The following is a 72089-nucleotide window of genomic DNA, read 5'->3' as shown; positions in this document are numbered from 1 at the left end:
TTAGTTATTAATACTACATTGGAAACAAATTTTTAGGGTCCATTCACACATCCGTGTGTGTTTTGCGGATCCAAAAAACACGGACAGCGGCAATGTGCGCATTTTGCGGACCGCACATTGCCGGTACTAAGAATATGCCTATTCTTGTCCGCTATTTTTTTCAGGATCGGAATTGCGGATCTGGGTCTGCAATTCCGGATCGGGGCCGCACGTTGTGCAATTCCGTTCCGCAAAAAGAGACATCTACAAGAAGCTGGATTAACCCTAAGGAAACATAGCAGTTATTTTAATTTAAAAGCGCCTAGGGCGGCAAAAATCCTTGCACTGGCCCTGCATGCAATACCTTCTGTAGTTTAGCAGTCAGCTCTCCAGGTATGGCCACACTGCTCATCTCTACACTGAGCTTTAAGTTAGGCCCTAATGACCCATGTGACCCGCAGCTGTGGGCTATGGAAGCCCAGGACTGAAGCCTGGGTGGAGTGAGCGTCCCACTGCCAAACTCACTCCAGTATAAGCAGGTCCTAGTACGTATTTTACAATCTGTCTATGTTAGCTATGGCTAAAATAGACAAAACAGGCTATCAACCCTGCTTATCCTGTGTCTGGGTTAACTTTTCGGTTTCCAGAGACACACCCAAGGCTTACCAGACACTGTTTAACTGTTTAAATGGCAGATATCAGTTCTCCCAAATGATACCCTTCTCACAATATCAATAAATTATGTTATATACCTTTATTCTGGACCTGTATCTTTTTTTTTGATGATACATTTATGAGCAATGGTCCATTGTCCATTTTTTGTGGGCATATGTAGGTGATATTCAAATTTTCAGGCCTTCTGAGGACCACAAAGGAACATCTTCTTTTCTTGACACTTTTGCCCCTGGATGCATTGAGAGGACTCCTGTGTTTTGCACACAACAGAGAAGACTGCAGGAGAAGTCAACTCAATGCATTCCATTGCTAGAGTATTGCCAGCGATAGGTGTTTAATATGGGTATTACTGTACCTAATAGGGCTTGCAGGAGGTAACAGATTAACTTTAAGGACACAGCATTTGGTATATAAAGGGCTTGTCCACTCCTTTACAAGTGATGGTCTATCCTCAGGCTATTAGTTGTAAAACAGTAAACAACCCCTTGAAGGATATGACTACACTGCGCTGTCGTATCAAGACGCGGCTACACTGTGGTTGAGTACCGCGTGGCTGTATGAGCAGCAGCAGGCTGTAATGAAACAAATTAGGACTGCACTGTTCAGTTGGTCTGCATTGTTAATGGTTCTTTTTAAATCACTTTTAACATATTTAGAAAAATCTTTTTTTTATGGACTAACAGTTTTACAATACAACAGTCAGGTTTTCCTTAACTAGCAATTCCCTTTTGCAATTATCATATTAGCACCTGCTAGTTGTGCAGTGTCATGATATTAATTACCTGGGTAGTCTTCAGTCTTCTCTACCTGTACGCCTGACTGTCAGCAGTGCAGTATAATTACATCTTCATCTACTGTTCAACAGCTGAACCTCTTCCAACAGCTGATCAGAGAGGGTGACGGCAGTCAGACCCCACCGATCTGATATTGATGAACTATCCTGAGAATATCATGACACTTTACAATCATGCCACTCTGTGCACCCTTGCTCCTCCTGCCTCCTCTGTCAGGCCTCCCTCTCCTTGATTGATGGGGCTAGGCGAGATGACTATGCAGCTGCTTGTAAATCCAGGAGGCAATGGGGGCAGGGAAGGGGGCAGGGAAGGGGGCAGGGAAGGGGGGGGTGGTAAGGCCAGATCTGACAGAAGAAGCAAGAGGAGCATTTGGTCCATCCTCTGTGCACTTAATGACTCAGTTGCATATGGATTAAAAGTAAATTTTTTCCAGAATGAAGCAATGGATTGCTCAGTGAAAAGTATCATTACATTCAGCTGAGCTAACCTTTAAAACAGCATGCACTTTGCCGGTAGTGTAGAATGCAGATTATCCATCCTGTGTGGACATACTTTAAATACCCTATGTGTGTAGAGTATATACTACAGTGGAACCTCTTGAGATGACCACTCTAAATTTGCATTGAAAAGTGATCTCTAGGGGCTTAGTCTTCTCAAGGAAGGTTGGCTAGTATGCATGATAAATGGTGCAACTGAAAATTTGTGCCCATACATACTGACAGTGTCAAATGTAGGGGTGGCTTCAACACCTTCTTCAGTGAAAGTTCCCAATATGCTGAGACATCTGAAAACCAAGAAAACAGGCAAAACCACACAACACTAGAACGTTGTTGGTAAATTAAATCAAAATATGGGAAGACTGTTCAAGGAATTTCTTTGCCACTAGAGAAGGTGAACAAGGCCTACCTCCTACAACTATTTAAGCCCTTCTTACACTTGCCTACTGGTCATTTTGCTAGCCAGTTATTTAAAACACTCGTTAACCAGTGCCTAAATGAGTTTGCTCCTGTTTCTCACTTCCTGCTTTTTAACACTAAAATACCACAAAACTGCAGCTGTCCCTACAACTTTATTTGTTTGAATGTCTTCTATACCTTCACAACAAACTACTTGCTGCACCTCTCGCTGACATTTGCAAGTGACAACAGATGTGAAGCACCATTGTTTTGTGGCGGCGGACAGAAAATAATCTGGAAGTGCCCCTCCCGAGACCAGGCTCTGGATCCACCACTCCACAGCTCATGCATTATTATACTTTGTGATAATTAATATGCCCCTCCCCTTCATTACATTCTCAGAAACAAGCAGAGCATGGATGTCAATAAAATTATGCACCCCCCCCTGGAAAAATTTCTGCGGACGCCCATGCTTTCGGTCACACTCCCATGATCAATTATTTCAGCCATGTCTCATCTCTGCACAGAGTTTACCACACAGATAAGTTACTTGTCCATCATTCTCACCCTCCAGGTGCCCCAAAAATTTTATCCCATGTAAAAAGTGCAATCCCATGTAAAAAAATAAATAAAATCACTGCCCTCAAGGGTTCCCAACTAGAATTTTTCTTTTTTTCTAGACAACTTATCGCACAATCACGGACAGCCAACATTTTTTATAAACAAGTAGGAAAACTTTAGTGAATGATAAAAATTAAAAGTAATACATGTCTATAGCTCAATATACCTTTAATGCCTCATTACCAGCATTTACTGTGAGCTGTAAAATGATACCGGTAATTAGTGATGAGCGGCAGGGGAAATATTCAAATTTGTTTGTGAATATTTTGTAGAATATTTGTCCTACTGTATATTCTCAAATTCGAGATTATATTCTTGATTGTGAAAATGGGCAATGTAATATTCGCGTAATGCGTGCAAAATACAGGCGTGGGTCACTTATGCTACATTTTTCAAGCTGGTATAAGTTTCCTGAGACTGGAGAAAATAGTTGGCACGGCAGAACATTAGAATAGCTTTATATGCAGATAGAGTGCTCCAATATATTTGCTTGCGAATTTTCGGCAATTAATGATGTGCAGATTTTTTTGCAATACGTGCAACTTGTGACATCACAGCACTATGTCTGTAGCATGTATGTATGGACAGCAGAAGCTATAACACTACCTAACACCCTGCACTGGAACCTACACTATAGATCAATCTAACCTACACTGACTATCTCCCCCTAACTATATGAATTATATATATAAGTTAACTGTAATGTAATACAAAATGGCTGCTGGGGAGGTTCTTATATAGTAAGGGGTAGGCATCTTTCCTATTGGTTGCTAGGGATGTTGCTAAGCTATGACAGAGATATTGCAGCCTTCTCATTGGCCTTCAAACTAGAAGCAGGGAGGGTTTATGTGTACTGTGAAAAAAAAAAATCTAGAATATTCGAAATTACGAATATATATCACTATATTGTAAATATTAGCAAATTCTTGAAGTGCCGATATTCGCGATTAATATTCGCGATTCGAATATTCGCGCCCAACACTACCAGTAATTACCACCAAAATAATTTAGTCAAGTACCACCAGCCTCAAAAAAATCACAGACACATCTGGGGTTTTTTCACGGACACAGGAAAAAAATTGCCTATTTTTACGGACTGTCCAGAAATTTCTGGATGGTTGGCAACCCTGCGGCCCTCCCTTTAGCCCCTCAACATACAGTCCCATGTAAATAACATCACTGCCCCCCTTCAGCCTCCTCTAACATTCAATCCCACATATATAACATAACTCCCATCCCTTTAGCCCCCTTCAACATACAGACCCATGTAAATAGCATCCCTCCCCTGCCTTCAACCCCCTGTAACATACAGTCCTATGTAAAAACATCACTCTTCTCCGTTCAGCCCCTACAACATACAGTCCCATGTAAATAACATCCCTCCCCTGCCTTCAACCCCCTGTAACAAACAGTCCCATTTAAAACATCACTCTCCTCCCTTCAGCCACCTGCAAAAAGGGCCCCAAGTAAAAAGGACATCATTGTTCCCATCCACAAAAAAATACATAATCTCTCCACCACATGCTCTGAAGTGTCTCCTGTAATCCAGAGCCCCCCCACTAGATGATGAGATTCCACCTCTTTCTCTGACATCATATCAACTAGGAGAAACTCCATTCTAGTGACTAGGCAGCTGATGACACGGCGCAGGTGGTCGCGATACGCGATGGCCTTTGCAAGTATACTGCCTTATAGGCTTTAGGCCTAGCAGCCTGAGGCCTATGAGAATGAACGATGGGGACGGGAGCAATAGGCTCCTGTGCCTTGCCATCAGCTGGCACTGTTTGACTTGTACTGTATGTCAAGGGGCCCCCTGACAGGCGGAGGCCCCACGCAATTGTTGCTGATACGTGCCACCAGCACTTCTACATCTGCTCTCTATGCTCTCTAAAGGGAAAAGATGATTACCAGGGCACCACATTTTTGCCCCTCTTGAGGTTAGGCCTGCCACCTTTCCCAACAAAAAATACCGGCCAATTTAAGCCACACCCAGAGGGTGTGTGGTTATGGGGCATGGCTTAACACTGAGTGTTACGTCGCTATGTCATAATGTGGCTCCCATTATTAAAAGCGCCCCTTTAATGCCCCCCAGAAACATTAATGCCTCCATTAGTGCCTCCCCAGAATGGATAATGTCCCCCATTAGTCCCCACGGTAATAGTAATGCCTCCATTAGTGCCCCACAGAATTGATAATGCCCCCATTAGTGCCCCCACTAATAGTAATGGCCCCATTACTTCCCCCAGAATTAATAATGCACATATTAGTGCCCCCACTAATAGTAATGCCTCCATTAGTGCCCCTCAAAATTAATAATGCCATCATTAGCTCCCGCCAGAATTAATAATGACCCCTATTAGTGCCCCACAGAATTAATAGTGCCCCCATTAGAGCCCCTCAGTAATGTTAATGCTCCCACTAGTGCCCCCCCCCCCCCCCCCCGGTAAGTTCTTTTTTTTTCCTAACACAAGCACGAGTTAAACATTGTACTGTCCTTATAGGAAAATACCATCAATTGTTATTGCCAGTAGAAAAAAATTACCGGCACCAGCAGGGGCACTAAATTACTTGCTTGGCTGGCGAGATACTGGCCAGATGGCAACCCTGTTTCAGGCTTGTGAACATTTTTCATTTTTTGCTGAGGAATTTCTTAATAAAAAAGATGCTCTACGCTACTTACTTTACCCGATGTCCTGGAAAAGGTAGAACACGGGCTTTGCAAATACTGAGCACATTCTGGACAGCATATGTCTTGCCAGATAACTGGCATAAATGCATTGATATATTTCCCCCATATTGTTCCCTCCTGCTTTGCTCAGTGCAGACAGCCTAACATAGGCAGGTCCTTAAAGGGGTTTTCCAAGATTTGTAAAAAAATTGCCAGACAGCAGGTATTATCCCTAGAGATGATTTTTCAAAAATTGGATTCGGTTAGAATTTATTCGCCGCAAATTACGTTAAAAAACTGCTATTTCCTGGCTGCAGAGATCCTTCATAGTGGTGTAGAACACTGTGCCATGCAGTAACACGAATAGGGAGTCTGCTTTGCTAGTGAAATAATACTGTGAGTCAGTATGACATGTAGATGAGAGGCATCACTGCACACTTCACTTATTTGGGCAGTCACGGGGTCAAAACTGACCAAATAACTCAAGTATGAACTCAGCCTTACAGGTCGATGTAAGCGCCAAGAAGAAGCACACTCCTTTTACACCCTTGTCAGCTGATTCCACATAGATGTCTACAGAACCTGCTCTAATAAACGCTTATACAAGTAGAGCCCCCTGACAGAGTGGAGAGGGTGTCAGCAGTAAGTTTGTGTTGACATAACTGATTCATTTTCCCTTCCTCTGATCCGTCAGAACAATAACCCCCAAAAAACTGATCCTTTCTGTGGAGCATATGCCTTCACTCGGTCAGAATTTGCTCAATAATCTATCAGTATTGCTAATGCCAAAAAAACAGGAGTGAATATAAAACAGAGATGACACATGAATGGAATATTTGCATGTCTTCTGTGTTTTGTACCTACTCTTGCTTTTGGCTATCAAATCATAAGCCAATTCTGATGGGACCATACAACTACTACACAGACAGGATCCGTTGTGTGTCTCATTTTTCCTTCATTCTGACAGATCAGAAGAAAGGTCAAATAAATGATGATGTCAGCCAGGCCGAAAGCCAAAACAGTCATGAAGTGGGGGGAGGGTGGGTACAGCATGAGAAGTCCACAGAGTGGACCTATGACATAGTGGTGAGGTGGAAGCAGCATGAGGAGACCACAGAGTGGCCCAATGACAGGGTCTGGAGGTGGAAGCAGTATGAAAAGGCCACCAAGTGGCACAATGACAGAGTCTGGAGGTGGCAGCAGCATGAGGAAGCCACCAAGTGGCACAATGACAGTCTGGAGTTGGCAGCATCAGGAGAAGGCCACCGAGTGGCACAATGACAGAGTTTGGAGTTGGCAGCAGTATGAGGAGGCCACCGAGTGGCACAATGACAGAGTCTCGAGGTGGCAGCATCAGGAGAAGCCCACCGAGTGGCACAATGACAGAGTCTTGAGGTGGCAGCAGTATGAGGAGGCCCTTAGTGACACAATGACAGAGTCTGGAGTTGGCAGAATCAGGAGAAGGCCACCAAGTGGCACAATGACAGAGTTTGGAGTTGGCAGCAGTATGAGGAGGCCACGAGTGGCACAATGACAGAGTCTTGAGGTGGCAGAAGTATGAGAAGGCCACCAAGTGGCACAATGACAGAGTCTGGAGGTGGCACCAGCATGATGAGGCCACTGAGTGGCACAATGACCGAGTCTGGAGGTGGCGGCAGCATGAGGATACCACAAAGTGGCCCAATGACAGAGCCTGGAGTTGGCAGCATCAGGAAAAGGCCACCGAGTGGCACAATGACAGAGTCTGGAGGTGGCGGAGTATAAGGAGGCCACCGAGTAGCACAATGACTGAGTCTGGAGGTAGCAGCAGCATGAGGAGACCACATAGTGGCTCAATGACAGAGTGTGGAGGTGGCGGCAGCAGCAGCATCAGGATACCACAGAGTGGCAAGGTGACAGTGTGGAGATGGCAGCAGCAGAATCAGGAGACCACAGAGTGTGAAGGTGACATAGTGTGGAGATTGCAGCAGCAGCATCAGGAAACCACAAAGTGACCTGGTGACAGAGTGGGTATCACGGATAGTGTTGCGGAAAACTAGAAGATACAAATAAAGATCCGACTGACTTGATCCCAAACTAAGGAACATATGGATGAGCCCTATAAAAGCCCTAGAGCTCTCCCTGACTGCTCAGCCCATGCAAAGATCTTTATGATAGATAACTGCATGCCCTCGTACCTAGACTGTGTGACACCTGAAAACCCTATAATAGTGAGTGGACACGACCACCGGTTCCCTACACTTAATACGGAGGGAGTCAGGGTCACCTAGTGTCATGGTCTTACCTTCTTGCTGTTCTCCTTCGTTTGACATGTGCTGGCGGCCATCTTGGTTTCTGGGTTTCTTGTAGCCTCCCACCCTGCGGCTTCTCCTTCCCACTGGGAGGAGCTGGATGCCTAGCTCATATATATAGGAGGTCTGTGGCTTCAGTTCCTTGCCTGGTCCTCCTGTGTTCACATGCTTCTAAGACTGCTGCTGCTTCTGGTTCCTGATCCTGGCCTCGTCTGACTACCCTGCTGGTTCCTGATCCAGGCTTCGTCTGACTACCCTGCTGGTTCCTGATCCAGGCTTCGTCTGACTACCCTTCTGGTTCCTGACCTCTGGCTTCGCAAGACCCTGCTTCGGTTTAGCCATCCGTTTGGACTTTTGCCTCACAGCTTGATTTTCAATAAAGCCTTCTTATTTCCACTTATCTCTTGTTGTACGTCTGGTTCATGGTTCCATGACATTAGGACCAGGCCATGAATTCTGACGGTACAGGGCCATCCTCGCTACCTACGCTGGTTGCCAGACTTGATCAGCAGGATCACCTGTTGGGTCGGTTCGCTGTGGCGTTGCAAACCCTGCTTGAACGCACGGCTCATTTAGCTTCCGTTGCCGATGGGTCGGTTGTCGCTCCTGGGCCCGCTCCTACTGCCGCTCCGGTTGTTGCGCCAGAGTCTACCCCGACACCTGTTGCTGCGCCTGCGGTGTTTCGGGGTATGACCGGTTCTGCCCCCCTTCCACAGCGCTTTGGGGGAGAGCCAACTCAGTGCCGAGGTTTCCTTAACCAGGTGGGCATTTATTTCGAGTTGCTGCCACATGCCTTTCCTACTGAGAGATCAAAGGTGGGCTTCTTGATCTCGCTGCTCTCGGACAAGGCCTTGGCCTGGGCCAGCCCTTTATGGGAGAACAACAATCCGGTGGTTGCCGAGTTTTCCGGTTTTGTTGCTTCTCTTCGGAAGGTATTCGATGTGCCGGCTCGTGCTGCCTCTGCTGCAAAGCTCCTTATGTCCATCAGACAGGGTTCACGATCCGTAGCTGAATACGCCATTGAGTTTCGTACCCTGGCAGCAGAGGTGGGCTGGAATAATGAGGCTCTGGTCGCTGCTTTCTCTCATGGTCTCTCGGATGCCTTGAAGGATGAGGTTGCAGCTAAGGACCTACCAGTGGAGCTCGAGTCTCTTATTTCTTTCCTGATTTTGATTGACACCAGACTCAGGGAGAGACCTTCCTTTAAGGAGAGCCTGCGGAGGTCTTCTAACAGATTGGCGCCTACGTTTGCTGTCCCACCCGTGCCTCCCTCTCCTCCCACGCCTCCTGGGGATGACTTGTCTGGGGGTGAACCCATGCAGCTGGGGTTTGCTCGCCTGTCCGAGGGGGAGAGGGCACTCCGGAGACGCGAGGGCCGATGCATGTACTGTGGTCTCGGTGGGCATTTTCGGTTGGCATGCCCGAACCGTCCGGGAAACGCTCGCACCTGAGATCCTGTCGGGGGCAGATCTTGGGTGGAGTCTCCTCGTCCCCGGTTTCCCGTGTTGACAAACCACTGATTACTGTTGTCCTCTCCTGGGTCGGGGGCTCGGTGACGACCCAGGCGTTGGTGGACTCTGGTGCTGGTGGTTTGTTCATTGATAGTGTGTTCGCTGCCGCCAATTCCATTCCTCTGCAGCCTCGAGGTTCCCCACTGGCTCTTGAGGCGATAGACGGCAGACCCCTTCTGCCGCCACACGTGACTCATGAGACCCTTCCAGTGGGGATGGCCATTGGTGCCTTTCACAGAGAGTCGGTCTGTCTCCAGGTTATTTCGTCTCCACACTACTCGGTGGTCTTGGGGTACCCCTGGCTCCAGAAGCATAATCCGACTTTCGATTGGAGATCGGCCGAGATCCTCTCGTGGTCACCGCAGTGTGGGGCTAGTTGCATCCATGGGTCTGTCAAGTTGCTGTGTACTTCCTCGGACTCTCTGTTGCCTCCTGAATACGAGGAGTACCGGGATGTATTCGATAAGGTGCGTGCGGTTGCCCTACCTCCGCACCGCCCATACGATTGTGCCATAGAGTTACAATCTGGTGATGTTCCTCCTCGTGGCAAAGTCTATCCACTGTCGGTAGCGGAGAATGAGGCCATGGAGGAGTACGTGAGGGAGGCGCTTTCACGCGGACACATTCGCAAATCCTCGTCCCCGGCAGGGGCTGGATTTTTCTTTGTGAAAAAGAAGGGCGGTGAGTTGAGGCCTTGCATCGATTACAGGGGTCTCAATCGCATCACGATCAAGAACGCTTACCCGATACCCTTGATTTCCGAGCTGTTCGATCGCCTCAAAGGGGCCACGGTCTTTACCAAACTCGACCTGAGGGCGGCATATAACCTGGTAAGGATCAAGGCGGGCGATGAGTGGAAGACCGCGTTTAACACCAGGACCGGTCATTATGAATCCTTGGTTATGCCCTTTGGGTTGTGCAATGCGCCCACAGTCTTCCAGGAATTCATCAACGATGTTTTCCGTGACCTGTTGCAGCAGTGTGTGGTGGTCTATTTGGATGACATCTTGGTATATTCTGAATCCATGGAGGCCCACATTCTGGATGTCAGACGAGTGTTGCAACGGTTACGAGAGAACAAGCTGTTCGGTAAGCTTGAGAAATGCGAATTTCACCGATCCCAGGTAACCTTCTTAGGTTACATCATTTCCGCTGAGGGGTTCTCCATGGATCCTGAGAAGGTTTCGGCTGTCTTACAGTGGCCCCAGCCCAGTGGTCTTCGTGCCCTGCAGCGCTTTTTGGGCTTCGCCAATTATTATCGGAAGTTCATCAGGGACTTTTCCATGCTAGCCAAGCCTCTCACGGATCTGACCAAGAAGGGCAGTAATCCCCAGGTCTGGCCGCCCGAGGCCATCCGAGCTTTTGAGGCTCTAAAGTCCGCCTTTTGTGTCGGCTCCGATTCTGTCGCATCCCAACCCTGGGTTGCCTTTTGTCCTCGAGGTGGACGCGTCTGAGACGGGAGTAGGCGCCCTTCTGTCTCAGCGTAGAACACCAGAGGGTCCTCTGCTTCCTTGTGGGTTTTACTCCCGGAAACTGTCTTCCGCGGAGTGCAACTATCAGATTGGTGACAGGGAGTTATTGGCCATCGTGCAGGCCCTTAAAGAATGGAGGCACTTGCTCGAGGGCTCGGTGGTTCCGGTTCTCATCCTGACGGACCACAAGAATCTGACCTACCTCTCTGAGGCCAAGAGATTGACACCACGTCAGGCCAGATGGGCTCTGTTCTTGTCACGTTTTAATTACGTGGTCTCCTACCTACCCGGTTCCAAGAACATCAGAGCGGATGCCTTATCACGGCAGTACTCCGAGCTGTCCGGGGAGGAGTCGATTCCGACTTCGGTCATACCTCCGAATCAGATCCTGGCCGCCATTCGCACCAGCCTGACCTCTCCCCTGGGTGAGCAGATTTTGGCGGCTCAATCTGGTGCTCCCTCTGGGAGACCCAACGGCAGATGTTTTGTGCCTGAGGAGTTGCGCACTCGGTTGTTGCGAACCTACCATAACTCCAAGGCCGCGGGGCATCCTGGAAAGAATCAGCTGTCATGGGCTGTTTCACGTCTGTTCTGGTGGCCTTCTCTACGTTCCGACATCGCCGCATATGTAGCGGCATGCTCCGTTTGTGCCCAGAATAAATCCCCTCGGCACCGTCCGTTGGGACTTTTGCAACCCATAGCCACCGGGGAGCGTCCATGGTCACACCTGGGGATGGATTTCATTGTGGACCTCCCTGCATCCCGAGGCCATACGGTAATTCTCATGATTGTGGATCGGTTTTCCAAAATGTGCCACTGTGTTCCTCTCAAGAAGTTACCCTCTGCACGAGAGTTGGCCACGATTTTTGCCAGGGAGGTCTTCCGGTTGCACGGTTTGCCCAAGGAGATTGTGTCGGATCGGGGGAGTCAGTTTGTGTCCAGGTTCTGGCGCTCCTTTTGCTCCCAGTTGGGGATTCATCTCTCTTTCTCCTCGGCCTACCACCCTCAGTCCAATGGGGCCGCAGAACGATCCAATCAGGCCTTGGAGCAATTCCTTCGTTGCTATGTCTCCGATCACCAAGACAATTGGGTTGACCTCCTGCCTTGGGCTGAGTTTGCCAGGAACACGGCGGTGAACTCTTCCTCTGGGACGTCTCCCTTCATGGCCAATTATGGGTTCCAACCTGCCGTGTTACCGGAGGTATTCTCTCCCCAGGATATTCCGGCTGTGGAGGATCACCTTTCCGTCCTACGTGCTTCTTGGGTACAGATCCAGAGGTCCCTTGAGGTCTCTGCGCAGCGCCAGAGACTCCAGGCTGATCGCAGATGAGCGCCCGCTCCTTCCTACCAGGTCGGAGACCGCGTATGGTTGTCCACCCGCAACCTCAACCTTCGAGTGCCCACTCCCAAGCTGGCGCCTCGCTTTGTTGGTCCCTTCCGAGTGCTTCGCAGGGTAAACCCGGTAGCCTATGCCCTTGCGCTTCCTCCTGGCATGCGGATCTCCAACGTGTTTCATGTCTCCCTGTTGAAGCCACTGGTGTGTAATCGTTTCACTTCCTCGGTTCCTCGGCCTCGTCCGGTCCAAGTGGGCAATCGTGAGGAGTATGAGGTGAGCAATATCCTGGACTCACGCCTGGTCCGCGGTCGGGTGCAGTTTTTGGTCCATTGGCGTGGTTATGGTCCAGAGGAGCGTTCCTGGGTTCCCTCCGCAGATGTCCATGCTCCTGCCTTGCTCCGAGCCTTCCACGCACGCTTCCCTCAGAAACCGTTCTTTACTCCGCGGAGGAGGGGCCCTTGAGGGGGAGGTACTGTCATGGTCTTACCTTCTTGCTGTTCTCCTTCGTTTGACATGTGCTGGCGGCCATCTTGGTTTCTGGGTTTCTTGTAGCCTCCCACCCTGCGGCTTCTCCTTCCCACTGGGAGGAGCTGGATGCCTAGCTCATATATATAGGAGGTCTGTGGCTTCAGTTCCTTGCCTGGTCCTCCTGTGTTCACATGCTTCTAAGACTGCTGCTGCTTCTGGTTCCTGATCCTGGCCTCGTCTGACTACCCTGCTGGTTCCTGATCCAGGCTTCGTCTGACTACCCTGCTGGTTCCTGATCCAGGCTTCGTCTGACTACCCTTCTGGTTCCTGACCTCTGGCTTCGCAAGACCCTGCTTCGGTTTAGCCATCCGTTTGGACTTTTGCCTCACAGCTTGATTTTCAATAAAGCCTTCTTATTTCCACTTATCTCTTGTTGTACGTCTGGTTCATGGTTCCATGACACCTAGGATCAAGCCAACAGGAAAAAACAAATAAAGGAACAGACTTATCTGAGGAACCAGCAGTTGCAGCATCTAGCAGTGAGCACAATCCAGGAAGTTGTATAAACCGCAAAGTTATGCAGTATGGGAGGGGATATAAAGGGATGCAATCGGTACAACTAGATGACAGCTGAGAGAGGGAAACGAGATGACAAAACGAAACCAAAACAAAAGAACCTCAAGCAAGAGGTACTGAACGTCTGTCAGAGCTTCTCAGAGATCTGGCGGTGACAGTACCCCTCCTTCTACGAGTGGACTCCGGAGACTCAGAGCCCACCTTCTCAGGATGGGACCTATGGAAAGCCCTGATGAGACGAGTGGCCTTAATGTCCGCCACTGGGACCCACATCCTCTCCTCAGGACCATAACCCTCCCAATTAATGAGGTACTGGAGAGAACCGCGGATAATGCGAGAATCCACAATCCTAGAGACCTGAAATTCAAGATTATCATCAACCACAATCGGAGGAGGAGGCAAAGAGGAGGGTACAGTGGGTTTGACATAAGGTTTTAACAGGGACTTGTGAAAAACATTATGGATCTTCCAAGTCTGAGGAAGATCAAGACGAAAGGCAACGGGATTGCTGATGGACAGAATCCTGTCTGGAGGTGGCGGAGTATAAGGAGGCCACCGAGTAGCACAATGACTGAGTCTGGAGGTAGCAGCAGCATGAGGAGACCACATAGTGGCTCAATGACAGAGTGTGGAGGTGGCGGCAGCAGCAGCATCAGGATACCACAGAGTGGCAAGGTGACAGTGTGGAGATGGCAGCAGCAGAATCAGGAGACCACAGAGTGTGAAGGTGACATAGTGTGGAGATTGCAGCAGCAGCATCAGGAAACCACAAAGTGACCTGGTGACAGAGTGGGTATCACGGATAGTGTTGCGAAAAACTAGAAGATACAAATAAAGATCCGACTGACTTGATCCCAAACTAAGGAACATATGTTTGAAATCTCTTTTTATTAGATAAGCAAGTAGGCAATCATCATGTCACATGTAGCGCAGTACAGCGACAGTCACATCACAATGAAGTCTAAACATAAATCAGCGAAGGTATAACCTGACAATACAGGCTAGGGTGTGACAACCACTTTTCTAGGGCTAAAGGGCCCCTGAAATGATTGATCTTACAATGCTTCTGGATACATTCAACACATAACACATCAATAGGGAGGGAGAAAGGGAGTAACAAACCCAACAGTGTGTCGACCCAAGGATGGAGTTTATAATCTGCTCAGACATATCCATAAAGGTACTATTGTTTACAGATATCCATAAAGGTAATATTTTGTACTATATCCAGAGGCATGGTATAGCATATCCGAACTATATCGCCATCAATGGACAGATTAGAGAGGAAAGAGAGAAGAGGTAAGTGGAAATGGAAGGGGTGTTGTACCAACTATTGTGAGAGGTGACCATCCACCAGCAATGCTAGTCAGATTCCCACAGTCGGGAATTGAGAAGGTTTGATCTATAGTCAAGCCATGGTTGCCAAACCTGCAGAAATCTAATTTCTATTGTGATAAGCCCAACCTATCAGCTCCTCCATCTGACATATTTGATGGACCCTGTCGCGCCACATCCTCAGCGTTGGTGGATCAGCTGTTCTCCATTTAACTGGAATCAACAGCTTTGCAGCCATAAGTAAGTGAGTAGCTAAATTATTTTTCCCGGGTCGGAAATCGGAGGTGGGCATCCAAAGAAGTACTAGCGGAGCAGAGAGCTTCAAGGTCATGTACAAATCATGTTAATGGCAGATTCTACATCCGCCCAGAAAGATTTGATGGCAGGACAGGACCACCAGATATGGGACATGGAACCAGTGGCAGCATGACATCTCCAGCAGAGATCCGTGGATAGCAGACGGATTTTAAAGAGGTACTCAGGGGTTCTATACCATCGCATCGCTGTTTTGACAGAATTTTCTTGGATTTTAATGCATTTGGAAAAACCGTGTGAGGATTTTTGAATCCAATTGCTTTCAGCATCATTGAACACAAGTTGAAGCTCTCTTCCCCACTCAGCGACCCAAGGTGGTGTGTTAGAGTCTCTTGCGTTTAGAATCTGCCTATATATGAGGGTAGTGCATTTATGGGGTAGGTGAGGGAGCAACACCAAATTCTCTAACCATGACGGATCAGGCAACGGGATGTACTTAGATGACATAAATTGCTTACAAGCGTTCTCAAAATCGTTGATCTGGATAAAGTCTGTACCAAGAGCAGGAGCACCCGAGAGGGCAGTATAGAAATCGCATGAGGTCTGTATCCTCTTCATGTCTCCTACTCTGTGATGTGACATTGATAACCAGATGTCTGATGGAGACTGAATACGTGGAAATATTAATGTGGGGATGACTGAGATAGGGGCTAGTGGGGAAACCTTGCCCTGAGTGGAATTTAACCCCGAGAACCTATGGCAATATTGAAGCATCGCTTTGGTAAGTACGCTTACAATTTTGATTTCCTCTCCTGCCCTCTCGGGTGCCCATAGCCTATGAAACAGCTCCCCACCCAACAATGCCAATTCAAGGTCAATATACATACAACGTGTCTCTTGTCTGGCAAGCCTAAGCCATCTTTCCAAGCTAATGGCCTGTATGTAGGTCAATAGGTCAGGGAGGGAAATACCCCCATATTTCTTCCTTCGGGAGAGGAGACGGAAGGACATTCTGGGGCTCTTCTTGTCCCAAAGGTACCTGCTCATAATAGATTGTAATTTATTGAGGAAGCTCATCGGTATTGAGATGGGCAAGGCTCTCAAGGTATAGAGAATCAACGGCAGAATATATGTGGTGAGTACATTTTTCCTGCCTAACCAGGTCAGGAAAGGAGAGCTGCTCCCAGAGAGAATTGAGGTAACTTTGGCTAGCAGCGGGGGGAAATTAAAACTGAAGAGCAACTTGGGGTTCATCGGGATCATCACTCCCAAATATTTAATCGCATGCGCTGGCCACTTAAATGGTGCAAGGGCTTTGACTTTAGTACGCAGGGCAGCAGGAAGGGAAATGCCAAGGGCCTCCGACTTATCAAAGTTAATCTTAAAATTGGAAATGACCCCAAAGGACTCAAAAACCTGCATAACCTCCGGCAACGCCTGTTCCGGATTAGATAGAAAGAGCAGCAGGTCATCCGCAAAGGCGGCCATCTTGTGGACGAAGTTCCCTAGCTTCACCCCTTTAATCGTGGAAGATTGGCGGAATTTAAGCAGAAGTGTCTCCAGAGTGAGGACAAATAAGGTGGGGGATAACGGACAACCTTGGCGGGTGCCATTTCTAATTTGGAAGGCGTTCGATAGGGTGCCGTTGACTAGTATTCTCGCTGATGGTGCAGAATAGAGTGTAAAAATAGCCCTGATAAAGTCCTCTGGGAAACCAAAAGCTTGCAATACTTTACCCATGTAAGCCCAACTGACCCTATCGAACGCCTTTTCCGCATCAGTGCCTAAAAGCACAAGGGGAGAATTAGATTTGATGGAATGGGTAATTGTATGTATAACCCTACTGATGTTATGCCTGCCCTCTCTACCTGAAACAAATCCTACTTGCTCTTCACCCACAAGCTCAGGAAGCAACACCGACATCCTGCTGTTAAGCAATTTAGCCCACCACTTCAGGTCAGTATTCAGGAGCGAGATTGGCCTGTAACTTCCACACGCTTCTTTATCCTTCCCGTCTTTATGTATAATCGTGATGTGTGCTTCCTGAGCCTGTGGGGTCAGAGAGCCACCCTTAAGGAGAAGATTACAAGCTGAAGCAAAGTGGGGCACCAATATGTCTTTATATTTTTTATAATAAGAAATTGGAAAGCCGTCAGGCCCAGGACTCCTACCCGAGGGGATGGACATAAGTACCTTTTCCACCTCTTCTAATGTGAACGGCTGAAGTATCCTATGTATATCCTCTACAGCTAACTTCGGGATGTTGATGGAGCTGAGAAACTCAGATGAACGAGCCTCAATTTGCTGGTCCGTGAGGGGTACCGGAAGGTTATATAAGTTCGAGTAAAAGGAGCAAAACTCCTGGGCTATCGCCGGGGTATTGATGAGTCGGAGGCCCGAAGCAGATTTGATGGCCTGAATAAAGGACTTGTTCCTTTGGTTTTTAATAAGGTTGGAGACTAATTTAGAACCTCTATTTCCATGGAGATATTGTTTGAATCGTAACGTCTTCAAGGCCCTAGCTGCCCTAACGTTCAAAAGGTCAATAACCTTAAGCCTTAGACACTTAAGTGTCACCAGGTCCTCTTCTCTTTTTGTTTTCTTATGGAGAATTTCAAGTGTGGAGATCTGTTGAAGGAGGGAATCCAGTTGTTTCTGTCTCTGTTTCTTGGCACTAGAGCCTAGACTAATGAGCTCCCCTCTGATTACAACCTTATGGGCCTCCCACAATGACGTCTCCCTAGTACATTCGCTAGCGTTTTCTGAGAAATAATTAATGAGGCACTGTTCAATGGCCTTTTTATGGCATTCTTCCTCTAGAAGTGTCTCATTTAATCTCCAAACCCAGGTTCTTGGAGGCAGCTCATGTAATTTCACCCTCACACTCACCGGCGCATGATCGGAAATGGTTATGTTACCAATCTTGGCCTCAGTAACCGAGGACAGTAGGTGATTTGCAAAGAAAATGTAATCTAAGCGCTGATACGAATTGTGCGCCAGCGAGTGGAAAGTGAAATCTTTCCCCTCAGGATGGAGGGTGCGCCAGACATCCGAGATCCCCAAGTCCCTTAGAGTAATAAGTAATTTCCTCATCTGCCTACTTGAGGTGGGGCGACCTGTAGAAGTCGAATCTATAGAAGGATCGAGTGTAAGATTAAGATCCCCACCCAGAATGAGGAATCCCTCCTTAAATGTTTTTAAGGCCTTCAGGGTGTGAAGCAACCAGGTGACCTGCTTACTATTTGGGGCATATAGATTTGCTATAGTGAACCTAGTGTTTGCAACTTTGCCCTTTAAGAAAAGAAAACGGCCATCAGGATCCGCTAATTTGGTCTCCAGGGTAAAGGGGAAATTCTGTCCTAGGGCTATAGAAACGCCTCTGGCAGCCGAGGAATAGGAAGCATGATACCAGACGGGGAAAAGTTTATTTTCTGTTTTGGGTATATGTAGGTGTCTAAAATGGGTCTCCTGCAAAAGGACTAAGTCCGCTCCTTCTCTTCGAAGCGTATGGTATATTTGGCTCCTTTTCTGTGGCGTGTTCATGCCATTCACATTGAGGGATAATACCTTTATATCAGACATGATGAAAATGGTCGGAGCAAAGCAGTAAAGCTATGTGACCAGGAGAGGGCGACACAGGGTAACAATAGAACAACAAATATGAACATAACATTTAAAGAAGGGATTAAAGGTAAGTGCTGTATAGGATACAATTACCTAGAGGGTAAGGACCCTGGTGGGGAAAACTAGTGTGTAGACACCCCAGAGCCAGAGCCCACACCCCAGCCCAAACGCAAATAATAAGCATGGACAGTGGATTTGTATGAGCCCTGATCCAAACACTGACAGCGGGATCTATATCCTAGATAGCAACCAGAAGGTGGCTCAAGGACAGGCAAAGGTAGAGGGAAAAAGCAAACTGAAAGGAGAAGAGAAGAAAGGACAAACAAAAGTTGTAAAGTATTCCGATGGCCCTTATATCAGCATGTCATAATGAAGGAACAGGCATAAGAGGCAATGGCGCAAATACAATAGTCGGGCAAAGGGCATAAGACCTGAGTCCTGTGAAGCTGGAACGCAGGAACATTGGAGACCCTTAACGACAGTCTCCGGTGGTTCGGGATAATGCGGAATCCCAGGAAAAGTCTCACAGGAGTAGGTTAAGTAGCTCTTTTCTTCGGGGACTTCTTCTTTTGCGCTAAGCGCCAGCCCTCAGACTGTGGCAGGTCCGGGAGTTCTGTGGCTGGATCGCAGGGGAGCCATGACTGGATATCGAGAGCTTCTGTGCCCAGGGCCTCCCAAATAGGTGGCAGATCTTCTGGAAGTCTCACAGTGAATTGTTTACCTCCTATGGCGGTGCTAAGGCCAAACGGGAACAGCCATCTGACAGGTAGCTTCTTTTCTCTAAGCATCGATGTCAGTGGGCGCAGATTTCTGCGCTTAGCTAACGTGCTAGCCGCAAGGTCTTGGAATAGAAGCACTTTATGGCCGTCTAAGGAGGCATTCCCCTTCTCCCTTGCTGCTCTCAGAACAGCAGCGGTGTCTAGAAAGTTCATGAGGGCGCAGACCACATCTCTAGGCGGCTCGCCTGCGGGCGGCTTTGGCCTGAGCGCTCTGTGCGCTCTTTCTATCACGATGGCGGCGGCCTGTTCTTCTCCTACCAGAGAGGCAAATATACCGCGCACAGTGCCTGTCAGGTCTTCCGCTGGAACCGATTCAGGTATGCCCCTCAGGCGGACGTTTTTCCTCCGACCCCTATTTTCCTGGTCTTCCAGGTTAAGGAAAGCTGTGTTAATCATTTTAGATACCATCTTCAGATGGTCTTGTACTCCTGCTTCCCGTCGCATTATTTGGTCGTGGCCTTCCTCCAGGCTTTCCACTCGGTGGCCAAGTTGAAGAAACTCGGCCTTGATGTCCGATAGCTCCCTCATAACCGGAGTGAGGGCCTGGGCCAGGGACTGCTGGAGAAAGCTACGGGTGAGAGGTAGGGAGTCCGACTCACTTTTGCTGTAGGTTTCGGCATCGGAGCTGTCTGCGTCCGAATCGGCTCCTTCCCGCTCGGAGAGGTTGCGCGCCTCACGCGCCATCTTGTCTCTCTCGGGATGCGTCGTAGATCTCCTGTTGAGGAACTTATTCAAGTCCCCCTGGGTTTTCTTTGTCTTCAGAGCGGCCCCGGAGGCACTATCTTTGTCTCTGAGAGTTTTCCCCATCTTGAGGTCAGTTTCCACTGGATAAAGCTAAAATATCTGGGCTAGTGGTGTGGAGCTCTTGTGCAGACGTCCTACACCATGGCTAGCTGGCTCCACCCCCCCACTAAGGAACATATGGGTGAGCACTATAAAAGCCCTAGAGCTCTCCCTGACTGCTCAGCCCATGCAAAGATCTTTATGATAGATAACTGCATGCCCTCGTACCTAGACTGTGTGACACCTGAAAACCCTATAATAGTGAGTGGACACGACCACCGGCTCCCTACACTTAATACGGAGGGAGTCAGGGTCACCTAGGATCAAGCCAACAGGAAAAAACAAATAAAGGAACAGACTTATCTGAGGAACCAGCAGTTGCAGCATCTAGCAGTGAGCACAATCCAGGAAGTTGTATAAACCGCAAAGTTATGCAGTATGGGAGGGGATATAAAGGGATGCAATCGGTGCAACTAGATGACAGCTGAGAGAGGGAAACGAGATGACAAAACGAAACCAAAACAAAAGAACCTCAAGCAAGAGGTACTGAAGAACGTCTGTCAGAGCTTCTCAGAGATCTGGCGGTGACAGTACCCCTCCTTCTACGAGTGGACTCCGGAGACTCAGAGCCCACCTTCTCAGGATGGGACCTATGGAAAGCCCTGATGAGACGAGTGGCCTTAATGTCCGCCACTGGGACCCACATCCTATCCTCAGGAGCATAACCCTCCCAATTAACGATGTACTGGAGAGAACCACGGATAATGCGAGAATCCACAATCCTAGAGACCTGAAATTTAAGATTACCATTAACCACAATCGGAGGAGAAGGAGGCAAAGAGGAGGGTACAGTGGGTTTGACATAAGGTTTTAACAGGGACTTGTGAAAAACATTATGGATCTTCCAAGTCTGAGGAAGATCAAGACGAAAGGCAACGGGATTGATGATGGACAGAATCTTGTAAGGCCCAATAAACTTAGGACCCAACTTCCAGGAGGGAACCTTCAATTTGATACTCTTAGTAGACAACCACACCAGATCACCCACATTCAGGTCCGGACCAGGCACATGTCTCTTATCCGCCACACGCTTATATCTCTCACTCATCTTCTTCAGATTACCCTGAATCTTTTGCCAAATAAATGACAAGGATGAGGAAAATCTCTCCTCATCAGGTAAACCAGAAGACCCCTCTCCAGAGAATGTCCCAAACTGCATATGCACCAAAAAATGGTGACTTATCCGAGGACTCCTGGCGACGGTTATTTAAAGCAAACTCCGCAAGGGACAAAAAAGAACACCAATCCTCCTGATTCTCAGTCACAAAACAGCACATTCTGATTGACGCGCTCTTGTCTGGCCATTCGACTGCGGGTGAAAAGCAGAAGAGAATGACAACCGAACCCCCAAGCGAGAACAGAAGGCCTTCCAGAATCTGGAAACAAACTGTGTGCCCCTATCCGAGACTATGTCTGAAGGAATGCCATGCAGTTTGACAATGTGATCAACAAATGCCTGCGCCAGCGTTTTAGCATTGGGTAACCCAGTAAAAGGAATAAAATGCGCCATTTTGCTAAAATGGTCTACCACTACCAAAATCACAGTCTTTCCCGAGGAACGAGGCAGGTCCGTAATGAAGTCCATGGACAGATGAGTCCAAGGACGGGAAGGAATGGGTAACGGGAGGAGAGGACCCAATGGCCGCGAATGAGGGACCTTGGCACAAGCGCAGGTTTCGCAGGCTGCCACAAAACCCTCAACGGTCTTACGAAGAGCCGACCACCAGAATCTCCGAGCAATGAGATCCACAGTGGCTCTGCTCCCCGGGTGCCCAGCAAGGACAGTATCGTGATGCTCCTTAAAAACCTTGTGTCGTAAAGCGAGAGGCACAAACAACCTCCCAGGAGGACAAAGGTCAGGAGCCTCTGCCTGGGCTGCCTGAACCTCTGCCTCCAAATCAGGGTAAAGAGCAGAGACGACCACCCCTTCAGCCAAAATGGGACCGGGGTCTTCAAAGTTCCCCCCTCCCGGAAAACAACGTGACAGGGCATCGGCCTTCACATTTTTAACCCCAGGGCGGAACGTTACAACAAAATTAAACCTGGAAAAGAATAAAGACCATCTGGCCTGTCTCGGGTTCAGACGCTTGGCTGACTCCAAGTAGGCCAGATTCTTATGGTCGGTAAACAAGGTAATAGGGTGTGTGGCTCCCTCTAGCCAATAGCGCCATTCCTCAAAAGCTAATTTGATGGCAACAACTCCCTATCTCCCACATCGTAATTTCTCTCTGCAGAGGAGAGTTTCTTTGAGAAAAAGGCACACAGTTGCCATTTGGCAGGAGAGGGACCCTGAGACAAGACCGCACCCACACCCACCTCAGAAGTGTCCACCTCAACAATGAAAGGTAGAGAGACATCAGGTTGTACCAAGATGGGAGCGGAAGCAAAACTCTCTTTGATACTAGAAAAGGCCTTACGCGCATCTACCGACCAGGAGGAAAAATCCACCCCCTTTCTAGTCATATCAGTGAGTGGCTTAACAACAGAGGAATAATTCAAAATGAACTTCCTGTAATAGTTGGCAAAACCCAAAAAGCGCATCAGCGCCTTCTGATTCACAGGAAGCTCCCAATCAAGCACCGCGCGAACCTTCTCAGGGTCCATGCGAAAACCAGAAGCGGAGAGAAGAAAACCCAGAAATTGAATTTCTGGAACCGCAAACACACATTTTTCCAGTTTGGAGTACAATTTATTCTCCCGCAGAATGAGCAAGACCTGACGTAGGTGGTCCCTATGAGTTTTGAAATCAGGAGAAAAAATCTAAATGTCATCTAGATACACTAGTACAAATTTCCCCATTACATGCTAAAAAATGGTGTTCACAAAGTGTTGGAAGACGGCTGGAGCATTCATCAAACCAAAGAGCATAACTAAATTCTCAAAATGGCCCTCAGGAGTATTGAAGGCCGTCTTCCATTCATCCCCTTCCCTGACCCTGACCAGGTTGTATGCCCCTCTCAAATCTAACTTAGAAAAAACTTTAGCCTCAACAATCTGGTTAAACAGGTCCGGGATCAGAGGAAGTGGATAAGGGTCACAAATTGTGATAGTGTTCAGCTCCCTGAAATCCAGACATGGTCTTAAAGAACCATCTTTTTTCTTAACAAAAAAAAAAACAGCGGCAACAGGTGACTTCGAGGGTCGGATGTGTCCCTTTCTCAGGCTCTCAGAGATATACGTACGCATAGCGACCCTTTCAGGTTGGGAGAGATTGTATAATCCGCTTAGGACGAAACATGTGACATCCTTAACATGAGCATCACCCACAGACTGCAAGGAGGCAGGTCTCTCATGAAAGGCAAATGCATCTTTTAATCCCTCCGAAAGACCATAACAAAATTGAAGTCGGAGTGCAGCATCATTACAACCAGTATCATCTACCCATCTCCGAAATTCTGAACAGTATATCTCAGCGGACTGTTTACCCTGGCAGAAAAGAAGCAGTTTAGATTCAGCCAGAGCAATACGATCCAGGTCATCATATATCTGACCCAGGGCTTCAAAAAATTCATCCACCGAGCGGAGTGGCCGTGCCCCCACCGGCAACGGAAAGGCCCAAGGCTGAGAGTTATCCCTGAGCAGCGAGATGATGATCCCCACCTCTGCTCCTTATCACCAGAGGAATGGGGAAGTAGGCGAAAATGGAGTTTGCAAGCCTCTCTAAAACGAACAAAATTCTCACTAGCCCCGGGGAACGTATCCGGAAGCGAGATCTTTGGCTCAGAACAAACTCCATGAACGCAAGCTGAACTGGTCACCTGAAACTGAGATACAGTTTTACGGAGATCTGCTACCTCCAGTGAAAGACCCTGCATGCGTTCAGTCAAGAGTAAAACCGGGTCCATGCTTAAGACGGTTTCGGCGGTTTAAAATGTCACAGATAGTGTTGCAGAAAACTAGAAGATACAAATAAAGTTCAGACTGACTTGATCCCAAACTAAGGAACATATGGGTGAGCCCTAGAGCTCTCCCTGACTGCTCAGCTCATGCAAAGATCTTTATGATAGATAATTGCATGCCCTCGTACCTAGACTGTGTGACACCTGAAAACCCTATAATAGTGAGGGAACATGACCACCGGCTCCCTACACTTAATATGGAGGGAGTCAGGGTCACTTAGGATCAAGCCAACAGGAAAACACAAATAAAGGAACAGACTTATCTGTGGAACCAGCAGTTGCAGCATCTAGCAGTGAGCACAATCCAGGAAGTTGTATAAACCGCAAAGTGATGCAGTATGGGAGGGGATATAAAGGGATGCAATCAGCGCAACTAGATGACAGCTGAGAGAGGGAAACGAGATGACAAAACGAAACCAAAACAAAAGAACCTCAAGCAAAAGGTACTGAAGAACATCTGTCAGAGCTTCTCAGAGATCTGGCGGTGACAGTGGGGCAGTGGGTGTCAATACCAGTACCCGCTGACGAAGGTGGGTGAAAGAAGGAGAACTTGGCATCAGATGTGTGGCATCAAGTGGGTGGCAGCATCAGAGTAGTAGCTGAGGCAGGTAGCCAGAAGAAACCAGTCACTTTTTTCAAGGTTTGGGTGAGGCGGCATGGATGATCTAATCAGATGCATCAGGCATTGGTGGGTGGAAATCCTGGCTGATTCACACCTGATTCATCTTGACAAAGGTCAGTCTCTCCACATCTTGGGTGGACAGGCGAGTTCTCCTTGGGGTAACTATGGCCCCCGCCGCACTAAATACCCGTTCTGATACCACACTACTGGCCGGGCAGGACAGCTTTTCCAGGGCAAACTCTGCTAGTTGCGGTCACAAATCCAGTTTGGCTGCCCAGTAGTCCAGCGACTCTTCAATGTGGGTTGGCAGGGTGCTGTCCAAGTATGCCACCACCTGCTGCTTCAGGTTCTGCTCCAGATCTACCTGCTGCTGGTGAGTAGTTTCTTCACTATGAGGGTGAAGAAAGCTACTCATCAGCTACTGTAGACTCAGCCTGCTGCTGATGGAACTGGTACTGCTCCTGCCACCCCACCCCTCCCCAGCAGCCATGGCAGTAGAACTTGAGCGCAGAGGCCCCCCCCTGGTCAAACCTGCGAGAAGATGGACGATGGCACAGATAGGCAGCGGCCAACTGACTATATAGGATGTCTCTGTAGTAGTTCAGTTTGTCCTCTCTCTCAGTGGGTGTAAAAAAGGCCCCCATTTTGTACTCGTAGCGAGGGTCCAACAAGGTGGAGAGCCACAAGTAATCGCTCTCCCGAATGGTGACAATTCGGCTGTCACTACGCAAGCAAGTGAGCATGCATCGGCCATTTGTGCAAGTGACTCGGACTCCCTGCCTCCATCTCCACTGCATACTGCCACGGTGTGTCTGGGTCCTCTGTCTCATCTTCCTCATCGAACTGTAGCTCCTCTGGCTGCTCCTGCTCCTCCTCTCCTGTCAGCTGAGTAGAAAAACGACACATTGCCTGTGCTCCAATGTCCTCCTCCTCCTCTTCCAGTTCAGCCGCCACAGCTGTGAAATCTAGGCACCACGTCTCCTGTCCCCTGGCCAGCCATTGTTACCACCATCTGTTCCAGTACATGAAGCAGTGGAATGATGTTGTTCATCCTGTAGACCTGGCGACTGACAAATAAGGTGGCGTCCTCAAAGGGCCTGAGAAAACGGCAGGTGTCACGCATGAGCTGCCACTGGCTGGCATTGAAGTTACACAGGGGAGTACTCCTATTCGCTTGGATCATCAAGAAATCGTTGATGGCCTTTTTCTGTTCGGTCCAACATATGGAGGGTGGTAATTCCAACGGGTGGAAACGTTGCATATCAGCGTATGTTGGGGGATGCCGTTCTGCAGCTCAAGGAGGGTGTGCTTTGCAGTGTACGAGTGGCTGAAGTACATGGAAAGTTTCCTGCCCATTTTGTCTTGCAGATGGGTGGAAGACTTCAGGAACTGCTTTACAACCAGATTGAACACTTGTGCCATGCAGGGCGCATGGCTCAGCCCTCCTTGACGCAGCCCCGACACAATGTTCTTCCCGTTGTCGGTCACCATGGTCCTGATTTTAAGATGTCCGAGAGAAAGCCAGGATTCGATTTCTTGATGAAGGACATGGAACAGTTCCTCCCCTGTGTGACTCAGTTCGCCCAGGGAAACAAGGTGCAGAACAGCGTGACACTGCCGTCCCCTGCACATGTGGTATGCTGGAGGGCCACTGTGACTTGTCCCTTCAGTGGAGGCTGAGGACATGGTTGAGGATGAGGAGGCAGAGGCAGACATTGTCGCAGGACCAACAGCGTGACAACGTGGAGGCGGAAACTGCGTTACCTGGCCAAGTGGCTGGTGTGGCTGTGCTGGAACCACATTCACCCAGTGGCCCGTAAATGACATGTACTGTCCCTGACCGCAGTTACAGCTCTACACAACGGCACTGCCGTGCACTTTGGCAGACACCGACAGGCTGAAGGACTGGCCCACCATCTGTTCTACATATTTGTGCAGGGCTGGTACTGCCTTTTTCGCAAAAAAATTATGGCTTAGGACTCTCCACCTCGGCTCGGCACAAACCATCAGTTCTCTGGAAGGTGCAGAGTCCACCACTTGGAAAGTGAGGGACTGCAGCACCAGCAACTTGGACATGAACACATTTAGCTTTTGCGCTGTTGAATGAGTGCATGCGTACTGCTGTCTCTTGACAATCGCTTCGGTGATCGATTGCTGACGGAATGACTGATGAGTAGTAGGAGAAGGAGCAGGAGCATCTGGACCAGCAGAAGATGGGAATGAGAGACAGCTCCCTTCGGCTGAGGTGGCGGAGCCTTGATTGGCTGAAACCAGGTGCGTGCCACTGGGTGATCCAGCGGTTGCTGCGGCAGGCTGGACCACCACATCGGAGCCACGGTTCTCCCAGGCCACTTTATGGTGACGCTGCATATGTTGATGCAGGGTCGGGGTGCCAACATTGGCACCCTGGCCACGCTTCATCTTCTGCCCACATATTCTACATATGGCCATGTTAACCTCCCCAAAAACTGCCACACCGCCAAGTAGGTGATTTTCCCCCCAAAAGTCCGCACTGACTGACTGCTACCACCGCTGCCTCCGTGAACCCCTGCACCACTACTTCCCGAGCAGGTAGGCTGCTACAAAGCAGGTGGTCTACCCCAGGCACGTTTGGCTCCCGACCTCCCACTGCTGCCACCCTGCTGACTCACAGCCATGCTACCACCTTGCTGGCTCAGCCGCTGCCTCACGGGTAAGCTGCCACCCTCTTCTTCTGATGATGATGAAGCCCCTTCTGCACCCGGCTCCCAAGTGCCATCGGCTACATCATCATCGAGTAGTGTCTGCACGTCACTGATGTCCTCCTCAATGGTCTCTGGGTCAGGAGCCTGACCGCTCACAACACCACCTCCCACGCAAATCTCCTCATCACTACTTGCCCGCCTTGCAGAGGAAGGCGGCGGATGTCTCCTCCAGATCTTGGCTGGGCAGTAGCTGTTGACGGTCCTGTAGTAGCTTGTCCTCGCTGTATAGTGGAGCTGAGCCACAGCATACAATACTTCTGTGGGTGAGGGAACAGCAAAGGACAGAGGCAGGTTGAGGATAAGTGAGGGCACAGTGCCTTGTCCCGGGCCATGCCAACTAAAGGTTGTGTCTGACGAACCCACCGACTGTTGACTGGGGGTGTCTGATGTCACTTGGGATGACCAATCAAGAACCGCTGGGTTGCTGGTCAAGACATGACCGCTAGATGACACTGGGAGCTCAGGCCTCTCGCTGCGACTCCTGCTGCCACGCCCCCTTACTCTGCTGCGACCTCTGCCTGTGCCAGAAACATTTAGGCCTCTGCCACTCCTCTGTGCATGGCCTGGCACTTCTCTGTCTGACATACTTTTATATGAACTAAATAAATTAAAAGCAAATTAAAACACCCTTAAAAGTGACAAATATATTTTTCTTTTTGTACTGAAATAGGCCACTAAACGCTTTCACCACAAATAACTGCAACAATGAAATGCGTATATATTTTTATTTTTGTACTGAAATAGGTCACTAAACTCTTTTACCACAAATAACTGCAACAGTGAACTGAGTATATATTTTTCTTTTTGTACTAAAATACACCACTAAACGCTTTCACCACATATAGCTGCAGAAGTGAACTGAGAATATATTTTTCTTCTTGTAATGAAATACGCCGCTAAACGCTTTCACCAGATATAGCTGCAGAAGTGAACTGTGTATATATTTTTCTTGTTTGAAAAGATATAAGCCACTAAAGGCTTTTCAACATAGCACTTGCACCCCAAGAACAAATTGCTGGAATGACAGAGCTGTATAATGGCCATCTGGATTCCCAAATAATCTTTCCCTGCACTTGTAAATTGCTTTTCTAGCACTGTCCCTAGCGCCTTCCAGGGCCGGCCTTTGGGGTGTGCGGGCTGTGCGGCCGCACAGGGCGCCATAGCAACAGGGGCGCCCGACAGCCCGCAGTGACTCGAATCTTTATTCTGCAGGGGGCAGGGCCTGCGGGGCGCGGGCGGGCGGCGGACTTACAACACAGTCACACTCACTGCGTCACCATGGCATTGGCACATTTCTCCCTGTCCCCCTCCAGCATCAGTGCTGATGCTGCCCATCTGGAGGGGACAGGGAGAAATGTGCCAATGCCATGGTGACGCGGGGGTGGGGGGGGGGACAGGGATGTGCTGATGCTGCCCATCTGGAGGGGACAGGGAGAAATGTGCCAATGCCATGGTGACTGGGCGGGGGGATGTGCTGCTGCCAGCCCACTGGCCCATCTGGAGTGGGAAAAGTGTTCAATGGGTGAAGGGGGGGGGGGGCTCAGAGAGGACCAGGGTGGGCTCAGAGAGGACAGGGGGACAGTGTGCTTTCCTGCTACTACATCAACCCCCCCCCCCCCCCCCCCCCGGGATTTTGGGGGCCATTAAGGGTTGGACTTTAACTCCTTTCTGCTGATGTTGAGTGTGCACATAGCCACCAATCATATTCCTCTCCCCCAGCACATCAGTTACCTTTAGGAGGGGGGGGGGGGATATGATTGGTGACTATGTGCACAATCCGCATCATCCAACCACTAATGCCCCCCAAAATACCCGGTGTGGGGGGGGGTATGACAGGCAGGAGGAGCAATGTGTATGCGGGCCCTTGCCCTGCACTCGCTCAAGTGCTTGCATACATATCGTGCCCTGTGTCCACTGTCCTGTGCCCACTCTGCTAAAGCCTGGCATAGCCCAGCTTTACCAAAGCGATCATATTTATCATATGTATGTGTGTGTGTCCGTCCCTGTGTGTGTGTGTCTCTTCCTGTGTGTCACCATCACCATGCCCACTGTTCCTATGTCTTGACGCAGCTGCATCAGGACGTTCTGTGCGGAGGAAGAAGGAAGAGGAGGCAGCGCCGCCAGCATGGAGTCCGTGCGATAGACACAGGAAGGCACACTAAGGACTAAGGTAAAACTACCACATGATCTACACTAGTGTTATCTGTGGTTTTACATAGGACTGCAGGTAACACTACCACATTATCAGCACTAGTGTTATCTGTGGTTTTACATAGGACTGCAGGTAACACTACCACATTATAAGCACTAGTGTTATCTGTGGTTTTACATAGGACTGCAGGTAACACTACCACATTATCAGCACTAGTGTTATCTGTGGTTTTACATAGGACTGTAGGTAACACTACCACATTATCAGCACTAGTGTTATCTGTGGTTTTACATAGGACTGCAGGTAACACTACCACATTATCAGCACTAGTGTTATCTGTGGTTTTACATAGGACTGCAGGTAACACTACCACATTATCAGCACTAGTGTTATCTGTGGTTTTACATAGGACTGCAGGTAACACTACCACATTATCAGCACTAGTGTTAGCTGTGGTTTTACACTCTATTTTAGTTTGACATTTATTGTTTACCACTTGATTGTCTACTGTTATTTTATTTAATATGAATGATTATATTGTGCTTACATGTTTAATACCTTTTGAATAAAAGTTGTATTTTTATCATAGCTTGTAATCTGTTTTTTGGGGACTTAACGGAATGGAAGGTTTTAAATTGAGAAGATATTGGAGAAACGGGTGTGACCACTGAAAGGGTGTGGTTACTGAGGGGTGTGGTTACTGAGGGGTGTGGTTACCGAGGGGCGTGGTCACTATGGGGCGCTGTAAAGCTTTCTCGCACAGGGCGCCTAAAGGCCTAAGGCCGGCCCTGGCGCCTTCTGATGTCTCCCTGCACTAAGATGCTGTGAAATGATTCCTCCCTGTCCTTTCACTGCACTTATAAATCTTTTTTTTTGTCACAATGAGGTTTTTCCTATTGCTGTCCCTAGCACCTTCTCACGTCTGTCCCTGCACTCCAAACGCTGGAAAATGTCTGAATCCAAGATGACCGCTGTATTTATAGGGCTGTGACATCACAGGGCTGGCTGGCTGCTGATTGGCTGCATGCATGGCATTATGGGTCATCCCGCCTTACCAGAGTTCTTTGCCCTATGTCCTCACACATGTAGCCGCCATTTTAGGAAAAATTGCAATTCGTTACCACGAAGCGCAAGGAAATTCGCATTCGTTGCTAATCATATTTTTCCTGAAATTCGGATCGAATTCCACTTTGTCAGCTTCGATTTGCTCATCTCTAATTATCACTATGGAAAACATGTCATGATGCATCAAGGACAGCAAGTATATCTAAAAGTTTGTAATTTTTTATTTTTTGGTCTAATCACTGTATATTCAATTATTATTTCTGAAAATGATTATTTTTTTTATGTTTTATATACCGACAAGGAGCTAAGTGTTCCACTAGATGGCAGAAGCAAACCACATCATGGCACTGTTAGCATATAACATAGTTGCCTTGCACTGAGCACAGAGTATAAGATGAGCAAGCAAAAGTAGCCTCTTATGCTCTTATTAAAAATGATACAAGTGACGTGAAGACTCTTGCCCTCTAAGGAAACTCTTACCAGTGGAGACTGCTATTGTTTCTTTATTGTAGAACATGACAATGATTGTAACTGTTATAGAAAACTATTAATTAAATGTGAGATAATTTAGTTTTACTTCACAGATGACTTTGTCAAACACTTGACAGTTCCTTTGACCTCAAAATTCATAAAGTTGATGGGTCACCTAATGGTGACGAATCCTTGCAGATTTAACACCAGGAAACAACTTAGGCTACTTTAACAATAGCGTTTTTTGCGAATCCGTCATGGATCTGCAAAAACGCATCCGTTACAATAATACAACCGCATTCATTCGTCATGAACGGATCCGGTTGTATTATGTCTTATATAGCCATGACGGATCCGTCTTGAACACCATTGAAAGTCCTAATGGGGGAAGGATCCGTTTTCTATTGTGCCAGATTGTGTCAGAGAAAACATATCCCTCCCCATTGACATACATTGTGTGCCAGGACGGATCTATTTGGCTCCGCTTCATCAGGCGGACGGCAGCATTTTGGTGTCCGCCTCCAGATCAGAATGATGACTGAACGGAGGCAAACTGATGCATTCTTTGTGGATCCTTTTCCATTCAGAATGCATAAGGGCAAAACTGATCCGTTTTGGACCGCTTGTGAGAGCCCTAAACGGATCTCACAAATTGAAAGCCAAAACGCTAGTGTGAAAGTAACCTTAGAGATTAGAACTGAGCAAATCAGTTAGTAACAAAGCAGGTTTGTTACAAACATCACAAAAAAATTGTCCGCAAGACGAACTCGAAGCTTTTCGGGTTGGCTTCAGACTAATCTAGTAACACGTCAAATAGCACCATTTTCTAGCACATGTCAGTGGGAAAAAGCACAAGTGAGGTAAAGGAAGGATGCTCATATGGCCCTGAGAGGACATGGGGTGGAGGGCTTGCCCTGATTGGCTTCCACGCTGAGAGACATCCTGGATGAGCCAATCAGTGGGGCAGCAGGCAGGGTGGTGCCCCTGCAGAACAACTAGAACATCATTATGTGTTGGGCTGTGAATGAGGGTGGATGGGTGTAACCGTCTGTGGCAGAAAATTATGTTAGGGACAGTGTACAATCACAATCAAGCTTCTATTCTAGTGTTAAAAACTGTTTAGGGAAAGGCTCAAAAGAAGAAGAATTGTGTAGACTAGGGAAAGAGAGGGAAAGCTTTCAGCCAGGGAGTGAGGAGTAAGGAGCCGAAACTGGGTGTGCCAGGCAGTGCCTTCAATGACTTCTGAGTCTGACACCATGCCCTGGAGCCAGGGGTCACAACATTCCTCCTGCTCCTTCTCCTTGCAGCCCCAGAGAAGCCTTTCAATGCCATCCTCTCTGTCTTCACTGCTCACCTCTAGTGAGGTGCCTTCTTTTCTACTAGGAAGAGGCAACAAAACCACACCATGCACTCCGGCAGATAGTCAAGAGAGTCTCCCTGTTGATGACTTGTGTAAAAGCAGTCAGCGTTTGGACTGCCCTGAGGAGGGGGTTCAGGGGATCTGGGGGTCCCCATGCATAGCATCACTGGTGGTAGTAGTAGTGGTACTCATAGGCACAGTGATGACAGTACAGGCAGTGGTAGCGACCGTGACAGTCTGGGCAAACACAAAGCTGGGAGTTGGGAGGGAGACCAGGGAGACCACCATGAGATATCACAGTCTGTTAAAAGTGGCTAGGCGGGTGAAGACTATGACAATGATTATGTGTTTGACAGGACCTGGGAGCTGAACTGGGGTGCTGACAAGAAGGAGAAGAAACCAGAGGAGAAGGGTGGTGGCAATAAAGAGCAAAGGCAGTGTATGGCCAAAACCTCCAAAACAACTGGCAGGGCTAGGTCTGTTTCTATCATGGTCAGACCAGGAACTGGTAATGCCATTGATACTGTGGGTGGAGGCTCAAAACATCCCAGACCTAGGCCAAGCTTGGCTACCTCTAGTTCTGTGTGAACAACTCCCATACGTCTTTTTTCTCTACAAGGCCAACACACAAAACCACAGCGGTGCGCAAGATTTGCAGGTTTAAAATAAGCCATGGGCATTCAAATACAAACATGGGTACCAGCGCCCTATTAGAGCACATGAGGCGGCATCACCAGATCTTGTGGGGAAAAAAAAATGGCCAATATTCTCGAATAAAACATGTCTGTCCTACTTCTCTTGGTCTTCTTTATAGCAGCCAGCCTGCATCCCCAAGTAGTACAGTGTCCTTGTCATCATCATCAGCTGCTTCTTCTCCTGCTCAGATTGCTCCTCCTCCACTCCATCATGAGACATCCATAACGGTATGTTCGTCCATCAAAAAACTATTCTCGGCTAGCAATTAGCTCACCAAATTGCTGGTGGTTTAATTGCTGCCTTACCATTTAGTTGTGGTAAATGTGGCGCACTTTTGTACTTTTCACTAAATCAAATTTTTCTGGGGTGTGGCGTCGGTATGGGACAAGAAAGGATAATGTTGCTATGTAAAACTTTTGTCGGTCGGCAAATCTGGCGCACTTCCGTACCTTCATCTAAATAAATTTTTTCTGGGGTTTAGCCCAGGTGGTGTCCTTTTGGGATTCTCACCAAGCGCGAAAGGGTACTTCGTTGGTCGGCAAATCTGGTGCTAAAATGTTATTTTTGTGGGCTCTGGCCCAGACTTCTCACCAGGTAAGCAAGGATACTGCTGCTATATGGAAAATATAACTGTTGTCGCTAAGCAAATGTGGCGCACTTTAACGCCTTTGCCTAAATTTAATTTTTCTGGGCTCTGACCAGGGTGGTGGGGTGGGACAGGCATTCTGACCTCGTTATGGCATATTTTTTGCATGCTTGGTTCCCCAACAAGCCACTGTTTTTTTTTTTATTCCATAACACCATGTGTGTTTAAACACCATTTGCCCCCAATAAGGGACAATTTTAGGAATTTATGGAATATGAAAAAGCACAACATATGTGATGGTGCGCTTTGTTTTTAAGCGTGCTTTTTGTCAACACTGTCAAACATGCCTTTACCCATGGCTATATTTTTCAGTGTCACTCAGACATTATTTACTATTGCTGTCATTGTTCAGGAGCTTAGGGAGAAACAAAATTAACAAAAAGAGAGAACATTTTTTCCTTATTATCCTAGGAGACTAGATGATGTTATATACCAATTTCCAGGGCAATTGGAACCACTTTGGTTCGGGCAGAATTGATTTGGGTCCGAACTGAACTTTTTCAAAGATTTTTCAAACCGGAACCGAACCGGAACTTTGATAGATTCGCTTATCTCTAATAGACATTTTTTTTAAAAATTACAAAAACTACACAAAGAGCCTCAGCAATACAAGGTTTTCAATTTTCATAATTTGTCTTTTTTTTTTTTTTTACATAAATGATGTAGTCTTGTCACAGTTACACAAAATAATTTACTCTTGGGGTAAATTAAAACTTTACATGCCATTACACTACGTGCAGAATTATTAGGCAAATGAGTATTTTGACCACATCATCCTCTTTATGCATGTTGTCTTACTCCAAGCTGTATAGGCTCGAAAGCCTACTACCAATTAAGCATATTAGGTGATGTGCATCTCTGTAATGAGAAGGGGTGTGGTCTAATGACATCAACACCCTATATCAGGTGTGCATAATTATTAGGCAACTTCCTTTCCTTTGGCAAAATGGGTCAAAAGAAGGACTTGACAGACTCAGAAAAGTCAAAAATAGTGAGATATCTTGCAGAGGGATGCGGCACTCTAAAAATTGCAAAGCTTCTGAAGCGTGATCATCGAACAATCAAGCGTTTCATTCAAAATAGTCAACAGGGTCGCAAGAAGCGTGTGGAAAAACCAAGGCGCAAAATAACTGCCCATGAACTGAGAAAAGTCAAGCGTGCAGCTGCCAAGATGCCACTTGCCACCAGTTTGGCCATATTTCAGAGCTGCAACATCACTGGAGTGCCCAAAAGCACAAGGTGTGCAATACTCAGAGACATGGCCAAGGTAAGAAAGGCTGAAAGACGACCACCACTGAACAAGACACACAAGCTAAAAAGTCAATACTGGGCCAAGAAATATCTCAAGACTGATTTTTCTAAGGTTTTATGGACTGATGAAATGAGAGTGAGTCTTGATGGGCCAGATGGCTGGATTGGTAAAGGGCAGAGAGCTCCAGTCCGACTCAGACGCCAGCAAGGTGGAGGTGGAGTACTGGTTTGGGCTGGTATCATCAAAGATGAGCTTGTGGGGCCTTTTGGGTTGAGGATGGAGTCAAGCTCAACTCCCAGTCCTACTGCCAGTTTCTGGAAGACACCTTCTTCAAGCAGTGGTACAGGAAGAAGTCTGCAAGGTAAGAAAAACATGATTTTCATGCAGGACAATGCTCCATCACACGCGTCCAAGTACTCCACAACGTGGCTGGCAAGAAAGGGTATAAAAGAAGAAAATCTAATGACATGGCCTCCTTGTTCACCTGATCTGAACCCCATTGAGAACCTGTGGTCCATCATCAAATGTGAGATTTACAAGGAGGGAAAACAGTACACCTCTCTGAACAGTGTCTGGGAGGCTGTGGTTGCTGCTGCACGCAATGTTGATGGTGAACAGATCAAAACACTGACAGAATCCATGGATGGCAGGCTTTTGAGTGTCCTTGCAAAGAAAGGTGGCTATATTGGTCACTGATTGGTTTTTGTTTTGTTTTTGAATGTCAGAAATGTATATTTGTGAATGTTGAGATGTTATATTGGTTTCACTGGTAAAAATAAATAATTGAAATGGGTATATATTTGTTTTTTGTTAAGTTGCCTAATAATTATGTACAGTAATAGTCACCTGCACACACAGATATCCCCCTAAAATAGCTAAAACTAAAAACAAACTAAAAACTACTTCCAAAAATATTCAGCTTTGATATTAATGAGTTTTTTGGGTTCATTGAGAACATGGTTGTTGTTCAATAATAAAATTAATCCTCAAAAATACAACTTGCCTAATAATTCTGCACTCCCTGTATGTAGCACTGGCTTTACCACTCATTGCATTTTCACCTTGGTGGAATCAGAGATAGGCCTTGTATGCTCAATGAGTCTTCACCTGAACAGTACATGTGCACATGGATAGTGAGTCAACTGTCAGAGAAATAATCACAAAGTTCAGGTTTTAAATTACGGAAGGTGAACTTTTAAGTGTTTCTAATTAAAAATTATCATCAAGTAAACTTTTTACAGATTTGCATCTGGCTTTTCATGTTATGAGCACTACATAGTCATAAACACAGTTTGCCTCTAGGCACCGTTCCAGCAAGTAAACGCTCTTAGTTTTACACGAATATGTTATGCAATTACTTCTCCTTGTACAAAGTCACGTAAACATCTGCAGATGAGACACAACAATACTCAGACCTTTGATTTATGAATGCTACTGATGTCGGATCTTTTGGTCTGAAAAGTGACTTGTTTAATGAACCCTTTACAAGGTCGGCATGAGCAGTTGTGGTCATTGTGGACACCGTTTCCAGAAAATGAATGTGAGCAGGGACAGGCCTTCTCTCAGAATTTCTCCTTTGTGTTACCGCAGTCATATACAGTAACTGCACAGAGGACTGAGGTATGCTTTACAAGTAGTCATCTAAGTGATCATTTGATGTCAGAATTGACTGAGCACAGGCCAATATTTACAAATAGACACAATTAAATTACCACCATATGTACAATTACAGTATATGTGCATACCTCCCAACTTTGCAAACGAACAAAGAGCAGATTTTTTCCGCACTAGGCCACGCCTCTAACTTTGCCCAAAACATAACTATACACCTAATCCCACCCAGTTCCCTTAATGCCGCCACAAAGTAATTATTCCCCCTTCATGCCACTGCACAGTATTTATGCCCACATTGTGTCTTCACAGAATTATGCCCAGCTGTGCCCCCAGTAATATATGCCCAGTTATGTGCCCACAGTAAAATGCCCAGCTGTGCACCCAGTAATATGCCCAGCTGTGCCCACAGTAGTATGCCCACATTGTGCCCCCAGTAATATGCCTAGTTGTGCCCCTCAGTAATATGCCCAGCTGTGCCCCTCAGTAATATACCGTCATTGGGGCAGCACAGTGGCTCAGTGGTTAGCACTGGTGCCTAGCAGCACTGGGGTCCTAGCTTTGAATCCGACCAAGGACAACATCTGCATGGAGTTTGTATGTTCTCCCTGTGTCTGCATGGGTTTCCTCTGGGTACTCCACACTCCAAAGGGACCTTAGACTGTGAGCCCCATTGGGGACAGTTGGATGCTAATGTCTGTAAAGCGCTGCAGAATATAGTAGCGCTATATAAGTGCATAAAATAAATCAAATAAATTGTGCCCCCCCGTAATATTCCCACATTGTGCCCCTCGCAGAAAGCAAAAAAATAAATAAACACCACATATTTACCTTTTTCCTAGCAGCAGCAGGACAGGCTGCTCTAGTCTGTGAAGGAGGCGGAGCCGAGGTTGACTGCTGATGGCCCCACCCCCACACAGACAAGAGGTGTGGACAGCCGGCAGGGGGGAGGGATGATGAAGCAGGGAGCCGACTCTCTGCTTCATCATAATACAGGCAACTGTTTCTGCTTCCTATAGATGCCAGAAAGTGGGACATACCAGCGGGATGGTTGGGAGGTATGTATGTGTAATGCTCTTTAGTGCTGGTTCCAATATTAGGCTCTATTAACACAGGCAATCAATTAACTATTAGCCCAATTATTCAGCTACATTTACATGATGTGATCAGCCCCTCGGTATGGGGATTAATAATCGCTACTGCGCTACTACGCTACTACGATCATACAGATTACTACGATCATTCATCCCCATACAGATTCTTTGTTGGTTGACAGCACAGCACTGTTTAAACAGAACGATGTACTGCTGGCAGATGACTTTATGTGCCTAAAAATGGATCATAATACACAAATAAGTCCTGCGGACTGAATACCAACTTGACCCAGATAGTTATATCACGATAAAATATAACTTTTAATCATCACTATTAAAACTGGTTATGTGAGACAAATGCCGCCACAAAGTAATTATTCCCCCTTCATGCCACTGCCACTGAGACAAATAAAAAGGAATTCAAAATAAACTGTTCCCTGTCTATGATGACTAGCGTGTGCGTATTTTACACTCTCCCCTCTGAGGTCACTGACTTGCTGATAACATATCACTCCTTCCAGTTACTTCACTGGTTTCTGTATAGTCCTGAATCTACCTCTTGTCATGTTGCTATTTAGTGTGTGACTGCCATTGACTTAGCTCAAAAAGACAGGTGAACAGAAAACCTAAAAACTGCCCCCCGACATGTTTCAAACCTGGCTTCTTCAGGGGTTTTGAGCAGCATTGAATCAGGAACGCCACAAACGAGGTATAAATAACCTCTCAAGCATGATTGACACAAGAAAGAACCAATGAACTTCCGAACCCCGTCAATTTAGGATGCCTAAAAACATGGAGCAATTATATATTTTTTTTTTCAGTGCCCCTTTAAGTTCCCAGTCCCCTTTGGAGCTAATGGCATGATCCCTGTGCTGGCAAACTGTTAATTTACATGCTATGTTTGATGGCACAGCACACACCTGAACGCAGTACCATCATCAGGATCAGGCTGTCACACTTACAGTCGATTTTGTACCATGCAAAGGAACAGAAACAATCCACTCCTGTCACCAAAACCCCTGGCAAACAGCCCTGCTTCTACAAGCAGGTGGTTGCTGGGGAACCCCATGATGTCACTGATGATATCACTGGGATCCCTGATGCAGAGACAATTTGGAGGCATGCATAGAAGAGAAAATCTGCATCCTATCCTCATATACAGATATACCAGTGAGCAGGGAACATATAAATAATGTTAATGTCACGACCCTTGGTCATGGTCGTGACTCCTGTAGCCGCATGCAGTTGCCTGCGGTCTTGGTGTTGTTGTCGATCACAGGTGAGGGCTATAGTATGTTGCCTCACCTGTGGTTGTCGCTGGCAACATGGTGTATGTGGCAGCAGAGCGGTGCTAGGCAGCTTGCTGCAATAGGCATGCGGTTGCACCTGGCAACCTCTCTTGATAGGTGTGCCTTTTATCGGTGTGCACGGGGTGTTACATGTGTTGTGTGCACTTCCCCTTTAAGGTGATGTCTTCCCTTCCCTGGTGTTGAAAGGGTTAACTTCCTTCCTAGTGTGTGTGTGCACTGGGTGTTTCTCACTGTGGGTGTGGCTACTTGTCCCTATAAAGCCTCACTGAATAGTAGTAGTCAGTGGGGGTTCTTCAGCCATGCTTGCTGGAGACATCCTCCTGGTTATTTACCATCAGCCAGTGAGGGCCACCCTGGTGGTCATAAAACTTTAGGTATGGTGTTTTGAAGGTTGTTTGGTCTTGTGTTATTGCAGCATATGGTTTCCTGGGTTCCCGTGTGATGTCTGGTGTGTGCTGTGTCCTTAGCGTTGTTGTGGACAGCAGCACTTGTACTTGGGTTCCAGCTTGTGTGTTCTGTGGCAGGTAGGTGTGGTACTAGTCGCACTTACCTGTCATTGCCATATGTCTGTTTATGTTCCCCTTTCTATGTACCTTGGCCAGTGAGACTCCTGTTCCTCCGTGTCTAGGAGGAACAGGTCGTCTTACCCTGCTCCTAGTCCAGGGCCACCCTGAGGGCTAGCAGGAATATCAGGTTCCGGAGTATGAGCCCTCCTACCTTCAGGGTCGGCTCATACAGGCTAGGAGACAGGGTCAGTATTAGGGATTGTATAGGAGGTGACCTGATCCCTGTCCTGGCCATGCTCTGACCGTCCGCCTTCTGATACCGCACGGCTGAGGGTTTTCCCCATCCCCAGCCGTGACAGTTAACCTCTGCCCCATATAAAAACTAAATAGAAATACTGAAATAAAATGTTAAAATAACTAAAAAGAATTAGTAGCATAGTTTGTAAGTCTGAAAAAAGACATTTGTCCATCCAGTTTGGCCTGTTATCCTGCAAGTTGATCCATAGGAAGGCAAAAAAAAAACAACAACCCTGTGAGGTAGAAGCCAATTTTCCTCATTTTAGGGGAAAACATTCAGAATAACTCCCTGGATCAAAAAATCTAATAACTATAACTTCTAATATTATTACCCTCCAGAAATATATCCGGGCCCCTCTTGAATTCCTTTATTGTACTCACCATCACCACCTCCTCAGGCAGAGAGTTCCATAGTCTCACTGCTCTTACCGTAAAGAATCCTTTTCTATGTTTGTGTACAAACCTTCTTTTCTCCAGATGCAGAGGATGTCCCCTCGTCACAGTCACAGTCCTGGGGATAAATAGATGATGGGAGAGATCTCTGTACTGACCCCTAATATATTTATACATAGTAATTAGATCTCCCCTCAGTTGTCTTTTTTTCTAAAGTGAATAACCCTAATGTTGATAATCTTTCAGGGTACTGTAGTCCCCCCATTCTAGTCATTAGTGTAGTTGCCCTCCTCTGAATCCTCTCCAGCTCTGCTATGTCTGCCTTGTTCACAGGAGCCCAGAACTGTACACCGTACTCCATGTGTGGTCTGACTAGTGATCTGCAAAGTGGCAGAACCAGAACTATGGGGGTAATTTATTATCCAAAAATACGCCTATATTAAGCGTATTTCTGGCGCAGATTGTGGCACAATGGTTAGTTGTGCCGCAATCTGCAACTTTTCTCCGCTCACACCAGATCTAAAAAACTGGGCGTGGATGACAGCATGCCATCTCATTCATCATTTTCTACGCCGTGGTCTAAATGTAAGCCAGCCAGGAAGCTGGCTTACATTTAGACTGGTGCTGGATGTGCGGAAGTTTTGTAGAGGCTTACGCCTCTTCATAACTTCAGCGAATCTACTGCCAGATATAGGGGTTATTAAGACCGGTGCTAAAAATCATAACATGCATCTATGCCCCTTTTAATGCACCCTATTATCTTATTGGCCTTGGCAGCAGCTGCCTGACTCTGCTTTCTACAGGTTAGTTTGCTGTTCACTAAAGTTCCTAGGTCATTTTCCATGTCAGTGTTACCCAGTGTTTTACCATTTAGTATGTACTGGTGACTTACATTATTCCTTCCCATTCCTTACATTTGTCAGTGTTAAACCTCATCTGCCACTTATCTGCCCAAGCCTACAATCTATCCAGATCCCTCTGTAGCAGTATACTGTGCTCTTCCATGTTAATTACTTTACACACTTTAGTGTCATCTGCAAAAATTGATATTTTACTGTGCATGCCTTCTAAAAGATCATTAATAAATATATTGCAGAGAACAGGGTCCAATGCTGACCCCTGAGGTACTCCACTTGTGACAGTGACCCAATCTGGGTGTGTGCCATTAATAACCACCCTCTGTTTTCTATTAATGACAGAGATACGAGGAATAAAAAAGAAGAGGGAATTAGTCACAGACCCTTTTGGATGTAAAGAGTCTGGGATATCCAGGCAGGGCGCCAAAGGGAAGGACCGTTAGTGTAAAATTCCAGGTATATTTCGGGTATATTTAATTACTGGAGAGGTGGTAGGCTGCCACAGGTATATTGTCCAAATAGGAGTTAACCTGAAGTGGACATAGTACAAGGATAAAAACACAAAAGAAAGAAAAAAAACTATCTGGCGCCAAATGCCTCAGAAGTAATGGCCAACTTGTAGTTAAACGGTTAAATATGGAGTAGCTCTAATATCGATTTTAAAATCACAGTGTTTGTATAAACAAGCAGAGTTACCTTTTAAAAACAATAGTTCCTGATGAAGGGGATCCCAGTGACCCCGAAACGCGTTGAGCCTACTTTTACCCCTACCCTGTGCTAATAAAAAAGGAAAATAACCAGATGTTCCATTTGTGACTGCCGTTATTTCCGGACGATCTTACAGGCGACCCAGGCGCAGGAGGAAGCAGAGTGGGTGTTATGTGCTTTCTGCCCCTCCTGGGTGAAGTGAGTTTTTACTTGAAACTTTTATTTATAGTCTATTAATGAGCCAGTTACTTACCCACATACAGATATTTTCTCCCAGTCCAAGCATTCTCATTTTATATACTAACCTTTTATGTGGTACAGTATTAAGTGCTTTGGAGAAGTCAAGATATACGACATCCATTGATTCGCCATGGTCAAGTCTAGACCTTACCTCCTCATAGAAACTGATTAAATTAGTTTGACATGACCAATCTCTCATGAAGCCATACTGATATGATGTTATTTGCTTATTTTCATTGAAGATGAAGATAGTATCTCTTGGAAAACCTTCAAACAGTTTACCCACGACAGATGTTAAACTTAACGGCCTATAGTTTTGGGGCCCTATTTTTCACCCCTTTTTGAATATTGGCATTTGCTAAGTGCCAATCCTGTGGAACACTCCCTGTCAGTACAGAGTCCGTAATATCAGAAGTAAGGGTCTGTCTATTACATTATTTAATTATCTTAGGATACGGGGGGTGCATGCCACCTGGCCCCGCCGATTTGTCTATTTTAATCTTTTTATGACGACGCTGAACTTCTTTCTGGGTCAGACAGGCCACTTTTAATTGGGAATTTAATTCTACACTATGCATTTCATCTGACAGTTTCCTCAGTGAATACAGCGGTGAAAAAAATATTTCATAGCTTTGCTTTCTGCTCATCAACACCTTTACATTTATACGTTTTACCACTAATATAATTGAAGAACATTTTAGAGTTAGTTTTACTCTCTTTGGCAATGAATCTCTCTGTCTCTAGTTTGGCTGATTTTATTTGACTTTTACATATTCTATTTTTTTCCTTATAGTTTTTCAGTGCTTCTTTGCTACCCTCCTGTTTTGATGATTCAAATGTGTGTTTTTTTGTCCTTTTATTACACTTTTTTTTTTCTTGTTCCTTACCCTTTTATTTCCATAAGGTATGTACCTCTCACAATTAGAGTTTAGGATGGTTTTAAAAATATCCCATTTTTGAGGACACTGTCCCAGTTAGTGAGGCCAATTGTCAATGGTCAAATTGTGTTTTTTGAAAGTTGTTTTTGTTCCTCCCTGAAGAAACACTCTTTTAAATGACAGTTGGAAGGTTATTACTTTATAGTCACTATTTCCCAGGTTTCTCCCAACCTGCACATGTTGCTCTGTCAGGTCTATTGGTTTGTACTAACTCCAGTATGGCTGTCCCTCTAGTTGGGTCCTGAACCAGTTGGGAAAAGTAATTGTCTTTGGTTATTGCCAAGAACCTGTTTTCTTTATGAGATATACAGGTTTCAGTTTCCCAGTCTATATCTGGGTAGTTGAAGTCCCCCATAATAATGACCTCATTATGATTTGCTGCCTCATCTATCTCCTTTAGATTTTCTGTGGACTCGGGTATATTAGATTGCTTATAATAAACTCCTATTAGTATTTTATTATTGTTTTTGCCTTCATGTATTTCTACCCACAGTGACTTCACATGTTCATGTCCCTCACTTATATCTTCCCGGAGTGTGGTCTTTAGACAGGACTTTACATAAAGGCAGACCCCTCCCCCTCTCCAGTTTTGTCGATACTTTCTCAACAGACTGTAACCCCGTACGTTAACCGCCCAGTCATAGCTATCATCCAGCCATGTCTCAGTTATTCCCACTATGTCATAGTTCTCCTTGGATATTACTAATTACAGTTCACCAATTTTATTATTCTAGTATTAGAATATACCATTAAGAGGTTTTTGTATATTTTTTATCCTTCCTTAATTTTTTTCCATTCCTTCCCTAGTTTCATTACTGCACTTCCCTACATTTTCATGTACATTTTCCCTATACTAAAAAATGGTGTACTAAGATGATTAACATCCACATACACAGGCTAGTCTTCAGCTAAGGGAGGGAGACCCTTGTAAAGCTAAAATAAGGGTTTTGCTTTTATTTATTAATCAAACTACTGTACATTAAAACATAGCATGAAAAATATTTACAAAACCCAACATGTCCTGTGGCAAAAAAATAAAATAAAAATAGACTTTGAGACAAAAACAAACAAAAACAAAATCACCTTTAGGCTCCATTCACACGTCCGCAAATGGGTCCGCATCCGTTCCGCAATTTTGCGGAAAGGGTGCGGACCCAATTATTCTCTATGGGGACAGAAAAGATGAGGACACCACACAGTGTGCTGTCCCTATCCGCATTTCTGTGCCGCGGCCCCGAACTTCCAGGCTTCGGCCTCGAACTTCCGGGCCGCGGCTCCGCAAAAAATAGAACATGTCCTATTCTTGTCCGCAATTGCGGACAAGAATAGGCAGTTCTATGGGGGGTGCCGGCCGGGTGTATTGTGGATCCACAATGCACTACGGACGTGTGAATAAACCCTTAGAGTGCAGCATTCCAAAAGGTGAAATGTTGCCCTCGTCTTGGAGGCCGAAAACACCTGCGGTCATGTTGCTACGTTTCACTGCCGTGTCTAGCAAGTAGAAAGGCAACTCATCATTACAAGGTACTGAAACCCCAGATTGACCTTTATGACACAGTACTGCTGTTAAGTGACTGCTGTGTTATTAGTCAGCCGAATTGATTTTTGTGTATTGTATAGGTGTGTAGTCATCCCTTATTGAAGAGCACTGTATTCCCAGAAGTGGTACTTATCAGTCATGCCACATGCTGCTGACCTCGATAGCTTCATAATACTGGAGCTAGAAGAGCCAATTAAATATTAATGTGTTAACGTAGAATTGTGTTAACCTGATATTCTGTACAGTTCAGCATAATGGGGATAGTTTAGTGTCTATTTAACCTTCATGTTATCCATGAATAAATCATGATGTGAATTCTCACAGAGCTGAGTATTATAAAGGGATTGCTTACGTTAGAAAGCCCCCTTGCACTATGTCGTATAGGGGGCATTTTGAACTAACAGAAGGGAAGTCTCCAGCCAGAACCCCCCTCTAATACTGAAATACGGGAGTCAGTTATGGAACACCCATAAAATGAAATGGGGTTATCAAAACTACATAAACTTATTAAAGAGGAACTATGAAATAAAGTTCCTGTTTTATATGTAATATTATTAACCCCTTAATGGGGTTTTCCAGGATATAAATCCTTAGGATAGGTCATTGGAGGGGGTTCAACACCTGGAACCCCTACCAATCATCTGCTTGTAGCAGCTGCAGATGCTGGAACCAGATTACTGCAGCTCAGTCCCATTCATTTTAAGAAATAAATATTTTTAGAAAAACATAGGATTAAAGAAGTGAAAAAAAAATTGGTAACACTAATGCAGTAGCTATGGATTGGTAATGGCTGTTTAAAGGTCCCTTTAGGCCTCATGCACACGACCGTTCCGTTTTTTGCAGTCCGCAAATTGTGAATCCGCAAAACACAGAAGCCGCCTGTGTGCCTTCCGCAGTTTGCGGAATGGAACAGGCGGCCTATTGTAGAAAGGCCTATTCTTGTCCGCAAAACGGACAAGAATAGGACATGTTATATTTTTTTTGTGGGGCCACATCTTTTGCGGCCCCATTGAAGTGAATAGGTCCGCACCCGAGCTGCAAAAACTGCGGTTCGGATATGGATCAGAACAACGGTCGTGTGCATGAGGCCTTACACTGCTAGACTTAGCAGACGATTGTCAGGAAAGAAGCATTCCTTCCCGACAATCGCCTGCCGGTCAGTGGAGTAATCGCTAATGCCGTCACTCATCCCTCTATAAAATCATTGTTTGCTGGCAGCAGAGTGTATTTAGATGGCAAGATCTGCTGCCAGTACCTGATGAATGAGAATTTCCCTCGTTAATCGAGTAATCGACGGCACCTTTATACTGGCAGATAATTGCGATGAACACTTGTTCTCAATTATCTGGTCGATGCTCAGCCAGTGTAAAGCGGCCTTAAATCCTGCAGACAATTCTCGATTAGTTAGAGCAGCAAAATCTCACAACTTTCAGTGAATTCTTGCATTGTGAGACTAGATATTACCATGCGAGGTTGTGGGAAGTTGCTGATTAGAGGTGAGCGAACTTTTGAAAAATTTAATTCGGGAACTTCGCCAAAGTTGGTATGATTAGTATGAATTAATTTGTCATAAATCGTTATAAATCAGATATACCCAGGCCACTCTGCCTTAGGGTACAGCCACTCATCTCAGGGACAGGACACATCTCAGGTTAATTTGCATATGTATCAAATCGTTTTTTTTTTACACAATAAAAGCACACAGAGCTATGGGGACTGGGTATTGCGGATGTGCTAACGGCCATCTAGTAACTCATGTCCTCAGCATTATACCCAAAATCCCGGTGACAGGTTCCCTTTAATGGCCAAGAGGCACCCTTAAGCAGGGGCTGTTTCTGCTAGTTAGGTGGGGGGACAATATGCATATTATTGCTCTTCTTGTCTGCAATCTGCTGCAGGTTATTCGACAGTAAACACTGAATATTAATCAGCTCTGGCATACCCCCTTCTCCAACCCCAGCACTTTCCTGTCCTAGAGGTGGGAGCTCTTCTTCTGCCATCTGCTTTTCCTCCTTTGTCACATCATCTAATATCAATGAGAATGTCATCGGGAACATCCCACTCCTCCTCTCTCTGCATCTTGCTGACTTTTCTAGAACATGGAGACTTTGAAGGATGATTTGGAAGAAGTAAAGCTAGCAAAAGATGAGGATAGTGATCATTAAGACCTTGCACCCCCTAAAGGGTGCAGACTGGATGGTATTGATTGGCAAGCCGGCACCGGAATAATAAAGGCTTCCATCTTATTGGTATTGAATTACATATCTTAGTTTACAGCTGATGTAGGAATAAGTAAATGTAGGAATACATAAATAAAACTGACAAGAATAAGGCTAATTCCACACTTGAATTGTTGTTTTCCGGTATTGAGATCCAGCAGAGGATCTTAATACCAGAAAAAAACGTTCAGTTTAGTCCTCATGGAAAGATATCCGTTCAGGAGGCATCAGGATGTCTTCTGTTCTGGCAGCATTCCGTTTTGTCACCGGACACAAAATTGCTGCAAGCTGCGGTTTTAAAAACGGAGATAAACGGAATAGGAACTGAAAAAAATTTAAGTCAAGGGTGACGGATTAATTTTTTTATAACAGATCCGTTACCCACTGACTTTTAATGTATTTAGTGACAAATCAGTTTTTTCCATTTTGATTCCACACAACCGCTTCTTAACGAGGCAGTAGATGTTGGACATGAATGTAACATAAAAGGCACCTTTAGGGTGCATTCACACGACCGTAAGTGTTTTGTAGTTCGCAAATTGCGGATCCACAAAACACGGATACCGGCCGTGTGCATTCCGCATTTTGCGGACCGCACATGGCCGGCGCTATATAGAGAACGCCTTGTCTGCAAAGAATAGGACATGCTCCATATTTTTTGCGGGGCCACGAACGGAACAACGGATGCGGACAGCAGACATCTTTTGCAGCCCCATTGAAATGAATGGGTCCGCACATATTCTGCAAAATTGTGGAACGGATGCGGATCCATTTATATGGTCGTGTGAATGCACCCTTATACTTAACTACAATGTACTACAACATATACAAATACTTTCAATAGCACGGTCATATCAGTATACATACACCATGTAACTGGCCTAGAGTCTAACAATATAGACAACAGATATGATGTCACTCCCTCAACCATGTGTCTAATTGAAATATCAAAACAGGACTGAATCTCAGCCCTGTAACATTTTCATCTAGTTCTGCACATTTAACACAGGTTATTTATTGAACATGTAGAAGAACAAATCGTATCTGAATGAGGACAAATGCTATTCCTTGAATTCCTTGAATTCCTTGCATATGTTATGGCACTGTCCATCTGCCTCTTCTCAACGGTTGAGAATGTATTGAAATTCTGCCAGAGCAATCTGATCTTTGACAAAGACTGAGGTGACCTCAGGCCAGGGTAATTAAAGCTACATAATAAGAATTTGGCCACACGGGACATAAGAGGACACTGGGCTGCAGTAAAGAAGCTGAGGAAAAAAAAGAGAAACTAAGGGCATATTGTTATTGGTAAGAAACATATGCAATGCCCCGGAGCTAAGACCAAACATTACTTACTATCACTTTTGTCATGTTCTTGATGAAGAACTGGAGCAGCCCACAAAAAATGAATGTCAAATATACAACCTCCAATTCCAAAAAAGTTAAAAATCATAGGCCTATATTTTATTTATAATAGATAATAAAACACATGTTAGATGTTGAAGGCGAGACATTTTAACATTTCATAAAAATAAACACCACCCAAACCACCAGCATTACCTTAAAGTAGCCAGCAGTATGTTCCTAAAGTTCCTTTTCTTCCACCGGCCAGATGCACCAAAATCTTGAAAAACAAACTTTAATCCCCTGCATGCGCTATGTAACAGCAGAGTTTGAAGTCAAGGGGGCAGCGGCCTCCTCGCTTCAAGTCAAGATAACCACGCCCCCCCTTGCCCCTTTGCTTTTGATTGACAGCCGATAGCTTTCGGCTGTTTAGCAAAGCCGGCCGAGTGTGAGTGTGCGTCAGACGTTCACGTGCGCGGCTGTCAATCATAGGTGAAGGGGCAGGGAAAGGGGGCGTGGTTATCCTGACCTGAAGCGGAGGAGGCCGCTGCCCCCTTGACGTCAAACTCTGCTGTTACATAGCGCGCAGGGGATTAAAGTTTTTTTTTTGGTGCATCTAGCCGGAGGAAGAAAAGGATCTTTAGAAACATACTGATGGCTACTTTAAGGTAATGCTGGCGGTTTGGGAGGTGTTTTTTAGGTGACAGGTTCCCTTTAACTCATTAAGGACTGTTGGCTGCAACGCTTTTTTTACAGGGCTATGTCTACCATTGTGCGCAGAGTACTGGCCCTTTTTAAAATTACCATGCTGTATATAGAGACTTCAGTGCTCAATGGTATGCAGAATTATTGGCAATGCTTTATTGCAAAAAATACGCAAAGAGGTATCTTCCAGGGTAAGATAACCATCCCACTACCTCCACCTTCTGGAAGTGAGTCAAAAAGTTTTTAACAAGCCGTGGAACATGACAAGGGAAAAAAGCCAAACCAAATGTCCATCAGCAGAGAACTGTTTTAGGCCACATGCACACAAACCGTATGTGTTTTGCGGTCCACAAATTGCGGATCCGAAAAAAAAAAAAACAACGGATGACATCCGTATGCCATCCGTTTTTTTTGGCGGATCCATTGTAACAATGCCTAAAACGGACAAGAATAGGACATGTTATATTTTTTTTGCGGGGCTACGGAATGGACATACGGATGCTGATAGCACACGGTGTGCTGTTCGCATTTTTTGCAGACCCTTTGAAATGAATGAGTCTGCATCCTATCCGCAGAAAAAAAAATATGGAACGGACACGGAAACAAAATACGTTTGTGTGCATGAGGAATTAGGGTGCTTGTCCCTCATCAATACAGAGTAGGATTCTGGCAGGCTGAGTAAGATGCCTTGAATGCAGCTTAGACAGGGTGCAGGGTCGCCTTAAGGGCTGTTTCACACGAGCGGATGCCGTGCGTAGCATCCGCTCCGTGAAAGAGTGCCAAGACCCGATGCAGACTGCAGAGGCATCCGCTTGTGTGAAACAGCCCTAAAAGAGACTAGCTGTGTATGTAGAATTTTTAGCAGTGCTCCATGGTATGGAGACTTATTTGCAATGCTCCATGAGAAAAAAAAATGTTACGAGCTGTTTAAAGTCTCCATACACAGCTGGTCTCTTTCTGTTTTGTGGATATCACTTATCAGCAGTCACCGCAGGCAGAATTGCAATGAAATATAACACAGGATCCACTATTTACAATAGGTGATGGTCTTAGCTTATCTACTTCCCCTCTCTGTACAATAAACTCTTCACAGGATGCATACCATCTCTAGAAAACTCTTCCTTAGAAGTCAATGGATGTCCCTTGTCCATTGTGTCTATGGCCCGTACTGGCTGCTGTAAAGAACATCTCTAAATGCTGTTAAGAACAGCTCATACAATATAATCATGTACAGGAAATAGAATATAAAAAAATCTACAATCCTGCACCCCTGCTGATCAGCTGTTCTGTGAAGCTTCATCTCCGAAACTGAGCGCAGAAACCACACCGCTGCAGTGACAAGAGATGTCCACTAGAATGTTGACGGTGCTCTATAGCTCTGACTTCTGGTGATGGAGCTATACAGAACAGCTGATCAGCAGGGGTGCCAATCAGCTAGTGATGGCCTACCCTTAGGATGTGCCATTACTTAAAAAAGGCAGGGCAACCCCTTTAATTGGTAAAATAACAATCTAGATATATTTCCTTTATGGGTATAATCCCAGAGTGAATAATTGTGACAGAATTTAGGATGAGTAATTTAAAGAAAAAGTACAATTTAATGCTGTGTACTTCCATTTCTCCATACCTCATAACACAAGTAGCAGCACCTGGATCTACTATGCCTTGAAGACAGGATGTGTCCTGCTTCCTGAATAATGTAGAAGTTCACCTTTCTCCATGAAAAGGCAGCACAGTTATATTCTTTCCCGGAAATATTCCTTTTTGGTCTCTTTAAATGATTATAAGTCATCCTCGAGTACTGTCGTATGAGACAGGGATTTCCTGTTTGGCAAGCACTGCCATTGCTGATTAGCTTCCATGAAGGCTGTTGTGTAGCCGCTCTGTGCTTTTAGCTACAATCTCCATGAATTTTGATTCAAGCTGTGAAGACCTTCTTGGAAGAAATTGCTGTGAATCCGTGAATAATATGTGAAGAGCCGTAAATTATTCCAAAACAGGAAGGGAAAAAAATTGCGCAGAATATAGGGTGCTGAATGCTGCTTCTTTATAAAAATAATGCTAATAACTGATGTGTTAATAGCCACATTTTGTTAGAGGTTTTTAACACGTTTGGAACTAGTATTGTCAAAAGTTCTATATAATGATATACTATTATACACATTCTCTGTGCCATATATGACAAGGCCTTCCCCCATCAGAGACATGTCAACAGAACATATAACATATCATTTTCTCACCCACGTGCCTGTTTGTCTTCTCTGTACATACAAAGATGTGCTCCGCATTAGTAGTAAATGACGAGTAAAGGTATCCATTCATGGTACTGTTATGGTTTTTCATATACTATTTTGAATTAAAGGGTTTTTCCGCGATTTTAATAGTAATGACCTATCCTCTGAGGTTCCGACACCAATAAGGATAGGTAATCAGTCTTAAAATCTCGGAAAATCCTTCTAAATTATAAATTTTTATCTGAGCAGGTATGTTTTCATCTAATCGCCTGATTTTCAAAGGTTCAATTTCACCACTCCCTTTCATCTGACTGCCTGAAACCACCATTAGAGAGTTTAGGCGTTTTCTGTGGATGGATTTATTATGGAGTTCTGTAACAGGCAGTGTGGAACCACTGTGCCATCTAACCAGTTTGGCTTTGGGCTATACCTAAAAGTGTTATTCTGGCAGTCCCCTAGTTTCCACCATTTAACCACTTCAGCCCCCCTAGCTTAAACACCCTTAATGACCAGACCACTTTTTACAATTCTGCACTACACTACTTTCACCGTTTATTGCTCGGTCATACAACTTACCACCCAAATGAATTTTACCTCCTTTTCTTCTTCTCACTAATAGAGCTTTCATTTGGTGGTATTTCATTGCTGCTGACATTTTTACTTTTTTTTTTATTAATCGAAATTTACCTCAATTTCTGCAAAAAAATGACATTTTTCACTTTCAGTTGTAAAATAAAAATAAAAAAATATATACATTTCTATATAAATTTATCTCTAAATTTATTGTTCTACATGTCTTTGATAAAAAAAAAATGTTTGGGTAAAAAAAAAATATGGTTTGGGTAAAAGTTATAGCGTTTACAAACTATGGTACAAAAATGTGAATTTCCGCTTTTTGAAACAGCTCTGACTTTCTGAGCACCTGTCATGTTTCCTGAGGTTCTACAATGCCCAGACAGTAGAAACACCCCACAAATGACCCCATTTCGGAAAGTAGACACCCTAAGGTATTTGCTGATGGGCATAGTGAGTTCATAGAACTTTTTATTTTTTGTCACAAGTTAGCAGAAAATTATGATAATTTTTTTTTTCTTACAAAGTCTCATATTCCATTAACTTGTGACAAAAAATAAAAACTTTCATGAACTCACTATGCCCATCACGAAATACCTTGGGGTGTCTTCTTTCCAAAATGGGGTCACTTGTGGGGTAGTTATACAGCCCTGGCATTTTAGGGGCCCTAATGCGTGAGAAGTACAAACAGGATTCCGAAAAAGTTGGGACACTATACAAATCGTGAATAAAAACTGAATGCAATGATGTGGAGGTGCCAACTTCTAATATTTTATTCAGAATAGAACATAAATCACGGAACAAAAGTTGTACCATTTTTAGGGGAAAATATGTTGAATCAGAATTTCATGGTGTCAACAAATCCCCAAAAAGTTGGGACAAGGCCATTTTCACCACTGTGTGGCATCTCCCCTTCTTCTTACAACACTCAACAGACGTCTGGGGACCGAGGAGACCAGTTTCTCAAGTTTAGAAATAGGAATGCTCTCCCATTCTTGTCTAATACAGGCCTCTAACTGTTCAATCGTCTTGGGCCTTCTTTGTTGCACCTTCCTCTTTATGATGCGCCAAATGTTCTCTATAGGTGAAAGATCTGGACTGCAGACTGGCCATTTCAGTACCCGGATCCTTCTCCTACGCAGCCATGATGTTGTGATTGATGCAGAATGTGGTCTGGCATTATCTTGTTGAAAAATGCAAGGTCTTCCCTGAAAGAGATGACGTCTGGATGGGAGCATATGTTGTTCTAGAACCTGAATATATTTTTCTGCATTGATGGTGCCTTTCCAGACATGCAAGCTGCCCATGCCACATGCACTCATGCAACCCCATACCATGAGAGATGCAGGCTTCTGAACTGAGCATTGATAACAACTTGGGTTGTCCTTGTCCTCTTTGGTCCGGATGACATGGCGTCCCAGATTTCCAAAAAGAACTTCGAATCGTGACTCGTCGGACCACAGAACAGTCTTCCATTTTGCCACACTCCATTTTAAATGATCCCTGGCCCAGTGAAAACGCCTGAGCTTGTGGATCTTGCTTAGAAATGGCTTCTTCTTTGCACTGTAGAGTTTCAGCTGGCAACGGCGGATGGCACGGTGGATTGTGTTCACTGACAATGGTTTCTGGAAGTATTCCTGAGCCCATTCTGTGATTTCCTTTACAGTAGCATTCCTGTTTGTGGTGCAGTGTCGTTTAAGGGCCCAGAGATCACGGGCATCCAGTATGGTTTTACGGCCTTGACCCTTACGCACAGAGATTGTTCCAGATTCTCTGAATCTTCGGATGATGTTATGCACAGTTGATGATGATAGATGCAAAGTCTTTGCAATTTTTCACTGGGTAACACCTTTCTGATATTGCTCCACTATCTTTCTGCGCATCATTGTGGGAATTGTTGATCCTCTACCCATCTTGGCTTCTGAGAGACACTGCCACTCTGAGAAGCTCTTTTTATACCCAATCATGTTGCCAATTGACCTAATTAGTGTTAATTGGTCTTCCAGCTCTTCGTTATGCTCAAATTTACTTTTTCCAGCCTCTTATTGCTACTTGTCCCAACTTTTTGGGGATTTGTTGACACCGTGAAAATATGAATCAACGTATTTTTCCTTTAAAATGATACATTTACTCGGATTAAACGTTTGATCTGTCATCTACGTTCTATTACAAATAAAATATTGACATTTGCCATCTCCACATCATTGCATTCAGTTTTTATTCACAATTTGTTTAGTGTCCCAACTTTTTTGGAATCCGGTTTGTAGTTTGAAATCAAAATGTGTAAAAAATGCCCTGTGAAATCCTAAAGGTGCTCTTTGGAATGTGGGCCCCTTTGCCCACCTAGGCTGCAAAAAAGTGTCACACATGTGGTATCGCCGTGTCAGGAGAAGTCGGGCAATGTGTTTCGGGGTGTCTTTTTACACATGCCAATGCTGGGCGAGATAAATATCTCTGTCAAATGACAACTCTGTATAAAAAAAATGGCAAAAGTTGTCTTTTAGAGAGATATTTCTCTCACCCAGCATGGGTATATGTAAAAAGACACCCCAAAACACATTGCCCAACTTCTCCTGAGTACGGCGATACCACATGTGTGACACTTTTTTGCAGCCTAGGTGCGGAAAGGGGCCCAAATTCCAAAGAGCACCTTTAGGATTTCACAGGGCATTTTATACACATTTGGATTTCAAACTACTTCTCACTCATTAGGCCCCCTAAAATGCCAGGGCAGTATAACTACCCCACAAGTGACCCCATTTTGGAAAGAAGAGACCCCAAGGTATTTCGTGATGGGCATAGTGAGTTCATGGAAGTTTTTATTTTTTGTCACAAGTTAGTGGAATATGAGACTTTGTAAGAAAAAAAAACCAAAAAACATCATTTTCCGCTAACTTGTGACACAAAATAAAAAATTCTATGAACTCGCCATGCCCCTCACGGAATACCTTGGGGTGTCTTCTTTCCAAAATGGGGTCACTTGTGGGGTAGTTATACTGCCCTGGCATTTTAAGGGCCCTAATGCGTGAGAAGTAGTTTGAAATCCAAATGTGTTAAAAATGCCCTGTGAAATCCTAAAGGTGCTCTTTAGAATGTGGGCCCCTTTGCCCACCTAAGCTGCAAAAAAGTGTCACACATGTGGTATAGCCGTACTCGGAAGAAGTAGGGCAATGTGTTTTGGGGTGTATTTTTACATATACCCATGCTGGGTGAGAGAAATACCTCTCTAAAAGTCAACTTTTCCCATTTTTTATACAAAGTTGTCATTATAGAGAGATATTTCTCTCACCCAGCATGGGTATATGTAAAAAGACATCCCAAAACACATTGCCCAACTTCTCCTGAGTACGGCGATACCACATGTGTGACACTTTTTTGCAGCCTAGATGCGCAAAGGGGCCCAAATTCCTTTTAGGAGGGCATTTTTAGACATTTGGATCCCAGACTTCTTCTCACGCTTTAGGGCCCCTAAAATGACAGGGCAGTATAAATACCCCACATGTGACCCCATTTTGGAAAGAAGGCACCCCAAGGTATTCAATGAGGGGCATGGCGAGTTCATAGATTTTTTTTTTGGGCACAAGTTAGCGGAAATTGATTTTTTTTTTAAATTTCAATCTTTCATGGACTAAATATTCCCCTCAGCGAATACCTTGGGGTGTCTTCTTTCCGAAATGGGGTCACATGTGGGGTATTTATACTGCCCTGGCATTTTAGGGGCCCTAAAGCGTGAGAAGAAGTCTGGAATATAAATGTCTAAAACTTTTTACGCATTTGGATTCCGTGAGGGGTATAGTGAGTTCATGTGAGATTTTATTTTTTGTCACAAGTTAGTGGAATATGAGACTTTGTAAGAAAAAATAAATAAATCAATTTCCGCTAACTTGTGCCAAAAAAAGTCTGAATGATCGATGACAAGGGGGCTCCATTCAGACGTCCGTACGTGTTTTGCGGATCCGCGGTGTCCGTGTTTTGTGGATCCACGGATCCGCAAAACACTTACGGACGTCTGAATGGAGCCTTACAGGGGGGTGATCAATGACAGGGGGATGATAACCCCATATAGACTCCCTGATCACCCCCCTGTCATTGATCACCCCCCTGTAAGGCTCCATTCAGACGTCTGTATGTGTTTTGCGGATCCGATCCATGGATCCGTAAAACACATACGGACGTCTGAATGGAGCCTTACAGGGGGGTGATCAATGACAGGGGGGGGATCAGGGAGTCTATGTGGGGTGATCACCCCCCTGTTATTGATCACCCCCCTGTAAGGCTCCATTCAGACGTCCGTATGTGTTTTTCAGATCCGATCCGTGGATCCGTAAAACACATACGGACGTCTGAATGGAGCCTTACAGGGGGGTGATCAATGACAGGGGGGTGATCAATGACAGGGGGGTGATCAGGGAGTCTATATGGGGTGATCACCCCCCTGTCATTGATCACCCCCATGTAAGGCTCCATTTAGACGTCCGTATGTGTTTTGCGGATCCGATCCATGGATCCGTAAAACACATACGGATGTCTGAATGGAGCCTTACAGGGGGGTGATCAATGACAGGGGGGTGATCAATGACAGGGGGGTGATCTATATGGGGTGATCACCCCCCTGTCTTTGATCACCCCCCTGTAAGGCTCCATTCAGACGTCCGTTTCTGTTTTGCGGATCCGATCCATGGATCCGTGGATCCGTAAAACACATACGGACGTCTGAATGGAGCCTTACAGGGGGGTGATCAATGACAGGGGGGTGATCAATGACAGGGGGGTGATCAGGGAGTCTATATGGGGTGATCACCCCCCTGTCAGGCTCCATTTAGACGTCCGTATGTGTTTTGCGGATCCGATCCATGGATCCGTAAAACACATACGGATGTCTGAATGGAGCCTTACAGGGGGGTGATCAATGACAGGGGGGTGATCAATGACAGGGGGGTGATCTATATGGGGTGATCACCCCCATGTCGTTGATCACCCCCCTGTAAGGCTCCATTCAGACGTCCGTTTCTGTTTTGCGGATCCGATCCATGGATCCGTGGATCCGTAAAACACATACAGACGTCTGAATGGAGCCTTACAGGGGGGTGATCAGGGAGTCTATATGGGGTGATCACCCCCCTGTAAGGCTTTATTCAGACGTCCGTATGTGTTTTGCGGATCCGAAAAACACATACGGACGTCTGAATGGAGCCTTACAGGGGGGTGATCAATGACAGGGGGGTGATCAATGACAGGGGGTGATCAGGGAGTCTATATGGGGTGATCAGGGGTTAATAAGGGGTTAATAAGTGACAGGGGGGGTGTAGTGTAGTGTGGTGCTTGGTGCTACTTATTACAGAGCTGCCTGTGTCCTCTGGTGGTCGACCCAAGCAAAAGGGACCACCAGAGGACCAGGTATCAGGTATATTAGACGCTGTTATCAAAACAGCGTCTAATATACCTGTTAGGGGTTAAAAAAATTGCATCTACAGCCTGCCAGCAAACGATCGCCGCTGGCAGGCTGTAGATCCACTCACTTACCTGCAGTTCCTGTGTTAAGCCCTATACAGGGATCTGGTCTTCGCTGCAAGGGAGCATGGCCTCTACCTCTTGGGATAATCCAAGTGTAGCTGGCAGGTGACCAACAGAGACACCAGCGCAAAGCAGGGCAGGCAGCAATGGATCAATACGAGAGACAGGATAAGATCAAGTCAGGCAGCAGAGGGTCACATGGAGCCGGTAACACAGGCAGAGGTTCAGTACACCGGCAGATGGTCAGAATAGCACACCTTCAGTAAGTAGTGTACTAGGAAACCTATTGCTCCGGCACTTCTCCCTGAGGATAGGGACCTTAACTAGCCAGTGATATCCAGCCACTGGCTGGTGAAAATGCAGAATAGGTGCTCTGGAAAGGGGATTGAAGACTCCAGCAACCGACCCTACCAGAGGAGGGATGGCAGTGTCCTGGATAACAGGGCGGGTGCGGGTGCGGAGCATCGTAAGAGTCTTCAAGTAAGCTCCCTATAATGGCCATTGTAGATAGTTAGAATTTTATCATTTACCTCTATGGCTATGTATAGGTGAACTTGGGAATATGGAGCTCGGTTTTAAAACAGAACTTAAAATTTAATACCTTTTGCGATTAAAATGCAGCTCAAGCAGTATTTACACTTTGTGTAAAGTAAAAACTGGGCACTCACTGGCAATGGAGAAAAATTAAGAGCAATTTATTTAAACAGTAAAAAATAAGGTGATATGCAAGTTAAAATAAGTACAATAGATAGCAGCAATCCTGTGTAATAATAAAGAGGAGGGTCTCTAAAGTGCAAAGTTGCATACAACAATCGCAGAAAAATCGATCGATAAAAATCGAAAAATATAGAGTCACATAAAATCGATTGCTATATAGAACAATTCGAAAATCTGTGCAATGTACTGCAAATAACAGTCACATGATAGTCAGGGACGCAGTATCCTCCCAATCATAAGGTGTAAAGCTGAGTAATTGTAGCTAGGTACATAAAAATTATATTCAAATCCTTTTAAAAAAGTCTCCATGAAAATATCTTCAACATTCGAAAGTATTAATATATGGTCATAGATTCGTATGGTTAGAAATTCTTCGTACGAGTTAGCGGCGTCCCGCTACTCTAAGTACATTCTAAGTACACAAGTGACATCCTGATTTCCAAGTGTTCTATTTAATACATTATATTTGCTGGTTTCATTCTCATGTAATATTGAGAACACTCTTGAGTAAAAAGTCATGCGATATATGCCGTTTTCGTGAGAAATATATAACACTTCAATGCGCTCAGTCAACTCGCGATTTGGTGTCCTTACCACTTATTTTTCCCACGCTTAGCTATCACCGCACTCTGACCTTTGTCTTGTGTTCCGGTGCCGGTTTACTTAGGACCGAAGCTCTCTTGCACGTAGGTAGATCTATATTGAAGAAGTAAGGAAGCTTTTTTTTAAAATAATTTTTCAGAGAGTCCTCAATGAATAAAACCAGCAATACTTGAAGAGTGAGTCTTCTTAAACTTTCATGGGGGATTGTACCAAATGTGTTTCGGGGCTACGGTCCCTTCCTCAGTAAACCAAACTTGAGTAGCGGGAAGCCGCTAACTCGTACGAACAATTTCTAACCATACTAATCTATGACCATATATTAATACTCTTGAATATTGAAGATATTTTTGTGGAAACTTTTTTAAAAGGATTTGAATATTATTTTTATGTACCTAGCTACAATTACTCAGTTTTACACCTTATGATTGGGAGGATACTGCGTCCCTGACTATCATTTGACTGTTATTTGCCGTACATTGCACAGATTTTCAATCTGTTCTATATAGCAATCGATTTTATGTGACTCTATATTTTTCGATTTACAGTACAGACCAAAAGTTTGGACACACCTTCTCATTCAAAGAGTTTTCTTTATTTTCATGACTATGAAAATTGTAGATTCACACTGAAGGCATCAAAACTATGAATTAACACATGTGGAATTATATACATAACAAAAAAGTGGGAAACAACTGAAAATATGTCATATTCTAGGTTCTTCAAAGTAGCCACCTTTTGCTTTGATTACTGCTTTGCACACTCTTGGCATTCTCTTGATGAGCTTCAAGAGGTAGTCACCTGAAATAGTTTTCACTTCACAGGTGTGCCCTGTCAGGTTTAATAAGTGGGATTTCTCGCCTTATAAATGAGGTTGGGACCATCAGTTGCGTTGTGGAGAAGTCAGGTGGATACACAGCTGATAGTCCTACTGAATAGACTGTTAGAATTTGTATTATGGCAAGAAAAAAGCAGCTAAGTAAAGAAAAACAAGTGGCCATCATTACTTTAAGAAATGAAGGTCAGTCAGTCCGAAAAATTGGGAAAACTTTGAAAGTGTCCCCAAGTGCAGTCACAAAAACCATCAAGCGCTACAAAGAAACTGACTTACATGCGGACCGCCCCAGGAAAGGAAGACCAAGAGTCACCTCTGCTGCAGAGGATAAGTTCATCCGAGTCACCAGCCTCAGAAATCGCAGGTTAACAGCAGCTCAGATTAGAGACCAGGTTAATGCCACACAGAGTTCTAGCAGCAGACACATCTCTAGAACAACTGTTAAGAGGAGACTGTGTGAATCAGGCCATCATGGTAGAATATCTGCTAGGAAACTACTGCTAAGGACAGGCAACAAGCAGAATAGACTTGTTTGGGCTAAAGAACACAAGGAATGGACAATAGACCAGTGGAAATCTGTGCTTTGGTCTGATGAGTCCAAATTTGAGATTTTTGGTTCCAACCACCGTGTCTTTGTGCGACGCAGAAAAGGTGAACGGATGGACTCTACATGCTTGGTTCCCACCGTGAAGCATGGAGGAGGAGGTGTGATGGTGCTTTGCTGGTGACACTGTTGGGGATTTATTCAAAATTGAAGGCATACTGAACCAGCATGGCTACCACAGCATCTTGCAGCGGCATGCTATTCCATCCGGTTTGCGTTTAGTTGGACCATCATTTATTTTTTAACAGGACAATGACCCCAAACACACCTCCAGGCTTTGTAAGGGCTATTTGACCATGAAGGAGAGTGATGGGGTGCTGCGCCAGATGACCTGGCCTCCACAGTCACCGGACCTGAACCCAATCGAGATGATTTGGGGTGAGCTGGACCGCAGAGTGAAGGCAAAAGGGCCAACAAGTGCTAAGCATCTCTGGGAACTCCTTCAAGACTGCTGGAAGACCATTTCAGGTGACTACCTCTTGAAGCTCATCAAGAGAATGCCAAGAGTGTGCAAAGCAGTAATCAAAGCAAAAGGTGGCTACTTTGAAGAACCTAGAATATGACATATTTTCAGTGGTTTCACACTTTTTTGTTATGTATATAATTCCACATGTGTTAATTCATAGTTTTGATGCCTTCAGTGTAAATCTACAATTTTCATAGTCATGAAAACAAAGAAAACTCTTTGAATGAGAAGGTGTGTCCAAACTTTTGGTCTGTACTGTATATCAATCGATTTTTCTGAGATTATTGTATGCTGCTAACAACTTTGCACTTTAGAGACCCTCCTCTTTATTATTACACAGGATTGCTGCTATCTATTGTACTTATTTTAACTTGCATATCACCTTATTTTTTACTGTTTAAATAAATTGCTCTTAATTTTTCTCCATTTGCCAGTGAGTGCCCAGTTTTTACTTTACACTTTTAACTTATGTAGAATGGGTGATTCTATCTGACTGTGAGCACAACATCGTGATTCTTGACACATTGGTGCAGCTTCATACCTATATTATTCTAAGTATTTACACTTTAATGTCTAACTCACAGTCAAAATTTGGAACATCCAATTACAACTGTAGTAGTCCCCTATGGCATTATCAAATAGTATCACACTGCTAGGGGTTGAAGGAGCTAAGGTACTGGAAGTTAATAGGCTGGGATAATATTAACCCCTTAGGGACACAGCCTTATTTCACCTAAAGGACCAGGCCATTTTTTGCAAATCTGACCACTGTCACTTTAAGTGCTCATAACTTTAAAACGCTTTGACTTATCCAGGCCGTTCTGAGATTGTTTTTTCGTCACATATTGTACTTCATGACACTTGTAAAATGAAGTAAAAAAAATAATTTTTTTTGCACAAAATAATACCTAATTTACCCAAAGATTTCAAAAATTTGCAAATTTCAAAGTTTCAGTTTCTCTACTTCTGTAATACATAGTAATACCCCCAAAAATTGTGATGACTTTACATTCCCCATATGTCTACTTCATGTTTGTAGCATTTTGGGAATGATATTTTATTTTTTGGGGATGTTACAAGGCTTAGAAGTTTAGAAGCAAATTTTGAAAATTTTCAGAAATCTTCAAAATCCCACTTTTTATGGACCAGTTCAGGTTTGAAGTCATATTGTGAGGCTTAGATAATAGAAACCTCCCAAAAATGACCCCATCTAAGAAACTACACCCCTCAAGGTATTCAAAACTGATTTTACATACGTCGTTAACCCTTTAGGTGTTGCACAAGAGTTATTGGCAAATGGGGATGAAATTTGAGAATTTCTTTTTTTTGTCTAATTTTCCATTTTAACCCATTTTTTCCACTAACAAAGCAAGGGTTAACAGCCAAACAAGACTGTATCTTTATTGCCCTGATTCTGCCGTTTACAGAAACACCCAATATGTGGCCGTAAACTACTGTACGGCCACACAGTAGGGCGTAGAGTGAAAGGTGCGCCGTTTGGTTTTTGGAAGGCAAATTTTTTGGATTGGTTTATTTACACCATGTCCCATTTGAAGCCCCCTGATGCACCCCTAGAGCAGAAACTCCCTAAAAGTGACCCCATCTAAGAAAGTACACCCCTCAAGGTATTCAAAACTGATTTTACATACATTTTTAACCCTTTAGGTGTTGCACAAGAGTTATTGGCAAATGGGGATGAAATTTGAAAATTTCATTTTTTTGCCTTATTTTCCATTTTAACCCATTTTTTCCACTAACAAAGCAAGGGTTAACAGCCAAACAAGACTGTATATTTATTGCCCTGACTCTGCCGTTTACAGAAACACCCCATATGTGGCCGTAAACGACTGTACGGCCACACAGCGGGGCGTAGAGTGAAAGGTGCGTCGTTTGGTTTTTGGAAGCCAGATTTTGCTGGACAGTTTTTTTGACACCATGTCCCATTTGAAGCCCCCCTGATGCACCCCTAGAGTAGAAACTCCATAAAAGTGACCCCATCTAAGAAACTACACCCCTCAAGGTATTCAAAACTGATTTTACATACCTTTTTAACCCTTTAGGTGTTGCACAAGATTTCATGGAAAATAGAGATACAATTTCCAAATTTCACTTTTTTGGCAGATTTTCCATTTTAATATTTTTTTTCCAGTTACAAAGAAAGTATTAACAGCCAAAAAAAACTCATTATTTATGGCCCTGATTCTGTAGTTTACAGAAACACCCCATATGTGGTCGTAAACTGCTGTACGGGCACACGGCAGGGGCGCAGAAGGAAAGGAATGCCATACGGTTTTTGGAAGGCTGGATTTTGCTGGACTGTTTGTTTTTTACACCATGTCCCATTTGAAGCCCCCCTGATGCACCCCTAGAGTAGAAACTCTAAAAAAGTTACCCCATTTTAGAAACTACGGGATAGGGTGGCAGTTTTGTTGGTACTAGTTTAGGGTACATATGATTTTTGGTTGCTCTATATTACACTTTTTGTGCGGCAAGGTAACAAGAAATACCTTTTTGGCACAGTTTTATTTTTTGTTATTTACAACATTCATCTGACAGGTTAGATCATGTGGTAATTTTATAGAGCAGGTTGTCACGGACACGGCGATACCTAATATGTATACAATTATTTTTATTTATGTAAGTTTTACACAATGATTTCATTTTTAAAACAAAAAAAGTTTTAGTTTCTCCATAGTCTAAGAGCCATAGTTTTTTCAGTTTTTGGGCGATTATCTTAAGTAGGGGCTGATTTTTTGCGGGATGAAATGACGGTTTGATTGGCCTTATTTTGGGGTGCATATGATTTTTTGATCGCTTGCTATTACACTTTTTGTGACGTAAGATGACAAAAAATTGCTTTTTTTACACCGTTTTTATTTTTATTTTTTTACGGTGGTCACCTGAGGGGTTAGGTTATGTGATATTTTTATAGAGCCGGTCCAAACGGACGTGACAATACCTAATATGTATACTTTTTTTTTAATTTATGTAAGTTTTACACAATGATTTCATTTTTGAAACAAAAAAAATGATGTTTTAGTGTTTCCATAGTCTAAGAGCCATAGTTTTTTCAGTTTTTGGGCGATTATCTTAAGTAGGGTCTCATTTTTTGCGGGATGAGATGACGGTTTGATTGTTACAATTTTGGCGTACATGCGACTTTTTTGATCACTTTTATTACCTTTTTTTGGGAAGTAAGGTGGGCAAAATTTCAATTTCATCATAGTTTTTAATTTTTTATTTTTATGGCGTTCACCGTTCGGGTAAAGTAACATGACCGTTTTATAGATCAGGTCGTTACTGAACACGGCGATACCAAACATGTGTAGGGAATTTTATTTTTTTCATTTTTAATCAGTGATAAATGTGTTTTTTAATTTTTACTTTTTTTTCACATTTTTTTTCATTTTTTTTTACCCAGACCCACTTGGTTCTTGAAGATCCAGTGGGTCTGATGTCTGTATAATACAGTACAGTACTATATACTATACAGTACTGTACTGTATTTTACTTACAGTTTGCCTGAACAGATCTATGCTTTCAGCACAGATCTGTTCAGCACCATGGACAGCAGGACGCCTGAGCAGGCGTCCTGTTGCCATGGGAACCTTCCCCGTCTGCCACAACTGCGCAGACGGGGAAGGGTGAGGACTGGGGTGGCGGGGGGCTGTCTGGGGGCTCTCTCCCTCTCCTATCGGGGGGCTGCAGAGGCACAGCAGCCCCCCGATCGGAGAGGGAGGAAGCTCCCTGCGCTGTTAACCTTTTCCATACAGCGGTCCGTACGGACCGCTGTATGGAAAGGGTTAAACGGCTGACATCACATCAACGATGTCAGCCGTTTATACCAGGGTGCCAGCAATGTGCTGGCACCCTGGTATACCCACTAGAAACCAACGATTATTCAAGGGGAGGCGGGCGGGGGATCGCGATCCCGCCTGCCGCACCGCCCGCCTCCCGCACCACCCACAACCCTCCCCCTGCACCTCCCGCCCACATAATATCATTCAGGGGTGCAGGGGGAGGAAGAACATATATATTTTGGGCATTGTAAAGTTTCTGATCCCCGCGGATCAGAAACGGCAAAAAGCGCATCAAACCGCAGGTCTGAATTGACCTGCGGTTTGTTGCGATCGCCGACATGGGGGGGGGTCACAGGACCCCCCCCGCGCATTTAGCCTAGGTGCCTGCTCAATGATTTGAGCAGGCACCTTGTTCCGATCACTGCCAGCCGGGCGGCAGTGATCGGAACAACACATGACGTACCGGTACGTCATGTGTCCTTAAGTACCAGGACATCATGACGTACCGGTACGTCATGTGTCCTGAAGAGGTTAATCGTCATATAATAATTTAGTTTCTAACAGTTATCTGTATGGGTAAACTGTAATCTGCAGGACTTTATGGCCTATTTTTACCACAATTTGTGCACGCCCTATACAGAAGACTGAGCTGGATGTTGGCAGTGTTGACTTAGGCCTCATGCACACGACAGTTGTTTTTTGCAACCGCAAATTGTGTGTCCGCCCCAAAAAACGTATGTGGCATCCATTTTTTGGGGAGGATCCGTTTTTTTCCACAGATCCCTTGTAATAAATGCCTATCCTTGTCCGCAAATGTAAAAAAAGTAGGACATGCAGTATTATTTTTGCTAAAGCGAAACACGGACAACGGACGCGAAACACAAACAGATGAACTATCAGCATTTTTTTGCTGACCCATTGAAATTAATGGGTCCCCATCCTATCCGCAAAAAAAACGGAACAGAGATCGAGAAAAACAACTGTCGTGTGCATGAGGCCTTAGTCTGCTTTTTATGTTCTCATGTCCTATGGTTCATACAGTGTATATAATTTACAGTTACTCAGATTGCTGTTATCAGCACCTTTATATCTCAGAAGATGGACAATAAATTTATGCTGCGTTACTGGACAAACACCAATGGAGGAGACCATACAAATAATACAGTAAAAACAGTATACAACATGCGAAAAGGCTTTTAATTATATTTTGTCTTCAATTAGCAAAATGAAAACTATGTCACACACTACAAAATAATGAAAGGAATTGGTTTTAATGTCAGTAACAAACATTTGAATGTTTAGAAACAGATTTTTGCACTTTTAAACCATTCTGGAGTGCCCAATAGAAAAAGTCCCCTAAAGGTTTAATATTCATTTATCATCACAATTTAATTTCACTCTGTAATCTTCTGCCCTAAACTAAGTGGACCTGTAAAACTGCAACAAAATGAAAATCTATAGTCGGAAAAGAAAGACAATGAGATGACTGTTTGCAGAATGGGGATGTCATGATGGAGATGATCAGTAGCTCACCCATCTAATTGTCTAAAGTGATCATTAGACGTGGAGGTAGGTTCCAACTCTAGCGCTGTGTGGGATGCAAGTGGCTCTAAATGTCTCCTTTGCTGCTGCACTCCGCAGGACTACTTGAGTTGCCAATCTGCTTTTGCTACTACTACAGGGGCAATAGTAGCTGCAGTGGCAGCAGTACAGTATGATACCTGACAACGAGGCGATGTGTAGAGGTAGTTATAGTGGCAGGCGCAATAGCAGCTGCAGTGGCAGCAGTACAGTATGAAACCTGACAACGAGGAGATGTGTAGAGGTAGTAATAGTGGCAGGGGCAATAGCAGCTGCAGTGGCAGCAGTACAGTATGACACCTGACAACGAGGAGATGTGTAGAGGTAGTAATAGTGGCAGGGGCAATAGCAGCTGCAGTGGCAGCAGTACAGTATGAAACCTGACAACGAGGCGATGTGTAGAGGTAGTTATAGTGGCAGGCGCAATAGTAGCTGCAGTGGCAGCAGTACAGTATGATACCTGACAACGAGGAGATGTGTAGAGGTAGTAATAGTGGCAGGGGCAATAGCAGCTGCAGTGGCAGCAGTACAGTATGATACCTGACAACGAGGCGATGTGTAGAGGTAGTTATAGTGGCAGGCGCAATAGCAGCTGCAGTGGCAGCAGTACAGTATGAAACCTGACAACGAGGAGATGTGTAGAGGTAGTAATAGTGGCAGGGGCAATAGCAGCTGCAGTGGCAGCAGTACAGTATGAAACCTGACAACGAGGCGATGTGTAGAGGTAGTAATAGTGGCAGGGGCAATAGCAGCTGCAGTGGCAGCAGTACAGTATGAAACCTGACAACGAGGCGATGTGTAGAGGTAGTTATAGTGGCAGGCGCAATAGTAGCTGCAGTGGCAGCAGTACAGTATGATACCTGACAACGAGGAGATGTGTAGAGGTAGTAATAGTGGCAGGGGCAATAGCAGCTGCAGTGGCAGCAGTACAGTATGATACCTGACAACGAGGCGATGTGTAGAGGTAGTTATAGTGGCAGGCGCAATAGCAGCTGCAGTGGCAGCAGTACAGTATGAAACCTGACAACGAGGAGATGTGTAGAGGTAGTAATAGTGGCAGGGGCAATAGCAGCTGCAGTGGCAGCAGTACAGTATGAAACCTGACAACGAGGAGATGTGTAGAGGTAGTAATAGTGGCAGGGGCAATAGCAGCTGCAGTGGCAGCAGTACAGTATGAAACCTGACAACGAGGAGATGTGTAGAGGTAGTAATAGTGGCAGGGGCAATAGCAGCTGCAGTGGCAGCAGTACAGTATGAAACCTGACAACAAAGAGATGTGTAGCTGTGTAGGGGTAGTAATAGTTGCAGCAGGGGCATTAGAAGCTGCAGTGGCAGCAGTACAGTATGGAACATGACAGACACGGCACAAGATGGGTAGCAGTAGTAGCAACAGGGCAGAAGTAGCTGCAGCGGCAGCAGCACATTATAGAACCTGACAAATAAGCATGATATATGCAGCTGTGTAGGGGTAGTAATAGTTGCAGCAGGGGCAATAGCAGCTGCAGTGGCAGCAGTACAGTATGGAACATGACAGACACGGCACAAGATGGGTAGTAGTAGTAGCAACAGGGCAGAAGCAGCTGCAGCAGCACATTATAGAACCTGACAAATAAGCATGATATATGCAGCTGTGTAGGGGTAGTAGTGGCAGCAGTACAGTATGGGACATGATGGACAGATAAACAGCGGAAGTGACATCGTTGAGATGGTGATAAATAGTGAGTCCCCACTGTTAGCAATGGCAAATTTATTCATTGGCATCAGGTGGGGGTGTTTGGAAAATCTTGCGTTAGCATACTGCTTTAATTTTCTATATTTGATTATTGTCATGTATGCATGGGATAACAGGATAATACTAATAATGTTAGGCCTCATTCACACAGCCAGTATTTATAAGGCAAAACTAGGGATGTAGCCAGTAGAGAGAACAGTTATAATGGAAGGATTTGTACCTCTCTGTGTTTTGGACCCACTCTTGGTTTTGGCCTACAAATACTGACGGGAAATACTGACCAGAATATGCAACTTTTGAGGCCTTATTCTATACATTTTGTGCTTTTGAGACATACACTGAAACACCTTTTAGAATTGAGTTTTAGTGAATATCTGCCTTTGTTTTTACCTTTAAAGGGGAGGTTCCACTCTTACATGACCTATTCATTTTATAGATTATAAACAATTACCTTATTTGCCATTTACATGCTGTTTAAAAGGTGCTTATAGTATGGCACTATCCGGTGGTCAAAGTTTATAGCAATGTGCACATCCATCTACCAAGCTAAGTGCTGTTGGTCATGCATACTCAGTCACCTCTCTACAGCCAAAAGTGGATTGGCAACTTAAAGTAGCCCTGGAAAAAGAAAACTAAAAGCGGCCCCATGTTGTAGGCCAGTCCAAAATGACAGAAGGCAGGGCCAATATAAGTAGGCAGGTCAAACATAAGTAGGTGGGGGCAGCAATACTGTAGTGCAGCACAAAAACACTGCTCCCACAAAACCAAATACACAGTGCAGCACAAAATACTGCCGCCTCGGCCTTTAACTCTATCATCGTCCTGAGGATGGAGATACAGTTGAATGCAAGAGGGGACTTTCTTCTGCCAGTCAGGTGCATAAGCACTAGATGCTCCTAGCATTAACTAATGCTGAGAGCATCAGATCACTATGTACCCAACCAGCGGCCATGAAGAGGGCTTGCATAGCATTGGGCGACTGGGAAACTTCCCTGTAGGATTGAAGGCCAGTCCATTCCTACCCGCAGCTGAGTCTCTGCCTTGTGATCATCTGTTCACCTGACAGCACCTAATAGAAACAGTTTTCTGCAAGGGAGAGAGACATTTTTATTAACTGCACTGTAGTGAACACGGGGCAGAGTGCCATCTCTATTATCTGCACTGCAGTGTAGAGGGTATCCCTGCAGAGACCTGGCTGTAGGAAGGTAAAATAAATGTGTTCAGGAGCAGCAACACGTGCGGCGTCTGGAGAGCACAAAATGGTGATAGCGCAACAGCTGAGCAGGAGATCGCAGATCCAAAGCGGTCCAATGGCATGTAGTAGAAATGGAAGGCCACAGCAGCGTCTCACCAAAAAGCTTCTTTATTTAGGAACACTCCTCATAACAGGTCATACAGAGCAGTTTGCAGCAACGTTTCGGCTAAGCATAGCCTTTGTCAAGCATGACTAAGGCTATGCTTAGCCGAAACGTTGCTGCAAACTGCTCTGTATGACCTGTTATGAGGAGTGTTCCTAAATAAAGAAGCTTTTTGGTGAGACGCTGCTGTGGCCTTCCATTTCTACTGGCTGTAGGAAGGGTGACCATCAGCACTCAGATCAGTAGGAGGATGTACACATTGATAGGCTCGGACTGGCCCACAGGGGTACAGGTTTTCCCCCGTTGGGCCCCTGAGCAAGGTGGGCCCCTAGTCTCCCACCCTAGGGTACATAACACAGTAGACTTACTGCACTACATTCATGTATTCAATGTACAGCACCTCAACCAGCCTATGTTCTGTGACACAGTGAGGGGTTGTGTCTGGCAAGCCAGGTATTTTCCTCCCAGCATGTGCGGCTGGGCTGGTTGCCAGCCAGGTAAGGTCAAATACCGGACCGCAGTTTAAGTGCCGGACTGCGTTTTGGCAGCACCTGGCTGTCCTTAAATAGGCAGTTGGGCTCAGCAGAGATGTCTCTGTTTTTGGGATCTGAGGCTTTGTGCCGTGCTGGAGGGCTGAGAGACACATGCTGGGGAAACAGGCCCCCTAAAGCCTGCTGTGGATTACTGGAGGCAGAACTGCCAGCAAGGTGACTTGTGTGTTATATGAACTTTCCAGTGTGTGTGAATTAACACCAAGACTGTAAAGTTACATGCTGTTTTGTGCAATTGCCTTAAGTGTGAATAAACACTGACGTTTTGAGTTAAGAACTTGTATTTTGCCTCTGTACTGCGCCCGCTTACCCTATCTACCAGAGCGAAACCCCACAATTGGTGGAGGATGTGAGCAAGAGCAGTGAGGCTGTTGTTAACGCCGATATTTTTGGTTTCTGCATTTTTCAGGCACGGTTGTATGTCGTACATTAAACCAGATGTATTACAACCAGTGCCCCATGACAAAATGGAAGCTGTTGTGAAGGCCCCCATGGAGGCTAATCTGCAACAATGAGAGACAAACCTGCAGCAACGCGAGGCTAATAAGCAGCAGCAGGAGACTAACCAGTTGCTGCTACAACACGTGATGGCTTAGCAGACAGCAGGAGCAACCCTGAGCGTCCACAATGCCCGGAAAGCAGTCCGTGCTGCGATTTCTAAGATGACCCCCGCAGACGACAACGAAACCTACCTGGCAATGTACGAGAAAGTGGCCATCAGGGAAAAGCTGACCAGTGGGCTGAGGTCATGCTCCATTCCTGGCATCCGAATCCCAGCGGGTGTATTTCGAATTGCCGGACGATCAAGCGGCCGACTACCAAAAAGTAAAGGATGAGATTTTGGCAAGACCGGCGGTAAATGTGTTGGTCCGAGCCCAGCGGGTACATCAGTGGGGGTTTAAGCCGGCTGAGCCTGCGAGGACCCAGTATTATGACTTACTCCACCTCTTGCAAAAGTGGCTACAGCCTGAGTCCCACGGCCATGCTGGATAGACTATTGGCTGATATGTTCTGGAGAGCTCTGCCACCCCCTCTCCAGCAATGGATCGGCCAGGTGTCTCCTGGCAACACCCTAGAAATGGTGGACCTGGTGGAGCGCTACAAGGCTACTAAGACTGTTACTGGGGTTTTTTTTTGTGGGAGGGGGCAGTCAAACCCTGTAAATCTCCATTCCAGACCCGGCGACTTGTACCAACCAAACCCACCCGGGGTGTACCCTCTACGGGCCTGGCTCCGATAGTCTGCTGGCACTGTCAGGAGACTGGCCATGTAAGAGCTGACCACCCCCATCAGGTGGAACACATGGATACTAACTATGCCTACCATCAATTGCTATATGCCAGGAAGCTATGTGCAGCAGGAACCCCAAAAATTCTAAACCACCTGTGCCAGGTGGAGGTAGGAGACACTACAGCGGAGGCTCTGCTGGACTCAGGGAGTCTGGTGTCCCTAGTAAGGGCTAGCCTGGTAGGGTCTGCAAAGTATACTGGCTGGAGAGTCAGGGTCATGTGCATCCATGGAGACTTAAAAGACTATCCCACCACAGGGGCTGGCAGATGGACTCACTAAGTGGCAGTTACCCCAAATTTACACTATAAACTTATAATAGGGAGAGACTTGCCAGCACTGTGGCCTGCTATGAGAGTGACTGATACCCATGAGACAGGGGTAACCCTAGCAGAGTGGCCTGGCTCAGGGGGGAGACCAGAACCCTGGGAACCTGAGACCGAAGGTCCAGCGGTAGGGGTGACCGCCACTTCGGTGGAAGAGGGGAAGACAACCCCGCTAAGTGTGATGGTGGAGACATGGAGGACTTGCCGCCGGGTCCTGAATTGGCAGACCTCAATGTCTCTGGGGATAATTTTGGTACCGTCCAACGTCGGGACCCAACTGTCAACGCCAGATATCTGAGAAGCTCTGACAGACGTTCTTCAGAACCTCTTGCTTGAGGTTCTTTTGTTTTGCTTTCGTTTTGTCATCTCGTTTCCCTCTCTCAGCTGTCATCTAGTTGCACTGATTGCATCCCTTTAAATCCCCTCGCATACTGCATCACTGCGGTTTATACAACTTCCTGGATTGTGTGCATGCTGGATGCTGCAACTGATGCTTCTACAGATAAGTCTGTTCCTTTATTTGTGTTTTCCTGTTGGCTTGATCTTAGGTGACCCTGACTCCCTTCGTATTAAGTGTAGGGAGCCGGTGGTCGTGTCCCCTCACTGTTGTAGGGTGTTCAGGTGTCATACAGTCGAGGCATGAGGGCATGCAATTATCTATCATAGAGATCTTTTCATGGGCCGAGAATTCAGGGAGAGTGCTAGGGCTTTTATAGAGCTCACCCTTATGTTCAATAGTTTGTGTCACGACCATGGTCATGGTCGTGACTCCTTGGGAGCCGCATGCATTTGCCCGCGGTCTGGTATTGTTGTCAACCACAGGTGAGGGCTAGTATCTTGCCTCACGTGTGGTTGCCGCTGGCAACTTGTGGTTGTTGGGCAGTGGAGCAGCCTGAGCTGGCTGCTGGGCGGCTCGCTGTCCATGCATGCGGTTGTCTTTGGCAAGGTGTGTTTATGTGGGCACTTTCCTTGTCTGGTGTGCACGGGGTTTATTGTGTGTATTCCCCTTTTAGTTGCTGTCTTCCCTTCCCTGGTGTGTGAAGGGTTAATTCCCTTCCTAGTCTGTGAGCACTGGGTGTGTCTGCGTGGGTGTGGCTACATGGGCTATTTAACCTCAGT

This window comes from Bufo gargarizans, chromosome 1 (genome assembly GCF_014858855.1).
Source record: "Bufo gargarizans isolate SCDJY-AF-19 chromosome 1, ASM1485885v1, whole genome shotgun sequence".
Taxonomy (NCBI): Eukaryota; Metazoa; Chordata; class Amphibia; order Anura; family Bufonidae; genus Bufo; species Bufo gargarizans.
This window is presented reverse-complemented; position numbering follows the sequence as displayed.